General features: G+C 36.8%; 5 protein-coding genes across 6 annotated transcripts in view; 1 reads left to right on the top strand and 4 right to left on the bottom strand.

Moving 5' to 3' along the window:
* The window catches only part of LOC104226109 (branched-chain amino acid aminotransferase 2, chloroplastic-like), a 7,324-nt gene extending 2,695 nt beyond the window's left edge, over positions 1 to 4,629 (top strand). The window contains exons 6-10 of the mRNA XM_009778003.2: positions 617 to 715; positions 1,242 to 1,358; positions 2,338 to 2,433; positions 4,080 to 4,192; positions 4,341 to 4,629. Of these exons, the coding sequence (XP_009776305.1) occupies positions 617 to 715; positions 1,242 to 1,358; positions 2,338 to 2,433; positions 4,080 to 4,192; positions 4,341 to 4,458 (543 nt within the window). The 3' untranslated portion in view covers positions 4,459 to 4,629. The remainder of the gene's footprint in view (positions 1 to 616; positions 716 to 1,241; positions 1,359 to 2,337; positions 2,434 to 4,079; positions 4,193 to 4,340) is intronic.
* A 4,702-nt stretch (positions 4,630 to 9,331) lies between these two features.
* Positions 9,332 to 15,430, bottom strand: LOC104226108 (protein CROWDED NUCLEI 4-like). The gene is made up of 8 exons (XM_009778002.2): positions 14,907 to 15,430; positions 14,335 to 14,544; positions 14,004 to 14,257; positions 12,870 to 13,140; positions 12,678 to 12,761; positions 11,075 to 12,591; positions 10,776 to 10,938; positions 9,332 to 9,841 (listed from the first exon to the last, which is right to left on the bottom strand). The coding sequence occupies exons 1-8, from the start codon at positions 15,108 to 15,110 to the stop codon at positions 9,728 to 9,730; spliced, it is 2,817 nt and encodes a 938-aa protein (XP_009776304.1). The 5' UTR covers positions 15,111 to 15,430; the 3' UTR covers positions 9,332 to 9,727.
* Positions 15,431 to 34,208: 18,778 nt separating this feature from the next.
* LOC104223442 (uncharacterized) lies at positions 34,209 to 39,428 on the bottom strand. 2 transcript variants are annotated; one of them, XR_710092.2, is made up of 11 exons: positions 38,946 to 39,428; positions 38,659 to 38,845; positions 38,423 to 38,556; positions 37,559 to 37,671; positions 37,316 to 37,439; positions 36,944 to 37,093; positions 36,657 to 36,812; positions 36,154 to 36,233; positions 36,014 to 36,063; positions 34,460 to 34,801; positions 34,209 to 34,359 (listed from the first exon to the last, which is right to left on the bottom strand). XR_710092.2 is itself a non-coding variant. In XM_009774889.2 (10 exons), the coding sequence occupies exons 1-10, from the start codon at positions 39,345 to 39,347 to the stop codon at positions 34,662 to 34,664; spliced, it is 1,536 nt and encodes a 511-aa protein (XP_009773191.1). In that variant the 5' UTR covers positions 39,348 to 39,428; the 3' UTR covers positions 34,209 to 34,661. The 2 variants fall into 2 exon arrangements, 1 of the variants encoding a protein (XP_009773191.1); XM_009774889.2 differs by having other exon boundaries at positions 34,209 to 34,801.
* A 13,488-nt stretch (positions 39,429 to 52,916) lies between these two features.
* LOC104237327 (allene oxide synthase 3-like) lies at positions 52,917 to 54,588 on the bottom strand. The gene has a single exon (XM_009791458.2). It carries the CDS (start codon positions 54,526 to 54,528, stop codon positions 53,101 to 53,103), a length of 1,428 nt encoding a protein of 475 aa, XP_009789760.1. The 5' UTR covers positions 54,529 to 54,588; the 3' UTR covers positions 52,917 to 53,100.
* A 15,282-nt stretch (positions 54,589 to 69,870) lies between these two features.
* LOC138885322 (uncharacterized) overlaps positions 69,871 to 72,089 on the bottom strand; it is a 3,488-nt gene continuing 1,269 nt past the window's right edge. The window contains exons 3-5 of the mRNA XM_070166260.1: positions 70,710 to 71,996; positions 70,213 to 70,502; positions 69,871 to 70,125 (exon numbers count right to left, since the gene is read on the bottom strand). Coding sequence (XP_070022361.1) covers positions 69,871 to 70,125; positions 70,213 to 70,502; positions 70,710 to 71,996 — 1,832 coding nt within the window. The remainder of the gene's footprint in view (positions 70,126 to 70,212; positions 70,503 to 70,709; positions 71,997 to 72,089) is intronic.

The following is a 72,089-nucleotide window of genomic DNA, read 5'->3' as shown; positions in this document are numbered from 1 at the left end:
TCGAAGTACAGCTCAGACTATTAAATGTTTGAAATGTAGTTAAACTGTCTTCGATAGTTTGATAATTGCTGACTGTGTATCATGAGAAAAGCTAGAGTTACAATGTCGGAGTGTAAGTTATATCAAAATAGTTAACTTTTACGATGATATATCTCATTAGTCATTTGAATACCTTCTACTAGCTATAAGATCTTGAAACTTTAGTGTGGTATATTAGTCCTTGACATGATGGATTTTAGCAAATAATTTGGGACTGACAAAAGGGGAGGTATCTCAACAGCAGTTACTGGAACAACTTAGATACTTATGCACAAGTAAAAATAAGTTACTATTTTTTTAAATCTTTTGAAAAGGAATGTAAAAAAAATTGACTGCAAGACAATCTCACAACCTAAAACACAAAAGAGGATGGCGTCCATGGTCCAGAATTTAGAAAGGACTGGAGGATTGTAGTTTTGTTGTTGATTATCAAAGGTTTGAAAAATAAACATGAAAAATTTACAACAAAATTTTACAACAATCATGCTTATTTTTCAAACCTTTTGATAATCATGTTATATATCAGGTCCCTCTCTCTCTCTCTGCTCATCTCTTTCCCTTTTTTCTTTGTCCGCAGGAAGGTTTGGCACCAATAAATTTGGTAGTTGAGACTGAAATGCACCGCGCAACCCCTGGTGGTACCGGAGGCGTCAAGACTGTTGGAAATTATGCTGCAGTAAGCTATCCTTATGGAGCTTTAATTTATTAGAATATTTGTTTGAGTAAAGCACAAATTTATCTGCCAAACGCCTTAATTGTAGCCTTAGTTACATTTTCTTCATAGAGATTCACAAGAATAAACATCCGTGAGTTCCCCACTCGAGCTTCTTTATTCCTTCTTTATGTCATCCTCATGTTTTTGTATTTCACAAAGATATGATCAAATATTTTGCAATTAGTTTTCCCCTTACACTTCGATATCTCTCTAACAAGTTTGTGAAGTCATTTTCTAAGAATTGTTGGAATTCTTACGCAATTGGCCTAACTGGAGCTCCTTCATGTATTTTGGACTACACATGTCATTACTTCACATGTGTCAAAGGTGAAGAACATTAATCTATTGTTTGCCTACACATATGTAAAAAGAAATGCGAGATGGATTCATGGGAAGAAATGCTACTTGCACAGTTCACTAATTGTTGATATTTTATCAAGTTTGCCATCCTTGATGATTTATTTTCATCTTTGGGTTTTAACTGTAGGTTCTGAAGGCACAGAGTGCTGCTAAAGCAAAAGGCTATTCCGATGTTTTGTACCTCGATAGTGTTCAGAAAAGATACCTAGAAGAGGTTTCCTCTTGCAATGTCTTTATTGTGAAGGTATAAAGTCAGGCCAATATTCCGTGTCCTCCTTGTAAGATATTTTGCTAGTGGTGCCTGAATGAGAATGTGATACTGGTTTTGTAGAAGTAATCAATGACTAAGAACTTTATTTTCGATAATGAAGACAAAAATTTCTTTCTGAATCTGTTCTTGCAAAAAATTCTCTTATGCCTTTTACCTTTATTCTTTTTGTCTTAATTATGAACATGTGGATTTTCTGCTAATAGATGGACTTTTGTAATATCTTAGCTTTTCAGTTATCACAATCTTTTCATAAGTTTTGGTTCTTGTATTTGAAAGTTCAACCCTTGATACATGCGTTCTATTTTTACACTTAGACTTGGTTGTGTAGAAGATAATGTCTTATTAATATGTGAGCTAATATTTTGTGGATTTGTTAATCAATTTAATCTTCTGGTAGTCTAGAGAAGAATTGTCTCTATTGATCACCCAAAAAAAAAGAGATCTTAGGATTCTTGTGTGCAAAATCTTTTTCGACTTGCATTTATCTACACAAAAAAACTTTTTTTTTTAAAACTTCCTCAAAGATTTGCATAGGACCTATTATTATTACTCCCTCCGTTCCAATTGTTTAGCATTATTTCCTTGTTATTCTCTTTTAAAAAATTGGTATATTTTTTAATATTTGGAAACAATTAACTTTAAATTTCATTTTATCTTTAATAAGAAGCTTTTATAGCCACAAAAATGTGATGGCATGTTTAAGACAACTAGTTTCAAAAATCTTATAGCTACACAAATGTTCTTTAAGACCACAAGTTTTAAGATTCCATTTTCTTTTTAACTTCGTGTAAAACTATGCCAAACAAATTGGAACAAGGGATTATTTTATTTATTTGTTTGTTGCACATGGATATATGTAACTATGAGTTCTCTGAACAATCTCTTTACTTAAATCGATATGAAACTGTCATAGTAATGAAGGCGACTATGTTATTTGATACCATGTTTCCAGGGTAATCTGATAGTAACTCCTGCAATTAAAGGGACAATTCTACCTGGTATTACACGAAAGAGCATAATCGATGTAGCTCTTAGTCAAGGATTCGAGGTACCCCAGTTTGTTTTCAACGTAATATGCTTGCACTTATGCTAATGCTGGTTTTGAATTCTGTTTATTTTTTGTGGTAAGTTTGTTTCATTCTTAATTTATTTAGTGACTGTCATATAAAAATATTAAGATGTTGTTTGGTAGACCTTAGGAAATTGACCGATGCTTGATTAAAATTATCACAGAATTGGTAAACTAAGTTTGGATTGGATCTACAAACTAGATTTGTTTTCCGACATTTCTGGGAGTATTTTGCCCCTGGCTGGTGGTATTAAAATGCTCTGATTATTCTCTCTAAGTTTGATGAAAAAGGACCATTTTATCCCCCAATACAATTATCATTGATGATCTGTTTTTCCCAATTCGCTTCTTCCTTCTTCTTCCTCTCAGCTCCAGCTATCCGCATTCTCCCAGTGACCTCCTGTGAGTGTTAACTACCCCAGCGACTATCAGCAACCATCTGGTCACCAGGTCCCCCCTCCTCCCCAAAACAATCCCCTTACATCAGTGTCTTCTCCTTTGTCTTCCTTACCTTGTGCCGGCACTGCGCCTCCCCGAATCCATCTTAGTCACCTTGCTTCCCATCTCTGTTAGTCATCCTTCCCATCGCTCTTCCTCTCTTGGCTATTTCTTTTTCTTATATTTGTTCATGAACTTTCTCCTTTTTTTCTTAGTTTTCTTTTTTTTTTTTTTTTTTGGGGGGGGGGGGGGGGGCTTTTTTCCTCTTCTTTTCTGCATTTTCTTTTCCTTTTTTCCGAGGTGCCTTTGTTGATCCAAGACCCCAGGATGCACAACATGCTACCGAGCAACCCATAATAAGATCCCTAGTCTTAACCCATAAGGAAGATTCAAACTTGTTATGTTATATTTTCGATGAACCATAGTCTAGAAGACTCTGAAGCATTGGTTTTTTTTTTTTTTGATGAAGAAGGCTCTGAAGCATTATTGTGGTTACAAAATCAAAATGACGATATAATTGAGATCCGTGAAACTAATACCAGGGAAGCTATTATGTTTTCAATGAATAAGCATTAGAAATATTGAGAATTGAACATTTGAATGAAGTGAGACACTTAAGGAAGTGTTGGTGGTGAATATACTTCATAGAGAACCATGTTTGCCATTAGAATTCCACTATTTCACGTATACACCTAGTATGCCGGGCTTTCTCATCACATCGATAAAAATTTACCTTCACAAAAGAAAAAAAGAGGTGAGACACATTAGTATCAAAATGTCTGACGTATCATTCAAAGTTAAGCAACCAAAACACTGATTTTCTGTTGCTTAAATCACCTGGGTAGACATCATTTGTTTTGAATAACTCTGACTTATATGTGTATCTTCTTGCTAGTAGGATGTTAAGAAATTCCTCTTAATTCAGCTTACTACAATAAGTCAGCTTTTTTCTTCTACCTCACCAAATTTTTGCCAAGGTCACTTGGAAGATTAGGTTGCTGGTGACTTGTGTAATAACAAGCATTCAGCTTATTGTTGAGACTTGAATTTTTGAAACGAATGTGCAACGGCTATGTTCCTTCTAGTAATTATGATGGATTTGTGTGGTGTTAGACTAAGTTGGTATGCACAATAGGGCTTTAACTGTCGCATCACTACTATTCTGATACCATGATGTCAATTTGTAGGTTGAGGAACGACTGGTGTCCGTGGACGAATTGCTTGATGCTGATGAAGTTTTTTGTACGGGAACAGCAGTGGTTGTATCTCCTGTGGGTAGCATTACTCGTCAAGGGAAAAGGTATACATATATTTTTTGGTTTGGTTTTGTTTTGCCCTGCTGATGATGCATCAAATGATGTTTCCTGTATATTGATTGTGTCGATGTGTGATTCTAATATATGCGCATCTATACTTGATATCAATTCTTATTGGAGTTACTTTTGCAGGGTAACATATGGAAATAATGGGGTTGGTCTTGTGTCTCAGCAATTATACTCTGCACTTACTAGCCTACAAATGGGACTCACGGAGGATAGGATGGGTTGGATTGTCGAGCTTAAGTGAGCTTCCAATCAAGAGTAGTATTTTCTGTTGGTGCAAAAAAATTTAACTTGGAGGTTTTCAGACACTTGTGATCCAGAGTGTATCTTGATTATTCATCCCATGATCCATGTCAAGTATATCTGTGTGTTTGATATGTATCCTTCATCTATAAATAGTCGTTTCCACCCAAAATTTGCTGATTACTCATAAAATTTTGTTATTTCGCAAAATCACCATCATCTGGTTGTTGCCCAGTAAATAACTTTGTGTCAGAAAACGTCATAAGGACACATACCCATGGTTATGTGGAAGCTAGAAGAGGACACTTAATTTAAGCAAGTTGGAATTTCGAGATCTTCCTACTGAATTTTTTATTACCCCATTAGGTTTTTGCAAGAACAATGAACAAGGGAAATTAATATTATATGGCCTATAATGAACTAGCATGTGAAAGGAATAGTGTGGCATATTCCTAAGAGTTAACTTGCGGCGAAGAAAGACCAACTTGATCTAGCAGTGAAGGAGCTCGCTGGATTCAAACCCAGAAATATATTGATTGAATGTTGATCTGTTGATCATTAGACTATCCTACATTGACATTGGTGAACCTTGCGAAACTGCCAAGTTGGTACATGATGAGCATTAAACTTAAACGATTAGATCGCTCTCACCGCTCATAATTAGCCTTATCCTCTGGCATACTTGATTCCGTCGGAATAGGTGGTTCTTCCATACGGAGTGCTATGTCCAGATCCGAGCACCCTTAAATGAGAAGGACTTTCTCCTTCCATTCAGCATAATTGTCACCAAAAAGCATTGGAATTCGAGTATTCTCATTAAAAATAGCAGTAGGAAAAGCGGTAAAGACTACAAAATAAGGATAAACATATATAAGTTATGAAGTACAATCCATCAAAGGTGAATCACGTAAATACCGATTCTAAGTAAATTCTAGACCTTCATGTGGATAGAGGTTGCAACCCATGCATAGAATTTATATTACTTTATTAGACTAGTAAACCAAGATATACAAAAATTAGTCTGTACATGTGGGCATAAGATTATTTTCAACTTAAAGGTTTACTATCTCATTCCAATTAATCTACCAAAAAATTACCTCCCTGTAAGGACGGGTTACCAACTTAATAAAATAATTGAACTAAATAGATGTCATTATAACTTTTAATCACTAACTTTATGTGATTAAATAACTCAATTTCCTAAATACATGACATAAAAAAAAAAACTCAAAATGACATCTCAAAATAATAAACTTTAATAATCAACCTAACAAAATGTTGATTAGCTCCAAAAGGGTATACTGGATATAAGCATGACGCTACATTTTCCTAAAGATCAATTCTTATAATTAAAAAATATTATAATAAGTTGAACAGTAGCATAATTGTAGAAAATTTAGCTATTCGTTTCTTATAACTTACTTAAGGACAAAACCATACAAATTTGGTGAAATATGAAAAGGAAACTTCAGAATATTAAGCATAATCATGGGCTTAATTAAAATGTATTGATGATGTGATAACCAAAGACAAATAAATTATTATCAACACACTGTGAATATTAGCACCGTATATTTAACCCATCGTGATTTAGTTACTAATTAAATACCAAAAGTTGATTCAATTCTTTAACTATTGTCAAACATGGAACTTCCTAGTCATGCCACAAACTTGAGAAACTAGATCATGTCAAGTATTCATATAAACAATCAAGTCAAAAGATTGTTTTGGCCAATAAGATCTTCTTGTCAATGTCAAAGACAGAATCTTGAAGAAAATCAATGTTTACAAAGGCTAACAGAAAGAAGGCAAATCACGATTACTCATAGAAGGTTAACAGTAAGAAGCGAAAACTGTTCAAACAGAATACGCAGTAAAGCCAAAAATATAAAGAAAACGATTTCATCAAATTTAAGCTTCTAAAAAAAAAACTTGATATGTCGGCACAGATATATATAAAGGTCACAGACTTTATGAAATCAACGCTGAGCAAAACTATAGTTTTCTCTGTAGACTAGAGACCATGTTATATGACGGCACTTAATGGTAGACAATATGCATAATCATTATCAACAGATACTGAACAACACAGCTAAAAGGTTGGCTCTGATACCACGATGTAGAATTTAAACACATATGCAGAGCCACCGCAACGGAATATTAATAGGAACGTACCTTCAGCCATGATTGTTCAAGTGATGTGGAGAATTGCCTTGGAACAACCTTGACAGAAAACCTAGAGCCTTCTAGCATGTGTCTATCGTAGGATGTCAGACTGATGGAGTCACAGGCATATTTATAGGTAGGCTAGGGACTCTTAGGTAAATATTTTAGCCCTAGAGACTTCTCCATAAATTACGGTTGCCCTAGGGACTCTTAATAAAAAACTTTTCTTTCCATCAAAGAAACTACCATATATACATAACCACAGAATATTATCTGATATATTATTTCCTTTGGGAGACAAGGTAAATAATTTATTACCTTATATGTGGGCCACACTAGAAGTCTCTAGAAGAGATGGTAAACTTCTAATACTGTATGATTTGCGAGTACACAATGAGCAGGTTATTCAGTACGCACTCGAAGGGTAGTTGGCTAGTGGCTGCAAGTTTCCCTGGGAATTTCCATAAAACTATTAACAAATAGGTAATTCCGTAGACGTAAACAAAACTTGAGACATGGTCATGAATTTAATGTGCAATTTACATTTTCTTTTAAATAATAAAATAACTCTATAGATCAAAATCTCATAGCAAATTTTATGTTCTTTTTGGAGAACAATAAACGTAAGCTAGCTAGAATATTTGCCAACATTTTGGTATAATGGAGAGTTTTTGACCAATATTGTCCCTTATCTTTAAGGGTAGGTCTGTTTTGTCCCTCAAATATGATTTTGAGCATCTTTAATCCCTTCAAATATGATTTTGAACATCTTTAATCCCTTAAGTATGCCAAAGTATAACATTTTTAGTCTCAATGACATAATTTGTTTAAAAACTAACGACATTATCTTGTGTTACTCATGTGACACTATAAGAAGAAGACCAGCAGTAAAAGAAAAAAGTCATTCACATTTCTCCCAACTCGTTCACGAAAAAAAGCTTCCTGAAGTTCCCAACTTCTTTGAGGAAAAGTCATTCTACTGTTCTGCAAAATGGAAAAAAGGATTGTATCAAACTTTCAAAGCAATAATTTAAAGCTCAACAGCACAAGAAAATATTCCCATTTTTCTTTTCTTTGGAAAATAGTCTTCCCCGATTTCTGACTAGTTTCCAAGAAGCTGCTCTTAGTTCAGCCTTTTTGTATATCTTCTAAAACTCCTCAAAAATACCTCACATAGAGAATCCAAAAGAGTAAAACTACAAAATCGTAGTTTCGAACTGCAATCACAATGGGGGATCGTCCTGATCCACAGTCCCAGCAACCAATTGGTGAGCAAAAATAAATTCAGTTTTGAAATATGGATATCAAAATCAATTTTGAAAATATAGAAACCAAGAACTAATTCCATGATCAATTTACGGGGTTGGTTTCGACACTCACCGTCTTTTTAGCTTACTTATCGAAAATGTTAACCAACACCCACTAATTATACAGAGCTGATTAAATTTGAATGTTTAAAGTTGGAACTTTTACTTTTAAGAAATTCGTTGATTTGTTTCAAAAAGAAAAGTTGAAAGTTGAAAAAATAGAGATGTCAAGATCACTTCGAGGATATTATTGCAGCAAACGAATAACCAAATTGAAAACGAGCGATATTTTCAAGGTTAAAATTTTAGGAAATGTTACCTAAAAAGGAGGAACTACAACAATCCATTGTAATCCCTCAAGTGAGGTTTGGGAAGTAGGATGAAAGCAATAAAAAGGATGAACTAAGTAGGCATTTGGACATAAGAATTGTAAAACTCAAAAAAATGGTAGAAAATTTTTTTAAGTGAAAATGGTATTTGAAATTTAGAGTTGTGTTTGGACATAAATTTCAGTTTGGGTTGTTTTTGAAGTTGTGTGAGTGATTTGAGTAAAAATTTCGAAAAATAACTTTTTGCAATTTTTCAAATTTTTGAAAATTTTCAAAATGTATCTTCAAGTGAAAATTGAAAATTTTATGAACAAACGCTGATTTCAAAAAAAAGTGAAAAAAAAACTTCCATCAAATTTTATGTCCAAACGGACACTAAAGTGATAATTTATGTCACCCAATAAAAGGAGAGGGAAAGTTTTGGTTCAAAGGGATAGACCATTAGTTTTTAAACAGATTTTGTCAGAGATTAAATGTGCTCTATTTTAGCCTACTTAGAGGTCGTTTGGTATAATGTATAAGAAGGTATAAGGGGAGTATAAAAATTTAATACCACCTTAATATTCTGTTTGGTTAGCAAACCAGGTATAAGTTATTCCGGTGTTAATTTTAGTACTGGGATAACTTATACCTTATAGAAGGTGGGGTAATTAGCATCGATATAACTTATACCTTCTTTTTAGAAATTATGCAATTGTCATTCTTAATATAACATACCAAACAATGAATAAACAGCAATTCCAGCATAACAAATCACAACATAACTTATCACAATATAACTTATACCAGTATAAATCGTATTCCAACCAAACGACCCCTAAAAGGATTAAAAGTGCTCAGGGTCATATTGAAAGGATAAAAATAAACCTGCCCTCAAAGATAAGGACAATATTGGTCAAAAGCTCAATCCCTGAGAGAGCCATCTACCTCATTCCCCCGATATCTCGTCTTTGCTTAAGCATCATGCATATGTAAATGATCTTATTACATACATGGGGAAGATAATGTAATGAAATAGATCAACCAAATACTAGAACACCTTGGTCTAGAAACATGGGGAGACAAGCACAAATAACTCGAATTCACTACTACATAATCCCCAAAATCTCAGTACTAAGTTGCATTTACCACAATAAGCAAACCAAAATAGCAGACGACACACAAACCACTTTGATATAATGTTACTTACAATCATAGCTCTTTGATTAAACACTAAACATTCACAACCATACCTATTCTAAAAATTGCCATTTACAAAAATACTTAAGGGCATGAGTTAGCCTGAAACATTTACATGTTTGGGAAGAACAGAACGAGTCACCAAACATGGCAGTAGAGTACCACCAATCACAATCAGTCGTTAGCTTGAAAATTTTTGTAGGAAGATCTGAAAGTTTGAAATGAAGAAAAAGCGAACAGCAAATTATTTAAGGCTCAGGTGCTACTCTTCTCACATCTGGCAATCTCACTACTTCCTCTTTGCCCTAGTCCTTCGGGATCTGCCTTCAGGCTTCCCGTTTCGATCTGATTCCAAGCTATCATTGTTCCCCACCTTCTGACCACTTTCCTCAGACAGAGTCTCCTGCAGAAGCATGCCTTTATGATTCATCGAACAGAACGTGAAAAGAAAAAGGTAATTTGGCGAAATTCTCACAAAAAGAAAAAGGTAATATGGGGAAATCATCACCCTAAAAAACATAATTTGGGAAGAAGAGAGGCAAATCAAAAACTAAATTTTCAACAGCCACAACCAAGACAACTAGGATAACCTCTTCAATTCGATGAGACCAGACTCTTTACCATACTCTCTTCGTCCCAATTAAAATGTCCTAATATACTGGGCAAGGGAACGGGTATTCAAGTGAAAGTTGGAATTTCGTTGTACTTAAATATGTGAGGGTCTAAAGGTAGAAATATTAAATTTGTGAAAGATTTCAAACTCTCTCTGGTGAGAAAATAGGCCCCACGATAACATTTTTATGGTAGGATATTGAAAAGGTAACTGATATTGAGAGAAAAGATTCCTTTCTATAAGAGTGGACACAAGTTTCAGATAACTCAGAATAGAATCTAGGACTAATAACTGAGACAGAAGAATACACCTACTTTTAATGCATACGACAAATTAGACTTGCCTCCTAAATGCATTGCATGTACATTGAAAAAAGAGGATACATGCACTGCCTGAGTTTCACAGAATTAGAATGCTGGGTAATTATCTGAAGTTTGAAAGCACATATGATAAAATAGAAAAGAAGCTAGAAAAATGAGAGCAGCAGATAATGTGGGTTATAGAAAAGCAAAAAAAATTGACCTAAAACAGAGAGTATAGTAGAGAATCAAGACAGAAAATTACTCCATGTATCACATAATAACTAACACTACTCTAACAATATATGCAGTGTTAAGGTGGTAAACATAAAAAAATTAAAAAGTGGATAATTTTAATCATCATGAAACTGTAACAATGCTTGCATTGTTTGAACACGTATTTTTATAAAGAGAATAGAGCTCACCTGACTTCCCTCCGTGACTTTCTTAACATCGATTGTTGTCACTTCTCGAACTGTAACAATTTTATCAACATGCACAGTGGTTTCCACTGCAGCAATGGGAATTTGGTCTGGTGGAACTTCCAAGTGTTCAACTTCTGGTGCGTCTGGTGCTGTTGATAATGGACTAGAAAGAACCAGACAACAAATAAAGTCATCAGACCAATACTCACTATCAACTTTAAAACATACAGAAGGGAAAGTGGGATAACAGAAAAATATGTGCCACTTGACAATGTCAGTTATTAAGAGCAGGGAATTACCGTGATGCACCATTCTCGGTCGATTGAGTTATAAAATCCCCATTTTCCTTCCGCCTTTTGTTACTTTGTGTACGATCTAGCAATGTATCAGCACATCTCTTAAGCCATGAGAATGGAGTAGAGAGAGGAGAAGATGAATTGTCGTTCTCTTTCATGATGGAAGAAATATCTTGTCTAACACCATTATTATAATTCCCATTCGGACCAACATCCAGCACTGAGGGATGCTTCGGTAACCTTTTTGCAGAATGTTTATGTTCAGTGGATCGTAGATCAGAATATAACTTTTTGGGTGTGACAATACGATCTGGAATAATCTTAACATCCTCCAATTTCTTTAACTGCTCAATCCGAGCAAGAATCTCCTCCCTATCAGCATGAAGTAATTCCCTTTGTTTCTCTAATTTCAGTCTTTGCACCTTAAGTTCTTCTATAGCATTATTTAGCTCTGCCCACTCTTTGTCCCTTCTCTCACGATCCAAATTGATGTCTTTTCTTTCAGCATCTAGTTTCTTCAACTCCAGCCCAACATGCTCCAATTCCTTCTCCACAGTCTCCCTCTGAGATGCAATATCCTGAAGTTCTCTTTTCTTTTGTTCCTCAAAGGTTTTTTCCCTTTCCTTTAGGTCAGTCTCTATTTCTTCACGTCTTTTTTCAATGCGGTTCTCTAGCTCTTTCTTCTGCATCTCAGCATCCAACAAAAAGTTTTCACGTTCTTTCTGAATTTTGCTAAACCATTCTGCACGCTCACGCTCAATTTCATACATGAAGGCTTCACGATCACGAGAAAGTGACTCCAGATTTTGCTTATAGTCTTCTTGAATTGCATTCTTCTCTGCTTTCAAGCTGTCACGGCTATCCTTAAGAAGCTTAGAAATGGCTATCCTCTCCTCAGCCACACGTTCAGCTTCTTTCTGCAACTCTTCTCTTTTCTCATCAATTACCTCCCATTCAGTCTCAAATTTAGCTTTCTCTGCTTTCAACCGATCTGCCTCCTTTTCAATCTCTTCCTTCTCCGCTCTAATCATATCAATCTCTTGCTTTAGCCTTGTTTCCAGAATCAGCAACTCTTGAGTTTCACTTTTCATAGCCTCCACATTTTCTTCCTCATGGTCGATGCATTTTCTTTTTTCATCCAGCATTTTCGCAGAATTTTCAAGATCATTTTTCATTTTGTTAATTCCTTCCCTTTCTTGCTGCAGAACTGTTCTCTTCAACTCTATCTCTTTTTCAGTAGCTTGGAGGTTTCTTTCTTTTTCCTCAATAACATGTAACCTATCTTCCAACTCTTTCTCCTTCTCAACCAGTGTTCTTGATTGAATCTCCAAATCGTGTTCCTTGTCAGCAAATAGGTCCTCCCGATGCTTAATATCCATATCTTTCAACTCCCAAGCCCGCCTCTTGGTCTGAATCTCATCTTCCACCAATTTTCGTTTTGCTTCCAACTCAGCCTCGATAGAGGAAATCTTAGTTACTAGTGTGGCCTCCTGATTAGCCATAACCTGTTTAACGCCAGCCTGCATGGTTCATCAGAGTAATAAGAAAACAAAGGTATTTCTCAGTAAAGGATGGAAACATAGTTTTCTTTAGTGTCAAAACTTACGATCTCCTTGCTTTCAAGTTTCCCTTGCAATAACAGTAGTTCTTCCTCTTTCTTGGTAAGCTCGCATTCCTTTTTTATTACGGCCTGTGAAAAGACACAACTATTGCATAAATAAATTCTTCAATATCTTTAATCTGAAAAGGCTAATATACATAATAAGCAGAGTGTAAAAGAAGAGAGAAATAGACTCACTTCCTCTCTTGCTGATATAGACTTAAGTTTCAGCTCCAGATTGTGCTTTTCCTCATTCAGGGCTTTAACGTCATTCTCCAAATTTAATTTAGCATTGTCTAAGTCTTTCTCGCGTCTGTTCAGTTCTTGAGATCTGTTAAATATAAAATCTTCCCTCTTATTGAGCAAAGCCTGAGCATCAAGTAACTCTTCCTGCGACCGCTGTAGAGTTTTCAGCCTTTCAGATAAAGATTGTTTCTCCAGATGGATCTCTTTCTCTTTAGCTTCACAACTGACAGATTATAGAAAATGCTAACTCAATCATGTGCATGAGGAAAATAATAGCACGTGTGCCTCCATAGAGGATATTATCAAGCAATTATCTTTTCCTACCTAGAGTCCTAGACTACCTAAAATATGATCATTCCCTGCTAGTTGAAAGGAATGAAACAATTGAATCCTTTGGTGTGGAAAATTCAAATAATTACAGATATAAGTGTCAAATCATGAATGCAGTCTATCCCTTACTTTTTAGAGATAAGATAGAAATTTATTAATCAACTAACTTCAGAACCAAGTGGGTACTGCATGATGACAAAATATATATGACTTCCATTCCTTTAAGAAAGCAACTAATCTATGAAGTCCAGTCCACAGTCAATTATTTACATAAAGTCTTCCTACACCAAAATACATATTCTGTAAACATCAAATTTTTCAGAAGACTAAAGTAAATATTTATCCGCAACAAATGTCTATGCTTTTTTTCTAACCACACTGGGCAGTCAATCCTATAAATAATACTTCAAAGAGAATAGCATAGTTTCCTTTTCTTTTCTTTTTTCTTAAAACCCGAGAAATCCGCTTTCCTAGATCAGGAATTCGGTGGATAACGGGCACATCCCTCTACCCTTCTCCACTTAAATAGCAGATGTGCGTCTACCATACATCCCGGGGCTGTACTACCTTTGCCATTGAAGCAAAGTCCTGGCGAGCTTGAAGAGAATAGCATCTTAGTGAACAAGGTACAATACATGCAAGCAGTTGAACCTGAGTGGTGTTTTCACAGTCTTAACAACTAGGAAAACATGAGCTCAGCACACATCAAACCACATTACAAATAGAAGAACATCCTTATCAACTTTAAGCACATACTCTGACTTAAATGATAATGTCTGTCTCCTAAGATCATCTTCTCGTGCCTCAACTTCACGTAATTTTCTTTCTGCAGTACGCTGAAAAAGGCTGGCTTCTGCTTCCAAGGATTCTGCTTTACGCAACTTTTCCTCTGCATCAGCATACTTCTTCTGAGCATCCTCCATCATGCTTCGTGCTTCAGCCAATTTATTCTCAGATGCAACTTTTGATTCAGCACATTCTGCTCGCATCTCATGCAACGCTTTCTCAATCTGTTTAAAATTCAAAACATGTCAGCAAGATAACAAAAGAAACAACTTGGGGAAGCAAACAAGCGGAGTAAGCATACGTTTGCGACGCATTCTTTCTCAATCCCAAGAGCTTTCTTCAGATTATCTTCACGTTTCTTAGCTGCAACCTCATCAGCCTGACGTGCAGCACGTTCGCGCCTGTATAAGAGTTCAGCTGACTCGGAAGCTGCTTTAAATTGCTCATTCTTGGAATCCCACTCGTTCCTTTCCAGGATGAGAAGACCCATCTGATATTGATGGTCATACAGCTACATCCAGTATAGAGATGCAATCATGAACCAAGTTGGCCAATAAAGGTGCGATATAAACTTTGATATTTATTTCATTCAAGCAATATTCCTAAAGGGACATAAAGAACATTACTAGAATGGAACTTGGGTAAATTAAACAGTAGGTATGCCTCAACAAAAACGAGTACATATGACAATACTATGATAGTAATAAATTCAGCCGCCCCAAAAAAAGAAAGCAAAAAAAAAAAAAGACAAAGCAGAATTTAAGGGGGTATATCATTAACCAATCAATACGCTGAGCCTTAGTCACAAACAAGTCGGGTCTAGTAATAAATCTTTAAAACGTAAAATAATAAGTGTAAAATTAATTAACAGACCTCAGCTTCGAGTTTGGCAATATAAGCAATAAGAGCTGCTTTATCTCTGCGTTTAATGGAGTCCTCATCAAACCCAGCTTCACGCAGTCGCTTCCATATGACTTCATCTGTCAAACTTCTTGAACTTGAAACCCTACCCGACACCGAAAGAGGCGTTCGATTCACCGGAGTCAAAGCCAGTCTCTCTGACCCAGGACTTGTCATTCTTGATTTCTCTACACTTTTGATGAAAATCAAAGATTCAACTTTTTCTTAATCAATTTGTTGAATTCTTGCCTAATTAGCCCCTTTACTTTCCCCTTCACAAGAACAATGCAGTTGATGGTATTGGTGGGAACTTCACACAAACTTTTTCTGCTTTCTTCTTTGCCTTTTTTGCTATTTCTCTCACTTTAACTCACACTTGCTTTGTTGGCTGGCGATTCTCTCTCTATGCAAAGTGGACTTGGCTGCTCCACCGTTTGACGAGTAATAATAATCGATTTGAAGTCTCTTGAAAATTGTAGTGGTTTTTTCTTTGTACTGATTTTTTGCTTCAACAAGACTTCTGTGATAAGCTTAACCCTAACGACGTCGTTTTATTACCGGTAAACTTTAGGTCGAATTTTGCGGATGGTAAGTTTAAAAAAGGAAAAAGACTTTTTTTATTACGTAAATTTAAAAGAGTGATTAGTTTAAAAAATTTTGGTTTGCGGATGCAATCTTTGCTGCCAACGTCTCCCATCCAGATTCCAGATTACTGAGAGCAAATTTATTCAAATCTTGAATTCAGTTTGGCAACGGACTTTTCGAACTAAATTATACAATAGGATATTATCAAATAGTATGATTTTTGATACTTAAGATCCCAAATGGAATATTAAGATCTAAGGCTCTAAGGTCAACCAAGTTAACTAAGTAATTAACAAAACTGTGACATATTGCATGGATTTACTATTTCTTTTTCTTTTTGGTTTTCCAAACTTTTGATGAATTAATTTAAGTGCCCGTTTGGACATAAAATTTGATGGAAGCTTTTTCTAAAAAAAAATCACTTTTTTCGAAATCAGCGTTTGTTTGTAAAATTTTCAATTTTCACTTAAAGATGCATTTTGGAAATTTTCGAAAATTTGAAAAACTGCAAAAAGTTGTTTTTCAAAATTTTCACTCAAATTACTCACAAAACTTCAAAAACAACCCAAACCGAAATTTGTGTCCAAATACAACTTTAAATTTCAAATATCATTTTCACTTGAAAAAAAATTTCACTATTATGAATAGAGTTATAATTAGAGTGAATGTCTATCTTTTAGAGAGTTTTACTTTGTGGCTAAGTCATTTTTCTCCTATAAATAGAGAGGTCTTACCCAATTGTAAATCATCCCAAAATTCAATAAGAATTTTCTCTCTCTTTCTCTACAATATTGTTCTTCTTCTTTTATTGTTTTATTACACGCTATCAGCACGAGACTCTACCGTCTCAAGAAGCTCTTTGAAAAGACTAAGGTATAACTTTTCTCCTCTTTTAATTATAACTGATATTATGAAAAGAAAGTTCGTTGCCCTTGAAATTTCGGGCAAGAACTATATGACATGAGTGTTGGATGCTGAAATCCATTTAGATGCAATGGGTCTTGGAGACGCCATTAAAGATAAAAATAAACATCCACTCAAGTGTGATGACCCAAAAAGTCATCACTTATTTTAAAAGTAAATTCTATGTTCCGAGGCCTTAAAAACCTCTTTCGGCATCACCTTGATTTGCGTGCACAGTCCGGGCGCGTAGCCGGAAAGCCATTTTGTGAAAATCTGTGAAAAATGATGAATTTTGCATTTAAAATGAGTTTAAGTTGACTTCGGTCAATATTTTGGGTAAACGGACCCGGACCCGTGATTAGACGGTCCCGGAGGGTCCGGAGGGTCCGTAGGAAAACATGGGACTTGGGCGTATGCCCGGAATCAAATTCCGAGGTCCCAAGCCCGAGAAATGAATTTTTACAGAAAATTATTTTCTAAAATTATTTATGAGTTTTAAGAATGAAAGGTGTTTAAAACTTGATGGTATCGGGTTTCGTATTTTGGTTCCGGTGCCTGATACAGGTCCTATATGTGATTTAAGATAAGTCTGTGAAATTTGGTAAGAAACGGACTTGAAACGACGTGAATTGGATCGTTTTTGAGAAAAATTGGAAAATTTGAAGTTCTTAAAAAATTTCATGATTTTGATGCTAAATTCATAGTTGTTGATGTTATTTTAGTGATTTGAATGCACGAGCGAGTCCGCATGATTTTTTAGGTTGGCGTGCATATTTGGTTTGGAGCCCCGAGGGCTCGGGTGAGTTTTGGATAGGCCACGGGGTGGATTTTGGACTTGGAGAATTGCAGGTTTTCAGCTGTTTCAGTGCAGGCCTGTAGGCTTCACATTTGCGAAGCCTGACTCGCAAATGCGAGATCGCAAATGCGAAATGTAGCCCAGGCCAGCCTACCTCGCAATTGTGAGGATTCTATCGCAAATGCGATCCCCCAGTTTCAGCCAGGCATCGCAAATGCGACAAGTTGTTCGCAATTCCCAACTCGCAAATGTGAGAAATTCTTCGCAAATGTGAACTTAGCAGAAGTCTGGGTTCGCAATTGCAAACCCTGGTCACAAATGCAACATCTGCAACCTGTAACTTTATAACTTAGCTGAAAATCTTTCATTTTTCACATTCTTTCAAAACCAAAACACTCTTGGGCGATTTTTCAAAGACAACTCTTCTTCCAAATCGATTGTAAGTCACTTTCAACTCGTTTCCCTCAATCACTAACATCTTTTCACATGATTTCAACTCAAAATCAATGATTTTCATGGGGAAAATTGGGTGTTTTGGATAGAACCTAGGTTTTTCAAAAATTGGGGATTTGGACCTCGATTTGAGGTCCGATTTCAAAACAAATTATATATTTGGATTCGTGGGGGAATGAGTGATCGGGTTTTGGTTCGAACCTCGGGTTTTGACCATGTGGGCCCGGGGCTGATTTTTGACTTTTTGGGTAAAACTTTGGAAACTTATTTTCATGCATTGGAATTGATTCATTTAGCGCTTATTGATGTAACTAAGTAACTTGTGGCTAGATACAAGCGAATTGGTTGTAGAATCAAGAGGTAAAGCGATAGTAGAGACTTGAATTGTGTTCGTGGCATCGAGGTAAGTGTTTGGTCTAACCTTAGCTTGAGGGATTAGGAGTTGTGTCCTATTTGCTACATGTTATTTGTTGAGTATGACGTATAGTCATGGTGACGAGTATCTATACGTTGGTGTCAAGCATGACCGTGAGTCTTAAATTGAAATTGTTGTGTTCTTGATAAATCCAACGAATACCTAAGTTGTGATTCTCTGTGTTGAGCAAGGATTATGAGTATTCTCGTGGGAATTACTTATGATTGAGTATTGGTGCTAATTGAGGTAGTTAGATGTTGGAACAAGTTTGGTTATAGCTGATTTCCCTCGCCGGGACGTAGTTACTTATACTGTCGATTCCCTTGCCAGGATAGTGTTGTTTCTTTATTTATCCCTTGTCGGGACTCTTGTTGTGATTGGTGTTTAACTGTATATGTGGATCGGATTGCACGCCGCGATAATATTATATTTGGATCGGGTTGCACGCCGCAACAATACTATATTTGGATTGGGTTGCACGCCGCAACAATAATATAATTGGATCGGGTTGCATGCCGCAACAGTGATAAATGATATGGATCGGGTTGCACGCCGCAACAGAGTTATTATGTTTTGGGATCGGGTTGCGCGCCGCAACAATTGATAATACGAAGTGTTCATAGATTGGTTACGAGTTCCTTATTGTTTGGCTGTAAAATTCTAAATTGTTCTTATGTTTTTCTCTTAATTTACTGTTGGTACTGATATTCCCCCACAACATGTATCCCCTCCCATCTTTACTTATTTATTCATGTTTTATTTTCCGCTGCATATTATATAACTGCACAGGTTTATTTGGTAGTCTGGTCCTAGCCTCGTCACTACTTTGCCGGAGTTAGGCCAGGCACTTACCAGCACATGGGGTCGGTTGTGCTGATACTACACTCTGTACTATGTGCAGATCCCGGAGCGGCAGCTTTTGGACCGTAGCATTGGGTGGCTGCCTTCAGTCCAGTTAGAGATCCCGAGGTAGTCCTGCAGGCGCCCGCAAGCCCGGCGTTCTCTTTTATCTTTATATGTATTCTGTTTTTATTGCTTCCGAGACAGATTGTACTTTTTTTACAGACATTTGTATGTAGATTCGTAGACAGTCCGTGATATTATGACACCGGATTCTAAGTAGAGATGTATGTTGGCATTGTCGTACTATTTATGATTAATTTATCAGATTAAGTCTTCTGCTTGTATCTATTTATCGTTAATATTTCACTGTTATTGACATGTTAGTTTAAATAGTTAAAAAGGCTAAATAAAAGAGTTAGAAATTCTGTATTACGCGGCTTGCCTAGCTTTCACGAGTAGGCACATCACGACTCCCGAGGGTGGGAAATCCGGGTCATGACAAGTTGGTATCAGAGCTCTAGGTTACATAGGTCTCACAATTCACGGATAAGCTTAGTAGAGTCTGAGGGGTCGGTACAGAGATGTTTGTATTTATCCCCAGAGGCTATAGATTTAGAAAAACTTCACATTTATTCTTTCTTGTCGTGCGGTTTGTTTTCTCAATGCTAATTGAATTTCTACTCTGTTCTTTCGCAGATGACGAGAACACGTGATTCCTTATCCATCGATCAGCAACCCGAGCCCCCAGCAGCAGCTCCCACGAGGGGCATAGGGCGAGGTCGAGGCCGTACTAGAGGCCTAGGTAGGGGCAGAGCTCAGCCTAGAGCAGCAGCACCAGCGGCAGAGCCTCAAGTTGACTTTGATGATGAGGTTCCAGCCCAGACAGTTCCGGTGGGCCTAGCTTAGGTCCCAGAGGGGTTTATTGCTATCCTAGTACTCCAGGACGCTTTGGTCCGTTCAGTGGGACTTATGGAGAGTGTCACCCGGGCAGGTTTGCTTCCTGTAGCACCAGCCGTCTCTCAGGCTAGAGGAGGAGCCCAGACTCCTGCTACTCGCACTCTGGAGCAGATGGCTCCCTAGTTTCAGACTCCAGCAGCTCAGCCAGTTGGAACAGTTCAGTCGGGTGTGGTAGCTCAGACCAGTGAGGGAGCAGCTATGTCTGTCGATGCCTTGTAGAGATTGGACAGGTTCACCAAGCTCTTCCCTACTACTTTCAGCGGTGCATCTTCTGAGGATCCCCAGGATTTTCTAGACAGCTGTCATGAGGTTCTCAGGAACATGGGGATAGTGGAGACCAATGGGGTCGATTTTGCTACTTTTTGCTTTTCTGGATCCGTCAAGACTTTGTGGAGAGATTATTGCTTGGCTAGACCAGCCGGATCACCAGCTTTGACTTGGGAGCAGTTTACTCAGCTATTCCTGGAGAAGTTTCTCCCCATTACTCAGAGGGAGATCTATCGGAGGCAGTTTGAGCGTTTCTAGCAGGGTTCTATGAATGTTACTCAGTATGAGACCAGATTCATCGACTTGGCCTGTCATGCTCTTATCATACTTCCCACCGAGAGAGAGAGAGAGAGGGGGGTAAGGAGGTTCATTGAGGGACTTATCCAGCCTATTCGACTTCAAATGGCCAAGGAGACTGGGAGTGAGATTTCTTTCCAAGAGGCGGCCAATGTAGCCAGGAGAGTTGAGATGGTTCTATCGTAGGGAGGTGGTCAGGGGTCTGACAAGAGGCCTCGTCATTCAGGCCGATTCAGTGGTACCTCGTCTGGAGGCAGAGATTCGTATGGTAGAGGCCATCCTCCTAGGCCTTTTTAGTCAGCCCTTCAGGTTTCTCGCAGTGCTTCAGGTGGACGTGGTTCTCACATGCAGTATTTTGATCAGTAGCCCTATAATGCACCACCAGCTCCTATCAGTGCACCGCCGCTCTAGAGTTTTTGGGGTAGTCATTCAGGTCGCCAGGGTTAGTCTCAGTTTCCTGAACCGTAGCATTCAGGTGGATGTTTTGAGTGTGGTGAGTATGGTCATATCCGGAGGGCTTGTCCGAGATTAGTGGGTACTTAGTCGCAGCAGCAGGGTTCCGTGCTATGGTTCAGGCACCAGGTGTTCCGTCGCCCGCTCCGCGAGCTAGGGGTGGGGGTAGAGGTGCTAGAGGTTGAGGTAGAGGTGTTAGAAGTGAAGCGCAGACCGCTAGAGGTGGAAGTCAGCCGACTGCAGGCCGTCGTAGAGATGTAGTCCAGGGTGGTGGGGCCCAGCCCCGATGTTATGCTCTTCCAGCCAGGCTTGAGGCTGAGGCTTCCGATGCAATTATCACAGGTATTGTTCTGGTTTGTCGCAGAGATGCTTCAGTTTTTTTTTATCCAGGGTCTACCTACTCTTATGTGTCATTTTATTTTGCATCATACCTGGTCATGCCTTGAGTGTCCCTGTATATGTGTCTACACCGGTGGGTGATTCTATCGTGGTAGATCGAGTCCATCACTCGTGTATAGTTGTGATAGAGGGTCTTGAGACTCGTATGGATTTATTGCTCCTGGACATGGTTGATTTTGATGTCATATTGGGGATGGACTGGTTATCACCTTACCACACTATCTTGGACTATCATGCCAAGACTGTGACCTTAGCCTTGCCGGGTTTACCTCATTTAGAGTGGAGAGGGACTCCTAGTCATTCTACCTGTAGTGTTATCTCTTATGTGAAGGCTCGGCGTATGGTCGAGAAGGGGTGTTTGGCCTATTTGGCATATGTTCGTGATTCTTGTGTCGAGATTCCTTCTATTGATTCTGTGCCTGTTGTTCGTGAGTTCCCTGAGGTATTTCCTTCAGACCTGCCGGGTATGCCACCCGACAGGGATATTGACTTTTGCATTGATTTGGCTCCAGGCACTCAGCCCATTTCTATCCCGCCATATCATATAACCCTGCCTGAGTTGAAAGAGTTGAAGGAGCAGTTGCAGGACTTGCTTGAAAAAGGGTTCATTAGACCTAGTGTTTCGCCTTGGGGTGTGCCAGTGTTGTTTGTTAAGAAGAAGGACGGATCGATGAGAATGTGTATTGATTACCGGCAGTTGAACAAGGTTGCAATCAAGAATAAGTATCAGTTGTCGAGGAATGATTATTTGTTTGATAAGCTTCAGGGTGCCAAGGTATTTTCGAAGATTGAATTGAGATCTGGCTACCATCAGTTGAGGATTAGAGCATCCGATGTCCCTAAGATAGCTTTCCGCACTCGGTACGAGCATTATGAGTTCTTGGTGATGTCATTCGGGTTGACAAATTCCCCAACAGCTTTTATGGATTTGATGAACCGAGTGTTCGGGCCTTACTTGAATTCGTTCGTGATAGTCTTCATTGATGATATTTTGATCTATTCCCGCAGCTGGAGGAGCACGAGTAGCATCTTAGAGTGGTTCTTCAGACTTTGAGGGATAGTCAGTTGTATGCCAAGTTTTTGAAGTGTGAGTTCCGGTTGAGTTCAGTCGCGTTCCTGGGTCATATTGTATCCGCAGAGGGTATTCAGGTTGATCCGAAGAAGATTGAGGCAGTGAAGAACTGGCCTAGACCAGCATCAGCTAAAGATATCCGGAGTTTCTTGGGTTTGGCAGGCTACTATCGTCGGTTTATGGAGGGGTTTTCATCTATTGCAGCCCCGATGACCCGGTTGACCCAGAAGAGTGCCTAGTTCAGGTGGTCGGATGAATGTGAGGCGAGCTTTCAGAAGCTCAAGACAGTTTTGAATATGGCACCAGTGTTGGTTTTGCTCACGGGTTTAGGGCCTTATACGGTTTATTGTGATGCATCCCGGATTGGACTTGGTGCTGTGTTGATGCAGGTTGGCAAGGTCATTGCCTATGCTTCATGGCAGTTGAAGATTCATGAGAAGAACTATCCGGTTCATGATTTGGAGTTAGCAGCCATCGTTCATGCGTTGAAGATTTGGAGGCATTATCTGTATGGCGTGGCATGTGAGGTGTTCACGGATCACAAGAGTCTGCAATATTTGTTCAAGCAAAAGGAGATAAATTTGAGGTAGAGAAGATGGTTAGAGCTATTAAAGGATTATGATATCACCATCTTATATCATCCGGAAAAGGCCAATGTGGTGGCCGATGCTTTGAGTAGGAAGTCGGCCAGTATGGGTAGTCTTGCTTATATTCCAGTCGGTGAGAGACCGCTTGCTTTGGATGTTCAGGCTTTGGCCTATCAGTTCGTGAGATTGGATGTTTCTGAGCCCAGCCAAGTGTTAGCTTGCACAGTCGCTCGTTCTTCCTTATTGGAGTGTATCCGAGATCGGTAGTATGATGATCCATATTTGTGTGTCCTTAGAGACACGGTGCAACACGGAAGTGCCAAGCAGGTTACTTTAGGTGATGATGGAGTTTTGAGATTGCAGGGTCGAATTTGTGTGCCTAATGTGGATGGGCTTCGAGAGTTGATTTTAGAGGAGGCCCATAGTTCCCGGTACTCTATTCATCCAGGCGCCGTGAAGATGTATCAGGATTTGCGACAGCATTATTGGTGGCGGAGGATGAAGAAGGACATTGTTGCATATGTGGCTCGGTGTTTGAACTGTCACCAGGTTAAGTACGAGCATCAGAGGCCTGGTGGTTTGTTTCAGAGGATTGAGCTTCCCGAGTGGAAGTGGGAGCGGATCACTATGGACTTCATTGTTGGACTCCCACGGAATCGGAGGAAGTTCGACGCAGTGTGGGTTATTGTTGATAGGCTGACCAAGTTAGCACATTTCATTCCTGTGGCAGTCTCCTACTCTTCCGAGAGGTTAGGTGAGATCTATATCCGGGAGATTGTTCGTCTTCATGGTGTTTCCGAGTCTATCATTTCGGATCGAGGTACGTAGTTTACCTCCCATTTTTGGAGAGCAGTTCAGCGAGAGTTGGGCACACGGGTTGAGTTGAGTATAATGTTTCATCCTTAGACAGACTGGCAGTCCGAGCGAACTATTCAGATTTTGGAGGATATGCTCCAAGCTTGTGTCATTGACTTTGGAGGCTCGTGGGATTAGTTTTTGCCTTTAGCAGAGTTTTCCTACAACAACGGCTACCAGTCGAGTATCCAGATGGCTCCTTTTGAGGCTTTGTATAGTAGGCGGTGTCGGTCGCTAGTTGGATGGTTTGAGCCGGGAGAGGCTCGGTTTCTAGGTACGGATCTGGTTCAGGATGCCTTGGACAAGGTCAGGATTATTCAGGATAGACTTCATACGGCTCAGTCCAGGCAAAAAAGTTATGCCGACCGTAAGGTTCGAGATTTGACATTCATGGTCGGTGAGCGGGTACTACTTCGAGGATCGCCTATGAAGGGTGTGATGAGATTTGGGAAAAAGGGAAAATCCTAGGTTTATTGGCCCGTTTGAGATTCTTGATCGAGTGGGAGAGGTGGCTTATAGACTTGCGTTGTCGCCGAGCTTATTAGCCGTGCATCCAGTGTTTCATGTGTCCATGCTTCGGAAATATCACTGCGATCCATCCCACGTGTTAGATTTCAGCACTGTCCAATTGGACAAGGACTTGTCTTATGAGGAGGAGCCGGTAGCTATTCTAGACCGACAGGTTCGTCAGTTGAGATCGAAGAGTTTTCCTTCTGTTCGTGTTTAGTGGAGAGTTCAGCCCGCTGAGGCATCGACCTGGGAGTCCGAGTCCAATATGCGAAGCCGTTATCCCCATCTTTTCCTCGACTCAAGTACTTCCTTCTTCTGTCCGTTCGAGGAGTAACAGTTATTTTAGAGGTGGAGGATATGATGACCCAAAAAGTCATCATCACTTGTTTTAAAAGTAAATTCTACATTCTGAGGCCTTAAAAACCTCTTTCGACATCACCTCGATTTGCGTGCATAGTCCGGGCGCGTATCCAAAAAGCCATTTTGTGAAAATCTGTGAAAAGTAATGAATTTTGCATTTAAATGAGTTTAAGTTGACTTCAGTCAACATTTTGGGTAAACGGATCCGGACCCGTGATTGGACAGTCCCAGAGGGTCCGTAGGAAAATATGGGACTTGTGTGTATGCCCGGAATCGAATTCCGAAGTCCCTAGCCCGAGAAATGAATTTTTAAAGAAAATTATTTTCTGGAATTATTTATGAGTTTTGGAAATGAAAGGTGTTTAAAACTTGATGGTATCGGGCCCGTATTTTGGTTCCGGCGTCTAGTACATGTATCATATGTGATTTAAGATAAGTCTGTGAAATTTGGTAAGAAACGGACTTGAAACGATGTGAATTGGATCATTTTTGAGAAAAATTAGAAAATTTGAAGTTCTTAAGAAATTTTATGATTTTGATCCTAAATTCATAGTTGTTGATGTTATTTTAGTGATTTGAATGTACGAGCGAGTCCGTATGATATTTTTAGGTTGGTGTGCATATTTGGTTTGGAGCCCCGAGGGCTCGGGTGAGTTTTAGATAGGGCACGGGGTGGATTTTGGACTTGGAGAATTGCAGGTTTTCAACTGTTTCAGTGCAGGCTTGCAGGCTTCGCATTTGCAAAGCCGGACTCGCAAATGCGAGTTCGCAAATACGAGGGCCATGTCGCAAATGCGAAATGTAGCCCAGGCCAGCCTACCTCGTAATTGCGAGGATTCTATCCCAAATGCGATCCCCCCCAGTTTCAGCCAGTCGTCGCAAATGCGACAAGTTGTTTGCAATTCCCAACTCGCAAATGCGAGAAATTCTTTGCAAATGCGAACTTAGCAGAAGTCTGGGTTCGAAATTGCGAACTCTGGTCGCAAATGCGACATCTGCAACCTGCAACTTTGTAACTTAGCCGAAAATCTTTCATTTTTCACATTCTTTCAAAACCAAAACGCTCTTAGGCGATTTTTCAAAGACAACTCTTCTTCCAAATCGATTGTAAGTCAATTTTAACTCGTTTCCTTCAATCATTAACATCTTTTCACATGATTTCAACTTAAAATCAATAATTTTCATGGGAAAAATTAGATGTTTTGAGTAGAACCTAGGCTTTTCAAAAATTGGGGATATGGACCTCGATTTGAGGTCCGATTTCAAAACAAATTATATATTTGGGTTCGTGGGGGAATGGGTGATCGGGTTTTGGTTCGAACCTCGGGTTTTGACAAAGTGGGCCTGGGGGCGATTTTTAACTTTTTGGGTAAAACTTTGGAAAACTTATTTTCATGCATTGGAATTGATTCATTTAGCGTTTATTGATGTAATTAAGTAACTTGTGGCTAGATACAAGCAAATTGGTGGTGGAATCAAGAGGTAAAGCGATAGTAAAGACTTGAATTGTGTTTGTGGCATCGAGGTAAGTGTTCGGTCTAACCTTAGCTTGAGGGATTCGGAGTTGTGTCCTATTTGCTACATGTTATTTGTTGAGTACGACGTATAGGCATGGTGACAAGTATCTATACGGTAGTGTCAAGCATGACCGTGAGTCTTAAATTGAAATTGTTGTGTTCTTGATAAATCCGACGAATGCCTAAGTTGTTGATTCTCTGTGTTGAGCAAGGATTATGATTAATCTCGTGGGAATTACTTATGATTGAATATTGGTGCTAATTGAGGTAGTTAGATGTTGGAACAAGTTTGGTTATAGCTGATTTCCCTCGCTGGGACGTAGTTACTTATACTGTCGATTCCTTTACTGGGATAATGTTATTTCTTTATTGATCCCTTGTCGGGACTCTTGTTGTGATTGGTGTTGAACTGTATATGTGGATCGGGTTGCACGGCGCAATAATATTATATTTGGATCGGGTTGCACGACGCAACAATACTATATTTGGATCGGGTTGCACGCCGCAATAATATAATTGGATCGGGTTGCACGCTACAACAGTGATAAATGATATGGATCGGGTTGCATGCTTCAACAGAGTTATTATGTTTTGGGATCGGACTGTGCGCCGCAACAATTTATAATACGAAGTGTTCATAGATTGGTTACGAGTTCTTTATTGTTTGGCTGTAAAATTCTAAATTGTTCTTATGCTTTTCTCTTAATTTATTGTTGGTACTGATATTCCCCCACAGCATGTACCCCCTCTCATCTTTACTTGTTTATTCCTGTTTTATTTTTCGATGCATATTATGTATCTGCACAGGTTTATTTGGTAGTCTGGTCCTAGCCTCGTCACTACTTCGCTGGGGTTAGGTCAGGCACTTACCAGCACATGGAGTCGGTTGTGCTGATACTACACTCTGAACTATGTGCAGATCCCTTAGTGGCAGCTTTTAGACCGTAGCATTGGGTGGCTGCCTTCAGTCCAGTTAGAGATCCCGAGGTAGTCCTGCAGGCGCCCGCAGACCCGACGTTCTCTTCTCTCTTTATATGTATTATATTTTTATTTCTTCCGAGACAGATTGTACTTTTTTTCAGACACTTATATGTAGTATTCGTAGATAGTCCGTGATATTATGACACCGAATTCCGGGTAGAGATGTATGTTGGCATTGTCGTACTGTTTATGGTTAATTTATTAGATTAAGTCTTCCGCTTGTATCTATTTATCGTTAATATTTCACTGTTATTCACATGTTAGTTTAAATAGTTAAAAAGGTTAAATAAAAGAGTTAGGGATTCTATATTACGCGGCTTGCCTAGCTTTCACGAGTAGGCATCATCACGACTCCCGAGGGTAGAAAATCCGGGTTGTGACACCAAGACTGTGCTAAGACCTTGATTTTCTTGCGCCATCACCTTGATGAAGGGTTGAAAATAGAATATCTTACAGTCAAAGATCCACTTGTTTTGTGGAATGGCTTAAAGGAAAGATATGACAACTTAAAGTTGGTCATTCTTCCACAAGCGCGATATGATTGAGCTCATCTAATGCTCCAAGACTTTAAGTCTGTATCTGAATATAATTCTGCGATGTTCAGAATTACTTCTAAACTGAAACTCTGTGGAGATACTATCACTGACTATGATATGCTTGAAAAAACGTTTACAACGTTTCATGCCTCCAATATGGTCCTACAACAACAGTACAGAGAGAAAGGTTTCTAGAAGTACTCTGAGTTGATTTCTCTTCTCCTTGTGGCTGAACAAAACAATGACTTGCTTATGAGAAATCACGAAAATCGACCCATTGGGTCTACACCATTGCTTGAAGTGGATGAGGTGTATTCCCATTATGCTAAGCGTGGAAAAGGCCGTGGCCTTATTCGTGGTCGTGGCCGTAGACAAGGAAGAAATTCTCCTGGTGTTAATCACCCCCCCAAAGAAATAACCACCAAAAGTGGAAAGGGAAAGATGAGAAGCAAAAGGCAAATGGTTCAGAAACTGAATGTTATCGTTGCGGTGGAAAAGGGCATTGGGCAAATATTTGTTGTGTACCAAGACATTTGGTTGAGCTTTATCAAGCATCTCTAAAGAATAAAGGCTCTGAAGCTAATTTTGTCTCTGACAATGATTTTGACATCACCCACTTGAATGTGAGAGACTTCTTTGAGCACCCTGATGGGAAAATAGACCCCTTGATCGGTGATGGATCCGTGGTTAAAGATGATTGAGTAGTTTATGCATATTCGTAGTAGTTAATAAACATCATGTAATCACATTTCTTTACATGAGTAGTAGTTATTAGTATCAATTAGTATTATTTATTTTATGGAATAGTGTTAGTTCGTTTTGATTAAATATAATCCTAATATTTGTTTTAAAGAATGTTTCAGTTTGCTTAGACAGAGAATTATTAGTAGTATTTATTTAAGCTACACTGTCTTGTTTGATATTATTACGTAACTACGTTTATTATACCAAAGTTCATTATTTTACACAAATAATCACCCAACAAATTCTTTTCCCTTTACGACTTTTCCTAATTGAAATCTTCAAAATCTTTGGCTAATTTCTCATGAAACTTATGAAACTACAGAATGAGTTTTCAATCATCTCACTAATTCGATGCAAACTTTGTACACAAATGACACTAATTCTTATAGTACCTATTGTTATTGAATAATACATATGTACACAAAATATGATTGTGTTGTACTAGCTTTTATGTTGTACATGCTACCATTGTAAATTTTAGTATTCACATAATCAAATCATAGTCTTTAACTTTGTTTCTTTTCTTTTTCCCTAAAAATACTAATGTTTATTCGTATATTTCTTTTGTATGTCAAAAAATGGGAAGCAAATATGAATATCACACAAAACAAACTTGGATCAAAGTTCAACTGTAAAAATATTTGTTTAGTTGATTCATGTACAACACATACAATATTCAAAGAGAAGAAATATTTCTCTCATTTAAGTATGTGTAAGACAGATGTTCCTACAATTTCTGGTAGTAGTAAATTAATTGAAGGCTATGGAAGGGCTACTATAACTCTGCCTAAAGGAACAATACTTATCATAGAGAATGCAATGTTCTCCTCCAAGTCCAAGAGGAACTTGTTGAGTTTTAAAGATATCCGCCGAAATGGATATCATATTGAGACAATAGATGAGAATAATCTTGAATATCTCATCATTACCAAAAATGTCTCTGGCCAAAAGAGGGTTATTGAGAAGTTCCCATCTTTATCTTGTGGCCTGTATTGGACAAGAATTAGTACAATTGAGACACATTCTACTGTACACCAAAAGGTTACTGATTCCAATACTATTGTACTTTGGCATGATCGATTGGGACACCCTGGATCAATTGTGATGAGACAAATTATAGAAAACTCAAATGCGCATCCATTAAAGAATTTAAAGATTCTTTTAAATAATAATTTTTCTTGCACTTCTTGTTATCAAGGCAAGTTAATTATTAGACCATCACCAACAAAGGTTGGAATTGAGTCCCATGCATTTTTGGAACGTATACAAGGGAACATTTGTGGACCTATTCACCCACCTAGTGGGTCATTTAGATACTTTATGGTCTTAATAGATGCATCTTCTAGATGATCTCATGCGTGCCTATTGTCATCTCGCAACCTCGCGTTTGCAAAATTAATGGCATAAATAATTCGATTACGAGCGCAATTCCCTGATAATCCAATTAAGTCTATTAGACTTGATAATGCTGCCGAGTTTTCATCCCAAGCATTTAATGATTATTGCTTATCAATTGGTATAAAAGTGGAACATCCTGTAGCTCATGTTCACACTCAAAATGGTCTTGCAGAATCTTTAATTAAATGTCTGCAATTGATAGCAAGACCGTTACTCATGAAAACGAGGTTGTCCACTTTTGTTTGGGGTCACGCTATTTTGTATGCATCAATGCTAGTTCGTCTCAGACCGACAAATTATCATAAATATTCCCCGTTGCAATTAGTTTTGGGTCATGAACCTAATATATCCCATTTAAGAATTTTTGGATGCGTAGTATATGTGCCTGTAGCACCGCCATATCGCACCAAATGGGCCCCCCCAAAAGAAAGTTAGGAATATATGTTGGGTTTGAATCGCCCTCCATTATTCACTACCTCGAAACATTAACGGAGTATTTGTTTACTGCACGATATGCAGACTGTCGATTCAATGAGATACTTTTCCCAAAATTAGGGGGAGAAATTGGTGAAACCAAACGAAAAATTTTGTGGAAAAATTCATCATTATCTCATCTTGATCCACGTGCCTCTATTTGTGAAAAAGAGGTGCAAAAGATTATTCATTTGCAAAAAATAACAAATCAAATGCCAGATGCATTTACGGATCAGAAAAAGATAACAAAATTACATATCCCTACAGAAAATGTTCCAATCCGTATTGATGTCCCTGTTGGACAATCTTCTAGTCTTATAGCTAATGAGTCAAAAGCATGCCTAAAACGTGGCAGACCATTGGGTTCCAAAGATCGAAATCCTAGAAAAAGGAAAACAAATGATCAAAATGACACTACGAAAGAATCTCGTGAAGAAATCCACGATTTAATAAATTCTGAGATTCATGAGGAAACCACTGAGCCCGAGACTCGTCAAGAAAATAAGGAACTATCAATAAATCCAATCGATATTGAGACAAATTTGAATCGATTGGATATAGTGGGGGATTATGTCTTTGCATATAATGTTGCATTTAGAATTAAGCAAGATAGTGAGGATCTTGAACCTCAATCTGTTGGAGAATGTCGACAAAGACGTGATTGGCCAAAATGGCAAGAAGCAATCCAATCAGAGTTGAATTCACTTGCGAAACGTGAAGTTTTTGGGCCTGTAGTCCAAACACCTAATTAAACCTGTTGGCTATAAATGAGTCTTTGTACGCAAGAGGAATGAGAATAATAAGGTACAAAGATATAAGGCATGCCTTGTTGCACAAGGATTTTCACAAAGGCATGGTGTCGATTATGAAGAGACATATTCACTCGTTATGTATGCTATAACGTTCCGTTATCTCATTAGTTTTACTGTCCATGAAAAGCTTGACATGCATTTAATGGATGTGGTTACCGCCTACCTTTATGGCTCATTTGATAATGAGATATATATGAAAATTTCCGAGAGATTTAAAATGTCCAACACACATAATTCAAAGTCCCGGGAAATATTTTCAATCAAATTGCAAAGATCTTTGTATGGTCTAAAGCAATCAAGACGAATGTGGTATAATTGTCTTAGTGAGTATTTATTAAAGGAAGGTTATATAAATGATGTCATTTGTCCATGTATTTTTATAAAGAAAACAACATCGAAATTTGTTGTACTTGCCGTATATGTTGATGACATAAACCTTATTGGAATTCCTATAGAACTCCAAAAGGCAACTGATTATTTAAAGAAGGAATTCGAGATGAAAGATCTCGGAAAGACAAAATTATGTCTTGATTTGCAAATTGAACATTTGGCAAACATAATTTTTGTTCATCAATTTGCCTACATAGAAAAGGTATTGAAATGGTTTTATATGGATGGAGCACATCCATTAAGTACTCCGATGGTTGTTCGATCACTTGATGTGAATAAGGACCCATTCCGACCTCAAGAAGAGAATGAAGAGCTACTTGGTCCTGAAGTACCATATCTTAGTGCAATTGGTGCACTAATGTATCTTTCTAATACTACAAGGCCTGACATAACTTTTTCAGTTAATATCTTAGCAAGATATAGCTCTGCTCCCACAAGGAGACATTGGAATGGAATCAAACACATATTGCGGTATCTAAAAGGGACTACTGACATGGGCTTATTTTATGGCAATAATTGCAGTTCCGATCTTGTTGGTTGTGCCGATGTTGGGTATTTATCCGATCCACACAAGGTTCGATCTCAAACAGGTTATGTTTTTACCTGTGGAGGCACTGCCATATCTTGGCGATCGACTAAGCAATCAATTGTGGCTACTTCATCTAATCATGGTGAAATAATTGCTATTCATGAAGCAAGTCGAGAGTATGTGCGGTTGAGGTCTATAATACATCTTATTCGAGACAAATGTGGTTTGAAATGTGACAAACTACCCACGATTTTGTATGAAGACAATGCAGCATGCATAGCCCAATTGAAGGGAAGATTCATAAAAGGAGATAAGACAAAACACATTTCACCAAAGTTATTTTTCACACATGATCTTCAAAAGAATGGTGATATCAATGTGCAACAAATTCGTTCAAGTGATAATATGACTGATTTGTTCACCAAGTCTCTACCGACGCCAACCTTCAAGAAGCTAGTGTACAAGATTGGGATGCGAAGACTAGGATGTGAATTGATGCTCTCATCAGGGAGAGTTTAATATGCGTTGCACTCTTTTTTTCCCTTACAAGGTTTTGTCCCACTTGGTTTTCCTTGCAAGATTTTTAATGAGGCAAACAAAAGGCGTATTATTAAACATGTGTACTCTTTTTCCTTTTCCAGGATTTTTTTCCCATTGGGTTTTGTTTTAGTTAAGGTTTTAACGAGGCACATTACTTATTGAGTAGACATTCAAGGGGGGAGTGCTATGAATAGAGTTATAATTAGAATGAATGTCTATCTTTTAGAGAGTTTTACTTTGTGGCTAAATCATTTTCCTCCTATAAATAGAGGGGTCTTACCCATTGTAAATCATCCCAAAATTCAATAAGAATTTTTTCTCTCTTTCTCTGAAATATTGTTTTTCTTCTTTTATTACATTCACCATTTTTTCGAATTCTACAATTCTTATGTCCAAACGCCTACTAAGTGTAAGGGAAGACGTTTGCAACGTCCTTTAACTTTTTCAAAAACCTCACTTGAAATTCAAATCTACTGTAAGTTGGAAAAGTTACAATGAAAAGTTAAGAACTTCAATTCAAAACAAAAGATTCCTTGAAACTGTATAATATATCATCATTATAAAACAGAAAATGCAATCAAATAAGAAATTACGAATTATGATTTCTTTGAGTATGGATAAAAGTTAAGTGCTTCACTTTAACTATGGCCATCTGCGTTACATTTATAATTACTCAATTACATTTCACCAATACACAGGTAATTTAAATTGCATTTGTAATTTTTGAAATTTGGGTCACATGTGTATCAGTCTTGTGATTAAAAAATCAATATTATGATCAGGTAAATCTTAAGTTAGATTAATTAACATTTAAAAATAATTTTTGGATTAATTACTGAAATTCATATTAATTTTAGTTTAATCGACCCAAAAACAAGCTATACAAATTTATTATAAAACATAAGGCATAAATCTCATATTAAAATTTACATGATTACAATGCTCTTTTTCTTTTTATCCTAACTTGTAAAATAATGGATATAACAAGTAAATTCAATACTTTTGAATTACAAAATGTTGGCACTTATTTTTTGTGGTATGCACCTAAAAGTACATTTTCGTGAAAGCTTAGAACATGACTCAGAACCAAGATAGTTTGATCTGATAACATTTAAGGATGTATTTATGTTGATGCATTTACTACAATATAATGATTTGCTGGCAAACATGTGCTTCTTGCAAAACTTTTGATCCAGATGGACCAGATCGTTTATTGAGAGGACTTCGTTAAGCATTCTTCTCTTTATTATTTTGCTTTGAGTTGATAGTGGCACGTTGAGTCGTTGAGATTTTTTAGTTTCCCAGCAAATTGGTCAAAAATACACTAGCCTTACAGAAGCTAATTAATTTCATTAGGCTGACAAATGACACTCAAACAACTTTTACTCGAGTAAAATATTTTGTTGTGAATTGTGATTGATGACCTATTCAGTGTTATCCTAAAATGAATAACAACGACTTTAAAATACTAGAAGAACATTTAAGTTAAGAGACTCAAACCCCTTTCTCCGCTTACTTTTGAAAAGTATAATTGAAAAATTAAGAAACTATATAAAATTACTGTAAATTTTCTGTTGCTCAATTAAAATTTTTAAAGGTATATTTGAAAAAATTGGTAGCAGTACAATTACTCAAGCTCCAATATAATAACAGTGGCATAAAACAAAGGGACAAAAGGAGTCCAGACTGGAGATGCAATGATGCAACCAAGGAAGTAAACATAACAAAGTCTTCAAATTCCTACATCCTTTTCCTGCAGATGTAGTTCACTAAGAAGTAGGAAGAAAATGCTTCTGTTCTATTTCAGAAATATCTGTGCAAGGTAACAGTTTGTTAATGCTCTAATATCTTACCTTTGATAGTTACCACAAGTGATCATATGATGATGGAGAGAAAAGGCATTTCAGTTCCATATGCTGCACCACGACCGATGATTAATCCCTTGAAAGTCATATGTAGAATGGTGAAAACACTGAAGCATTTGGTAAAGGTGGTCTCTCACGTTAGCAAAGGGAAGAAAAATTTGCCAGTTTTCTGGTGAAGGAAAGGTATTGTCTACATGCTGAAAGTTGCCTTCTTTTCATCATAGTACTTGTCCAACCAGCCCCTGATCAGCTTAATCTCGCTTGACCTTTGCTCCAGAAGCCAATCAGGATCTTCAGCTGTTGCTGCACGTAGATCTAAGTGATGGGCACCTAAACATAAACAAAATAGTGCAGTTATCATGTTATGGTGAAGCGAACTGCTCTTGTCTTGTGGTTTTCAGTCAATTACCAACATTATATATAAACATACACATTGATGTCAAAGCCATTGTATTCACTGCACATCTATAAAGAAAAATGAACTGAATCCTTGCACCCAAGCAGTCAGAGGGACAGAAAGTTTATCACGATTTTTTTTTTTTATGACGGTGTTGTCCGGGCCAGCTTGCATGCACTTTGAATATTCCACCGGGTACCTCTACCTCACCAGTATAGATAGCAAGCTGATCACGATCGTATGCTCAAGTAATGGCCCATCAACTACCAAACAATTTTCTGCTATCTCAATCTCAAAACCATCCCAGACCCCACAGTGTAGGATAATACTGGGTATGTTGTTATTCAATCTCAAAACCATGAACTTCCCAAAACAAATATAAAGTAAAACAGGGAGTACAAACACACATTAAAAATATAATTGGTGGAAGAGAAAAACAAAAGACAAAAGGAACTTAAGAATGGAGTTCCTTCTCTCAGAACAGATGATTTCCTTAGGTGTTGGAGTGCCATCTATAGGGGCTTTCTATTACCAGCTCACATAAACTTTGATGAACTTGCAGTCTCATTCAAAACTTTTATCACATAAACAGTTACATTACATGGTCCCACTGGAAACCCAATATTTACTAATGGAGGTTCATAGAGTGGCGGTATCTGAATTTGCAACTTCATCAAGTTGCGTCTTAGAGCCTAAATGGCAAGTTGCTCACTAGCTATAGATGTGAAAAGAGGAAAGCAGGCAGCCATCACAAATCTTTTATCAAAGTGTAAAACAGAAGAATCCTTTAAAAAGAAAGCAAGTGTTTGAAAATGATTGTCATTCTTACTGAAAAACATATTGGCTTTGGCACTTAAGATTTTAGCAATGTGCTTATCCCTGCCTCAGACAGTAATAGAAATTAATAAATAAGGAAAGAGAAGAAGAAATTGGTATAATTGGTATCAATCATGATTGTTTGAAGAAACAATGAGAGGATGAGGTCACATGCACTTTATCAGATCAACTCAGCAGACAGAACAACGACAGCAGCATTCACTCAGGATGATGATTGCTTATGAGAAAAGACGACATTGGTACACTGTTACTTATATCAAAAAAGCGTTGAGAATGAGGAATTATTTAAAGTGCAGTCAGAGAATTACCTTTCTCAGTAATCAAAGCAACTATAGTTTCTGACACATCCTCCAGAACACTACACAAAATGTTTTGACATATAATTTTAGTAAAAACTTTTGGATTGAGTTTCCATAGTCTACAAAAGAAACTAAAGAAAAAAGACTACCTGCCACCACTCCAGGGATCTAACAGGCCATTCGAGAATATGATGTTACTCCCAAAAGCTTTTAGCGCACTCTTGAATGCCTTCAACACAAGAAAGAAACAGCAAATAACTCAAATAAGGAAGCTGAAGGAAAATGAAAATCTAGAAACTAAGCAGTATAGAACGATTACTACATTCTGCACATTATACAAGGTCCTGCACAGGAAATGCCACTTGATTCCATATTCTATGCATTATCAAAATAAACAAATTTACAATATACTGAGCAATTTAAATAAAAAATAAGTATTTAACCCTTTTGAAAGTTTTAATATACTCTTCTTTTCTTATCAAAAAGATTTTAAAAAAATTCAAAATTGTTATTCCCCTTCATATTCTATCCACAGTCAGAGTGAATAGATCATGTGATCTAGACCTCAAAAGTTTTTATTTGTAACTCTACACACGGTATATATAATTTCCATGGAACTCTTAAGGATATACAGATTTGCACATTGTCATACATGTCCGCCAAATGCAGTTGTTATCCATGTCGGCCTCGGTTTGACATGAAAATCTTTCAAACACTGCTCTTCATTCAACTTTGGGTCATAATAAAACTCCGGAAACATACTAGTCGTCTTGTTACTTGCCATAGGCATAACCATCTCAGTGCATGCCTGTAGACATTGTACGAAAGATGAAAGCAACTTAGTTGGGAGGAATTTTTGTAGGAGTGCATCCTTTTATGACTTTAGAACTCAAATTATGAACAACAGAGCAAGATCGTGTATATTCATCATCACCATACCTGCCAATCCCAACCACTCATACCATGAGGATCATCGTCCAGATTGAAACAGTCAACTTTCCCAGTGTAATTATAATAGACATTAATTCCTTCAAATATACGCTGCAGGACACTAGCACCATCAGGCAAACCATCAATCTTCCTACATACCTGAAAGCAAAGAGGTCGGAAGGATATTATTCACAGGAAAGAAATTGCTTTAGAAAATTGACTACTTGTTGATCACCATGCAAGGAAACATCTGCTATCTGCCACTCTGTATCAATTGAGATGCAAATGCTTTTCCTCAAAAAGATGGCTTCTGCATGAGCATTTATTGTAATCTTGAAATTACCAGGTAGCTTCATGGAGAGTATAAGGTCCAATGCTAACCTCTTTTATTGGGCTTCCAGGTAAAGGCATCAAGAAGCCGGTAGGATAGGGGTAGTTGGCCATTGCCAAGTAACTATAAGCGGATTCTAACCAGTTAGACAAGCCGTCAACACTCTCCAGTTTCCTGCCAATCACAACGTAGGATCAAATTGCCTCAACTTGAAATTTGAATAATGAAATTCTAAAAGTCAATGACACTGTTAGCTAACAAGACAGCAAAGGGTGGTGTCATAGGCATCTTACCTACAGAGGTGGAAAGTCTTTGTCAGTTGTGCAAGTCCACCATTTATCTGTCCTACCGAGTTAATCACATCCCAAGACTCTTTGATAATGTTAAAGCAACTCATACTCTCACGCTGCAGAAGGTGATACATCATAGATGTCATAAATGCTAATCTAGAGCTTTGGAATGAATCAGAAGAACTACATTAGTGAAGGATCCCTGTCCTAATTTGACAAGGCAAAATATGGATCAATTCAGTCAAATGTGATTGCATTTTTGGCCAAGTGCATACTAGATTCAATTTACAGAGTTGAGATTGATATTAATGTGAATTAAATATGGTCCTGAAGTGAATGGCGTAAAACTTCGTAGTGGTTTGTAAATCTATTTTATAGTTTATAAATTAACAATTGGCAATAGTTTTATACGTTGAATATTTACATAGGTTAATATGCTCTAAATTTGAATTATAGGTCAAATTTCCGAACTATGATCGAGTGAACTCCTACTTATCTCCAAATCATAGACAAATAAGATTTGAAGGCATGATAGTATTCGATTGCACAAAAGTTGTGCATAACTAGTAAGAATTCTGCACGCCATCCAATTTTGATGCATGGCGAGATTACTCTACCACTCTATAGATGGGCGCTAGATAAGTGTCTACACTTCATCAAATTCAAATAATGAAATGGAGGAGGCTAAACCTAACGGGATAACCAAAAAAAATCAAAATAGCTGAACATATTCCAATAAGACTATAAGAGAATATATTTGGTTAAAATTTGTAGTATCAAAAAAATTTGATCCTACTCTGAAAGTTTCCCAAATAGATACTAGTAAATTTTAGATGTCAGTAGAGATATAAACTCAGTCTTACAGACCTTGAAATCATTGGAGACAATGTTATAAAAGGTTTCAGGTGGCACAAGATCTTCAAACTGAAGAATTGGTGCAGAAGAAGCAAGTGCACCAATGGAAATATGGGGATATTTGAGCCTCATCCAAGCTGCAAGCACTGTTCCAAACACAAAAAAAAAAATAAAAAAAAAATAGAGACCCTCTATGTGAAGCACAACTCATAGCATTGATTTAAAACAAATATAGTACTCCTACTTACTTCCACCATATGATCCACCAAATAACACAACAGGGCATGCCTGTGCAGATAAATTTCTTTTAAGCTCAGTGATTAACACGGCAAAATCAGCCAGTGCTTGTTCAGCTGTTAGATACGATAAAGTGGTAGCATTCTTATATGCTTCTTCCTTACTTCCATACGGCATTGACTCCCCATAGTATCGATGCTGCAAAAATCAAATTAAAATAATTCATCAATTATCAACATTTTAAGCAAGTCTACTGATTACAACTAGTCTACAGTGTTAGAATTAAATGTATAATTACCTCGGGGAAGATAACCAAGGCACCGAAACGAGGGGCAATTTCCCAGACGAAGCCAGTATTGGCAGCGAACCATTCGATATCCCCTTCATTGCCACAGTAGAGGAAGATGGGCCCCAAGCGAGAGGGACCCACCCAGTGTTGGGTATTGATCAGGTAACGCTGTTGAAACGAAGGTAGATCAGCGAAGCTGAAGTGATCCAGCTTCTGCTGAAAATATTTGGTCTCGTACTCGTACTTCGGGGCTTTACTTTTACCAACAAGTGGAAGTGTTTTGCTTGAGCTCCAGAAATTGCCCAGATAGCGAGCACCATTTGTTGAAGGCAGTTGAATAGCTGATGCTTGCCATAAAAATGAGATAATCAGTATGAGAAGAGGGTATAGAAATGGCGGAGGAGATGCCATTTTGCCGGAGGCTTTGTTTTCGCTGACAATAAGGAATGGATACACCAAACTCAAAAAGTCCAAACGACCAAACCATCACTTCCTTCCTGCGCTAGCTTTAAATTCCACTAACACTTGTTGGTTGTGCTGCGATCACAATCAATTTTTATGTTACCGACCACTTCCTCCGTTTCTATTTACTTTTTGGTCCGTTCGAAAAAGAGTTATCATTTTTAAATTTGAAAATAATTTAGTTTAATTTTACAATTCTATCCTTAAGAAGCTTTTATAACACACAAATACTCTAAATCCCTTTTAGCTTGTTTAGTAGGGGTGTCAATGAATATTTAAAAACTACTAAACCGACCGAACCGTACCGATTTTTAGGTTTCTTTTAATAAAATGTAGGTTTTTATATAAATCTATAACCGTACCGATAATTAGGGTAGATTTTTTATTTTATAAAAATAAATCGAAAAAATACTGAACCGTACCGAATAAATTTACATGTGAAAAGTATATTTATTATTAAGTTTAAAAATAATAAAACATTAAATTTTTCCTTAGATTTTGGAATTATGAAAATAATTACAAGCCAACAAATAATAAACGCAAAATTATAATTCTCAAACCTATTATGCCACTCCCATCGAAAATAAATTATTTTTAGCATATTCACTAGCAAGACACAATGCATTATAGCGATTATGAGTAGCAAACTATAATGTATTGATTATATTTTCTTTTGTATGATTTAAGTTTATCTTTTTGAATATTAATCTTCTATAGACTTTATTTTTCAGTCCCAGTTCCAGTTTGATTAATATCTTTCCACTCGTGTAATTTATATTTTCTTTATATTAATTTGTTTAGTTTCTTTTACGCTATTGTAGAGTAGTTGATGGATCTATACTCTAGCCATCTTTCATATTTTCTTAATTTATCGCCCTTTAAAATGTAAAAATGTCTAGAGAGTTTTGTTAAGTCCTATAAAAGTTTGGATGTTATTGCATTCTACTTCTACTAGTGACTTTTACATGACATTTTAAAAAAATACCGAAAATTAATCGAACCGTATCGATACCAAAGAGAAACCGATATAATTGGGACGGTTTCGAAAAGTCTAATTTTGGTTATACATAATGAATAATCGAAAAATTGGTATGGTACAAAATTTACAAAATAACCGACCGAACCGAACCATTGACACCCCTAGTACCACAAACTCCAAAAGTCTTCATTTTTTCTTAAACTCCGTGCCCAGTCAAACAGGTTCACATAAATTGAAACGGAGAGAATATATCAATTAAAAAAGTAAAAACTAAAATAAATATTAACTATAATCCCCATTTTCCAATCCTACATTATTCATTTGCCCTTCCATATCAACTAGAATTTTGATTTTTGATATACATGTAGTATGACAAGCTTTTGCTTAATTAATAACGAACTAGTAAAGTTTTAAGTGGCCAGTAATATTTTTTTTCAAAGGAGAATAATACTTTAAGTGGTCAATGATCAGTTTGAATTACTTTAATACTCCCTCCGTTTCAATTTATGTGAATTTATTTGACTGTGCACGAAATTTAAAAAATAGAGATAAGACTTTGAAACTTGTGGTGTAAACTTGTGGAGATAAGACTTGTGTAACTATAAATTATTTCATAAAGGTGAATTGTTTCCAAATATGAAAATGGGTTATATTTTTTTTGGCACAGGCTAAAAAGAAAATAGGTTCACATAAATTAAAACGGAGGTAGTATATTATTAACTACTAAACTGCTCTTCAGTATCGGAGAAGATAAACTTTTAATACCCGAAAAAAAAATTAACAATACTAGAAAATTTCTTAAATTTTAAAAAATTTATGGACTATAATGATGAAATCAGCAAATGATGTTAAATCCAAATTAAAAGACCTCAACATATAAACTTATTGAAGCAATTTCTAAACCTGAGAAATTTGAAAGAAAAAATATTTAAAAAAATATTCATGTAATGTTAAAAAAGAAGAGCTAGAGATATATTCCCTCCCGTTTCAATTTATGTGAACTTATTTAACTGGGCACGAAGTTTAAGAAAAGAGAGAAGAGTTTTGAACTTATAGTATAAAATGAGACACATATATTTTGTGTGGTTATAAATCATTGCATAAAGTAAATTATTTTCAAATATGAAAATAGCACGGACTAAAAAGGAAATATGTTCACATAAATTAAAACGGAGAGAGTATAAAATTTGCATTTCAATTACGGAATTCCTTGCCAAGTATCAACCTTCTTGTACGCTCTAAGCAAACAGAAGTTGTTCACATGATTAAGCAATTATGTCACGAAGAAATATTTAAAGATCTGAAGAAATTTTTTTCTAAGAAAATAAAGGGTCTCCCGTCCTAGTCTGCGGACCTCTTATGCTTGATTGGGCTTGCCATTTTAAGGCCCATTCAGATAGCGGGCTAGCCCACCAAATTTAAAAGACCGTGAGGCTTGGTTGGATTGGGCTGGGCTGACCCGTTTTGACAGCTCTAGACTCACACGAATTTAAGTTCTTAAAAGTTTTTAAGTTTCATGCAATGATATAGAGGGTGTTTGGATTGGCTTTTAAGCTGATCAAATCAGTTTTTAAACTCTTTTTAACTTTTTAAGTGTTTGGCAAAGTTAAAAAGTACTTAAAATAAATTTAAAACGACTTAAAACAAGCCAAAAGCAATAAGCTAGGCAACCCCAACTTTATTATTTTTTGGCTTAAAAATTATTTTTGCTGAAAAGTTACTTTTTTAGCTAATTCAAACGGGCTCATACTCATAAAAACAAGAACAATCACTTTTGGACGTCGCAAGTTAAAAAATTACGTAAATTTAAAGTTGTACGAAATAAATAAACTAAAAATTGGAAAAATACATTTGAATTGGTCCAAGGTGGTGGACGTAGTCCGCGGTCCAATCCCAGAAAGCTGCTCGGCGTCGAGTAAACTGTCTTGGTTTGGGATAATGGGGCGTGTACGTATAGTCATTCTCAGCGATAGTTATACCGGGATTAGCTATTATTTATTTTATTCTGATATTTTAAAGTAATAATCTTAATTTCAAGACAACTAAGAATATTGAACTGAAAAATTGAAATTCAGGATATATTGGCTATTTCTTAAACAGCAACCTGATAGAGTGGTTACCTGGTGTCATTTTTACTGGGATAATCCCTCACACTTTTTGTCCAGTATAGTGAGGCTCTCTGGGCTTCAAGTAACTGTCTTGGTTTGGGCCTAATCACGTTGTGTTGGTCCAACGTAACGAAACTTAAGTCAAGGAGGAAAAATTGTTATGTACATAACGTTTCCAAAGATAAATGAACTCGGTCATTGCATGGCCAATCTCTTCATAAAATTTAAACAACAATGTGAGTTACTGCTATTACGTAATGAGTCCAATGACTTTGTAGCAATGAAAATATCAGAAGTCAGTCAACTGTGTGCTGGGCACATGCCCATGTTGTCCAGCCAAAGGCCCGATGGCATAATCCTATTCTCTTTTGATTTCCATTTCTGTTAGGAATTGGATTCGATTTTTGTTCCTATTTTGAGTTGATTTTGGCTTTAAGGAAAAGCACCACTCATGATCTATAAATAGGATAATCTTGAAGAATTATTCTATGCTCATTGATACAAGTCTTTAAAAGACTTAAGCACATAAGAGAGGTTTTTGAGAGAGCTTTCATCAAGAAAGAAGAGAGAAGAAAAGTATTTGTTTTGCTGCAAATTTTTATTTCGACTAGCCAACTTCAAATCACGTTTTTCAATTTATTAACTGTTGGATCGGGCTGAAATTTTGACTGAGTGTTCGTAACATCTGTTTGATTTGAACGGTGAAGATCGGATTTGGAGGCCCATAGAATCTGATTTCTAGCCTCTAACAACAACTTAATTTTTGTGGATTCTCCTCTTTCTTCAATTGATTTGGTGTTGCTCTTGTTGCTTCGTGTTTGGCACTTGTTGTGTAACCAATTTGGAGAACTTTTGTAACCCTCTTATTGTTATAGTGGAGCTTTTTGGATCTTTGTGATCCCGTGGTTTTTACCTTCGATTTGAAGGGTTTTCCACGTTAAAATTTGGTATTCTTTACTTTCTTTATTTTTCGGTTTGCCTCTTTCTCGACATAACAGTGGTATCAGAGCCTTGATTATTTATCCGGGTTGTTACAGAATGGAGGCGAATATGAGCAAGATGGTATGTTTAAATGGGAGAAATTATAATGTTTCGAGAAGCAAGATGAAAGATTTGTTGTTCGTGAAGAAGATGCATCTACCCGTTTTTGCAGCTCATAAACCCGAGAGTGTATTTGATGAAGATTGGGATTTCGAGCACCAACAAGTATGTGGATATATATGCCAACGGGTTGAAGATAATGGTTCGCAACCATATTATGAACGAGACACATCAAGATCATTATGGGAAAAGCTAGAGGCTCTTTATGATTCAAAAATTGGGAACAACAAGTTGTTCCTGCTAAAGTAATTGATGACCTTTAAATACAAGGAAGACATCCCTATCCTTGATCACATAAATGATTTTCAGGGCGCCCTTGATCAGCTGTCTGGAATGAGAGTTAATTTTGATGATAAAATACAAGGACTTTGGCTTCTTAATATTCTCTCAGACTCTTGAGAAACTCTTCATGTTTCTTTGACAAATTCAGCTCCTGGAAGTAAGGTGACCATGGAATATGGCAAGAGTGGTGTGTTGAACGAGGAAGTAAGGAGAAAGATTTTCAGGGTTCGTCCTCACAAGCAAATATCTTGGTTACAGAAAACCGGGGAAGAGATAGAACAAGAGGCTCAAGGAATAGAGGTAAAAGTAGAAGTAAGTCAAGGTCCAAATACTATAAAATTACATGCAACCACTGTGGCAAGAAAGGACACATCAAATGTTTTGTCGCAAGTTGAATCAAGACACTAGAGAAGGAAAAAAAGCTGAAAATAACGAGAACAATGTTGCTGCTCTAGAGAAGGAAAGAAAGCTGAAAATAACGAGAACAATGTTGCTGCTATTGTTCGATATAACCTTCTTTTTTCTTATGACGAAAACGTCATCAATTTGGTATCCCATGAGACTAGCTGGATAGTAGATTCTGGAGCTACCTCACATGTCACACCAAGAAAAGATTTTTTCTCATCTTATACTCCTGTTGATTCTAGAGTGTTAAAGATGGGCAATGCTAGTGAAGTTAAGGTGTTTGGTGTTGGCACAGTTTGTTTGAAAACTAATAATGGTTTAACGTTAGTTCTTCAAGATGTCAAGCATGCTCCAAACTTTCCTTTCAATTTGATCTTCGCAGGAAGATTAGACGATGAAGGTTACCATAATGCCCTCTTTAATGGCCAATGGAAGCTCACTAAGGGCTCGTTAGTAGTGGCTCGTGGAGTCAAGTCTGGTTATTTATATGTGACACATGGCTCTATTCTTAATGACTCAATCTTCTATGCCACAATTCTGATAAAGTATCACTTTCCACTAGATTTATTGAGTCATATGAGCGATAGGGGGATTACGTGTTTGGCTAAGAAAAGTTTGTTTTCTGGATTGAAGCAAGCAAAGCTGAAAAGGTATCCATTATTTATCTAGCAAACAGAAAAAGGTTTCCTTTCATAGCCATCCTCCCTCAAGAAAGCCTGATTACATTCTAATTTGTGTGGTCCTTTTAAAGTAAAGTCAAAAGGTGGTGCACTTTACTTTGTGACCTTCATTGATGATCATTCTCGTAAGCTTTGGGTGTATCTTTTGAAATCTAAAGATTAAGCACTTGGCGTGTTTAAAGAATTGCAGGCCTTAGCTGAGAGACAGATGAGGAAGAAATTAAAATGTATTCGCACTGACAATGGTGGTGAATATTGTGGTCCCTTTATAACTATTGCAAGGAACAAGGAATTCGTCATCAGAAAACTCCACCTAAGACGCCTCAATTGAATGGTTTGGTAAAGAGGATGAATAGAACTCTAGTTGAGAGAGTTAGATGCTTACTTTCAGAGGCTAAACTTCCAAATACATTTTGGGAAGAAGCACTTAACACTGTTGCCTATGTTATTAATTTGTCTCCTGCTGTTGCTTTGGATGGTGATATCCCAGACAGAGTTTGGTTTGCCAAAGATGTTTCTTATGATCACTTGCGAGTTTTTGGGTGTAAAGCTTGTGTACATGTTCCTAAAGATGAGAGATCGAAACTGGATGTCAAAACTAAGTAGTGCATCTTTATCGGTTATGGTCAAGATGAATTTTGATATCGTTTTTATGATCCAGTTGACAATAAACTTATTAGAAGTCGTGATGCAATATTCTTTGAAGACCAAACTATTGAATATATTGACAAAGCTGAGAAGATAGATTCTCAGAGTAATGAGAGCTTAGTTGATATTGATCCAGTTTCAATTGCTAAGGCACCTATTGCACATGAAGGAACCCAAGACAATGATGGAGGTAGTGATCAAGATCAAAATGATCACCATAATGTAAATGTTATGGATGCTCCAGTTGATGAAGTTGTGGTTGATCAGCAACCAATTCCTGCACAGGTAACTACTTCGAATGCTCCTGAAACCTCTTTTAGAAGATCTATAAGGGAGAAGCAAAAATCCATGCACTATCCTCCTGATGAGTATGTGCTTTTGACTGACATGGGAGAACTTGAGAATTATGATGAAGCCATGCAAGATACTCACAAAGATCAGTGGATCGAAGCCATGGAAGATGAGATGAAGTCACTCCATGAGAATGGCACATATGAGTTAGTGAAATTGCCAAGAGGTAAGAGAGCTATATCTAACAAATGGATATTCAGAATAAAGCAAGGTAACCATACCTCTGCGCCTAGATACAAGGCGAGGTTAGTTGTTAAAGGTTTTGGCCAGAAGAAGGGAGTTGCCTTTGATGAAATTTTCTCCCCTGTTGTGAAGATGCCTTCTATTCATGTGGTTCTAGGCTTAGCCGCAAGTCTAGATTTAGAGGTTGAGCAAATGGATATCAAGACTACTTTTCTTCATGGTAATTTAGATGAGGCGATTTATATGGAGCAACCTGAGGGTTTTGTAACTAAGGGAAAAGAAAATTATGTCTGCAAATTAAAAAAGAGCCTATATGGATTGAAACAAGCTCCAAGGAAATGGTATTTGAAGTTTGAATCTATCATACAAGAACAAGGGTACAAGAAAACTTCTTCAGACCACTGTGTATTCTTCCAGAAGTTCTCTGATGATGATTTTATTATTTTATTACTTTATGTGGATGACATGCTTATTGTTGGCACGAATAAATCCAGAATTGCAGTCCTTAAGAAGCAGTTGAACAAATCGTTTGCGATGAAGGACTTGGGGCCAACAAAGAAAATATTAGGCATTCAAATACATCACCACAGAGATAGAAAGGAGTTACTTTTGTCCCAAAAGCAATACATTGAGAAGGTACTCAAGAGGTTCAATATGACAGAGGCAAAAATGGTTAGTACTCCTCTAGCTAAACACTTTAAATTAAGTATTAGTCAGAGTCCATCTACTGATGGAGAGAAAAAGGATATGTCTCGTATTCCTTACTCTTCTAACATTGGTAGCTTGATGTATGCTATGGTTTGCACTAGACCAGATATTTCACATGCCGTTGGTACTGTTAGTAGATTCCTTTCTAATCCTGGAATGGGATGCAGTAAAATGGATATTAAGGTATTTGAAAGGTACTGCAGATTTGAAGTTGTGCTTTGGCAATGGCAAGCCTGAACTTGTTTGTTACATAGACTCTGATTTAGGAGGAAATCTTGATAATTCAAGATCTAATTCTAGTTATGTGATCAATTTTGCAGGGGGAGCTATTTCTTGGCAATCTAGACTACAGAAGTGCATAGCTCTATCTATCACAGAAGCAGAATATATTGTTGTCATAGAAGGTGCCAAAGAACTATTATGGATGAAGGAGTTTATTAATGATCTTGGCTTTGAGTAGCTAAGGTACATTTTATTTTGTGATAATCAGAGTGCTATCTGTCTCACTAAGCACTCTACTTTTCATTCTAAGACCAAACATATAAATAGAAAGTACCATTGGATAAGAATGGTCGTGGAGAGAAATTATTTGAGGTTGAGAAGATACACACTGATGAAAATCCTTCGGATATGCTGACAAAGGTGGTGGTTGCAGATAAACATGAATTTTACAGAAAATTGGCAAGCATGAAGCCTGCCAATAGTTCCTCTACTTGAAGACATATTTAGCCCCTTGGTTGGAGGGGGAGTTTGTTGGGAACATGCCCATGTTGTCCAGCCAAAGGCCCAATGACCTAATCCTATTCTTCTTTGGTTTCTATTCCTATTCGGAATTGGATTCAATTTTTGTTCCTATTTAGAGTTGGTTTTGGCTTTAAGGAAAAGCACCACTCATGATCTATAAATAGGATAACCTTGAAGAATTATTCTATGCTCATTGATACAAGTTTTTGAAAGATTTAAGCATATAAGAGTGGTTTTTGAGAGAGCTTTCATCAAGAGAGAAGAGAGAAGAAAAGTATTTATTTTGTTGCAGATTTTTATTTCGACCAACAACAACAACAACAACAATGACCCAGTGAAATTCCACTAGTGGGGCACTTCAAATCATATTTTACGATTCGTTAACCGTTGGATCGGGCTGAAATTTTTACTGAGTGTTTGTAACATCTTGGTGTTTGATTTGAATGGTGGGAATCGAATTTGGAGGCCCGTAGCATCTGATTTCGAGCCTCGAACAACAGCTTCGTTTTTGTGGATTCTCCTCTTTCTTCAATTAATTTGTTGTTGCTCTTGTTGCTATTGTTTCTCCATGTTTGGCACTTATTGTGTAGCCAATTTGGAGAACTTTTGTAACCCTTTTATTGTTATAGTGGAGATTTTTGGATCTTTGTGATCCCGTGGTTTTTTCCTTTGAATTGAAGGGTTTTCCACGTTAAAATTTGGTGTTCTTTACTTTCTTTATTTTTGGGTTTGCCTCTTTCTCGGCATAACACTGTGCTCTTTGAATTACAGTTAGTTATGCGTCGATTAGCTTCTCGTGTTTAAGTCCAATTTTTTGATCACTGGTTGTCAGTTATCACTACTTGTTAAGCTATGAGATTAAACTTATTAAAGTACTTGCGAAGATACTACTCAGAAAACACTAGAAAAGTAAGTGGAAAGACAAAACAAGGCAAGGAATAAGATACATTAAGAAAAGAAAAAAAGTTGATTGCTTAAAACTATGCAATACATTAAAAACTAAAGCACTATGATGCATGTGTGCCAATAGTTGGAGTGTGTGTTTCAACATTTTAATAAAGCACTTTTCCATGAACCTTTGCATACCCTCACTTTGCCAAGTATAAGCTCAACTTTTATGTCACGACGAGTCTTATTAACATCAATTCATTGCTAGAGATGAATGAGCAAATGAAATCCTTTTTTTTTCTTCCTACAAAGCACCACTGGCTGTTGTCTTAATAAGCCCCCTCACATCCAAAATATGAAAAGAGCTAACGAACAGGACAAATTCCCGACACGACAACACAAATTCTATGGACAACTTCCTTTATCCCATTTTTTTACATTACTTTTCTTTGAGAATATTAACAGGAGTAAACTGATTGCTAAAGTTTGACCATTAGTCATCAGGAGTAATTTCATTTTAAACGTCTTCTGTCCTTTGTTTTTGTCCCTTGAGATATTGAGGATAATCAGTTTCAAGGCAAATGTTTGACACTCGAGCAACTTCGTTCCTCCCAATCAAAGGGTGCACCCTCCTATATTCTTTTGTTGGTAGTTTTTGACCCGTATGTAATCAACATATAGTCCTAGTAATATGTAAGTGAACAATTATTTTCTCTCAAGAAAAAAAATTCTCTAAAAATATGGTATATGATACATACACTACTAGAAATTCGATAAATACCGACCAGAAAAATCGACAAACGTTGATCGGTTATGGCTAATTACCGACCAAAACCCGTCCAAACACGCTTGGGCGCTATTTTGATGGTCGTTTTAATATACCGACCAAGGTTGGTCGATATGTTAAAACGACCATCTGAAGAATTTAATACATTTACCGACCAACTTTGGTTGAAAACATATTTTAATAATTTAATTTTATTGACCAAAGTTGATCAGTGTATTTAAATTATGTTTTTAATTAATTATTAAATTCAAAAAATTACCGACCAAAGTTGGTCGGTAAATGAAAATATATATTTTTTTAAAAAAATTAAAATTTAACAATACCGACCAAAGTTGGTCGGTAATGTTGAATTCTGGGAATTACTTGTTCATTAACTGACCAACTTTGGTCGGTAATTGTAAATTTTTTTATTGATTACCGGCCAACTTTGCTCGGTAATTTGTAGAAAAATATTTTTTTAATTAGAAACCGACCAACTTTGGTCGGTTTTCTGGGTTTTAAATTTGGCATAAAATGCCTGTTTTGGCAGCTACACCACCTGCCAGCATACCAATACACCTAATAGCAAACATAAAACAATAGCAACAACACAACAACAACAACAACAACAACAACAATCAATAAATACATTAAAACTAACAAATTAAAGTTCAATTGAACATAAAAATCCAAAACCAAGTTAAAATTTATTACAACTAGTTCAAAACGGGTTCTATTTGTCTAGTTTAAAGTATATAAAAGTCAAAGAGTGTTTTGTACAATATCATCATCACTGTCTGATGAACTTTCATCTAAAAGACAGTGTCGAGAAGGGACTTGTAGAGGATGGGAAGAACGACCACGGGAAGGACGAGAGGAACGATTATGGGGAGGACGGAAGGAACGATCATGTGCAGGTCGAGCCTCTGGCGATGACTCATGAGACCGGGGCAACGGAAAAGCTCCAGTAGATAGGAGAGTTCTGATCTGAGCTTGCATGCCAAGGAATTAAGCATCTCTAATCCTTTCTCTTTCCTTGGCCGCTTCTAGCTCGGATGTGAGCTTTGTCACAGTCTCCCGCCTAGCGGAGAGGCTCTCCCCATTAAGTTGTTCGCCTTGTGAAGAAGTCCCTATTCCTTGTATTCTACACTTATAGCGATGGAATGGCATAGGGACAGACATGGAAAAAGAGGCAAGGGGCACTTCGTCAGAAACTTGACCCAAATTTTCATTATCGAACCCACGAGCAAAAAGTTGATCAACAGAATCATGAGCAACCGCGGGAGTATCATCATCGGAAATCACCAACGAGGCTTCAACAGGCTCAGTGGAAGGAATATAATGAGGGAAAGATGCTTCATCATCTGAAATAATGCATCTTCTAGCCCGTGGCCTTTTTATCAAAGAACCCCCGTCTTGTTCTTCCTCCTCTTCAGAGTCTTGATCAACAATAGCTTTCCTTTTTGATGAAGAACCCAAAATTATCTCTTGGGCTCTTTCCAAAGAAATTTTGGAAGCTACGACGGCCTCAGCACTTATGCATCAAATAGGAAACCCTGACAACAAGAAGGGTCAAAGTAATTTCTAAAGAAAGAAGTAAACAGAAAAGCAAAGAATATGAGGGAAAGAAGCATTTACCGTGAGTTTTCACTCTCCAACCAAACCGATGAGAATAGTTTTTCCAGGACCTACCATCCATCGGAGCAACATTTAATAGCTTTTCTACCCAACCACGAAAGTTGGGAGTTTCATCGACAACCCCCATGGTTACTGAAAAGGAAGAGGAAATTAAAATGACGACCATCAAAATTGAGAAAAAGGAATGAGAAAGTTATTAAGAAGAAAACTCACGTGCAAAATTCCACTTCTTAGGGAAGGGAACATTCTCTTTACCCACTAAACCAATGGTGGGGGCAGCGACGAACCTGGCATACCACCCACGGTCTTTATCGTTTTCTGGTCTAACCAGAACTCTTTTACTTCTTGCTACTAAAGTAAAGATTCCTTGGCGAAAGAGTTTGGGAGAATAGAGATGGATTAAATGAAAAAATATAAAAGTCATACCAGCCATGTTGGCCAAATGCCGCAAGCAAGCAACAGCCCTCCACACGATAGGGGCAATTTGTCTTAAGCAAACATTGAAAAAGTGACAGAATTCAAGGATAACAGGGTCAATAGCAAGTTTAAAACCCAACGTGAAAGGGTATGTATAAACAAAAGAAAACCCAGTTAAATAAGAGGTGATTCTTTGGTTCGCATTGGGGATTATAATGGAGAAGTCATTACTCCAATGGCAGTCTCTACAAACTACAGAAATCAGGCCTTCAGTAATTTGAGTTAGGTAGATGTCAGCACGATCTAATGAAGACAGTTGGTTTCTGATGGATTCTCTATCATTGTAGAAAGATAGTTCCGCAGGAACAATTTCATCCATTAAAGGTTCACGAAGAGGTTCAATGGGTTCTTTAGTCCTAGATGAAGATCTTTGAGAAAGTGAACCCCTGGTTCTAGAAGGTGGAGTAGAACTCGATGAAGGAATAGAGAGGTCTCGTGATGAAGAAGACCCTAGACTACGAAGCCTTCCCCTTCTTCTACTTCTAACAGGAGCAAGAGGAAGGTTGTCAACAATGGGGACTCTCCAAGGGTTAGGGTTTGAAGAAGACATAGTAGTACGAGGAAGAAGAAAATTAGAATTGAATACTCTAAACTTTTGTGAAAAAGACAAAGGTAAAAAATTATATTTATAAGCAACCGTCAAAGGAAAAGATGCAATGATGGAAATGTCATTATGAGAACTATGGTTTCGTAATTGGTGATCCGTTAAAAAACCTTAAAAGACGCTGAAAGATTGCAGAGCTAACCGGGAGACGCCACATGTCACTAACATTAAATGAAAGTGACAGATGAAATATCAGTTCCAGGGAAGAGTTAATGGCGGCAAATATTCTCGCTTTAATGAGATCCACTTCTCAAATATTCTATTGATAAATAAATGGCAAGTAAAGGGGGGGAGGGACTATCTGTATTGGGAAAAATTAAGTTCATATATGGAATTTATTATAAGATGATATGTCATGACACGTGGACCAGTCAAAGGAGGATAGGTGACAAAGAATGATCAAAGAGGCACGAGCTTCAATAGGCACAGACAGATATTCAGAAAGATAGACGCTCGAACCTCTTTATGATTAAAGAGAATGAATCTGATAGTAAAAGAGGTATAGATACGTATTATTGGCATTAAATACGAAAAACGTTAAGGAATCTGTAGTGAATCAAATATGATTACCAATTGTAACGTTACAGGCCATTAAATGCCATTAATTGTCAATAATGGCTCTATTATGGCAGAAACAAAACGTATTACCTAAAGATAACTATAAAAGGAGAAGACTGATCATTTATAAGGACACGAAATACTATTGGAATACATTGGTTTACTTTGCATTATATTCAGTTATTATTTTTCAATTATTCTTATTTCTATTTGATTATCAGTAACCGAGTTCTTCTAAAATAAGCTTTGACCAAAATCCCAATTTTTGGTTAAACAGTTGACTCTAGCATGGCACTCAAACTTCATGCTCAGTTCTGCTAAATGGAAGCCACTAGTTGCATAGACATAGTAGCATCTATAGGTAAATATACAGCAGTAGTAACAGAAACAGCCCAACAGAAAGACAATACTTATTCATGGTATATATACAGCATATTTACTTGATTTTATCACTTACAAACCAATTTAAAATGACATCAACAACTATAGTTGTTAAAGTACATATGCTAACATTAAAACATATTAATAAATCGATTTAACATGAAGTCACAACAGCTGATCCAGCGTAAAGCAAAAGATAATTTATGATGTCGCCTTGGTTACTGACTTGAAAGTCACCTTGGAACCAAGCAGCAGCCTTCCAAATTCGATCTCAAAAGTATCATAACGCAGGAAAAACTCTACCAACATTAACCTTCCCAAGAGCACCACCAGATTCTTACCAGGACATTGTTTATCATCTACTGTTGAATCATCTGACTCTTTACCATTTGACCAGTACACATACTTTATCAATTCCTCTTTATCGCCCACAAATCTATCTGCAATAAACTCCTCAGGGTTATCAAATATCATAGGGTCCTTTGTGGCCAATGGCTGATACCCAAATATTATTTCATCTTTCTTGATCAAGAATGATGAATCATGGCTATGGATGATGACATCTTCTCTGGCCTTTTCAGTTTGAAACGGAACTGGGGGCTCTATTCTTAGTGTCTCATACACCACAGACTTTGTCAGACTCATCCTATTCAATGCTGAAAAGGTGACCCCACCTTCTTCTTTAACAGCGGTCCTGATTTCATCGGTGAGACGACGGTGTAAACTCTCTCCTGCTGCTCCAACCCACCTGATCAAAGCTGGGAAGAAAACTTTCATGCCACCATAAGAATTGAACCCTGCTAAAAAAATAAAGTTATGGCATGCTTCATCTCTTTTCAGTCCAAGCTTCTCAGCTTCATCTAGAATAGACCCCATGGACTTGTAAAAGACATCAAATATTTTTTTATAATCAGATTTTAAAGGGAAAAACGGTAGAGGGAAAGTGTGCAAAACCAAATCTTCTATGAAGTTGGGTACATGTTTAAGGCCTAGAGAAATCAATGGAGCTAACTGAAAGAACACCCATTTGTTTAGAAAGGTGGGCCCATCAGAGCCCAGACTTGTTTCAGAAGGACTTTTCTCACAAAACAAACGAAAGAGGAAGTCAAATGCCATGTCATCACTGAGGGTATTGAAGTATGCTTCTCCTTTATCTGACAATTCATGTTCAAGATGGGTAAATAGCTCAGACATTGAGCTAAGAAACAAGGGTATGAATCTGTTGTGCAGGTTTGCTAATGTGGACAAGAAAAGTCCTTTTAGTGTGGCATGTTTGGGCTCAGAAGTGTCAAGAAAAGGACACAAACGGTAACCGCCAGTGAAATCAGTGGAAGGCATGAATGTGCCATCAAAATAGTTCGTCTTATCGACTTTAGAATTGTCGAAAAGAATGGGGAAACTAACAGCGTCCACAAGGACAATGGCTTTAGATTTAGGAGCGTTGAAAGGACCAGGAGGCACGTTGGCTCTGTAGACAGTGGATTTGTAACTTTGCATGCGAGACCTGAAGAAGCCATCAGTGCCTTGATTGTAATGGAAGTCGAATCGATCCTTAATTGCCCCCAAAAAAGGCAACCCATAATCACCTGGGATATCTCGTAAAGGAAGCTTTGACTCACTGGAAGACATTCTTAATTCTTATGCTATATTTGAATATATCGTGCATTAATAGATCTTATGTTCCCTTAAGTTATTTATAGAGAGTCCTTCCATTGTTTTTCAAGAAGTCAAGTTCTACTTTGTATTACGTGCTGCAGTTAAAGATTATGCTAAACCGTGTGGACAAAATCGAATTTGACATTTGAGACACTAATTAAATACTAATCAGGTTGCGTGAGAACAACTATTAGTTTGGCAATTGAGATACTAAACAGTTGAGGTAGTTTCTTGGATAATCACTCAATTTATGAAAATAACAAACCAAAGTCACTTTTTTTTATAATAGGGTGATCAAATTATTAATTTTTTATTTAGAAAATAAAATTTGATGCCGGGGTCTATTTGGAAACAGTCTCTCTATCCTAGGGTAGGGGTAAGGTCTGCGTACACACTACCCTCCCCAGATCCCACTAAGTGGGATTATACTGGGTTGTTGTTGTTGTTGTTGTATTTAGAAAATAAAATTTGACATACTATGTCATGTTAAAAATTTATTTTTTAATAATAAAATCCATTTTACTCATGTTTTTTATATCCATTTAATCATCCGATTAAAAAAGGATCTAGTATCAAATAAATGAAAACCCATTATAACTGAAATTTCATTGTCTACGCTAAAAGACGGTTTATAATACTCCCTATGTTCCAATTTATGTGAACCTATTTGACTGGACACGGAGTTTAAGAAAAAAATGAAGATTTTTGGAATTTGTGGTCCTAAACAAGTCCAAATGGGGCCCAGAGTATTTGTGTGGTTATAAAAGCTTCTCATTAAGGGTATAGTTGTAACTTTAAGCTAAATTGTTACCAAATTTAGAAAGGGTTAATTCTTTTTGGAACAGACCAAAAAGGAAATAAGTTCACATAAACTGGAACAGATGGAGTATTAATAATGTTAAGTCATCATTGCCTTATTGTTCTTGGCACGGCAAAAGGTTGACTAAAAACACAATATATGTAAGCTCGGTTGTTTCGGCATTTTATAATATAATTTATAAGAATGAGAAAGGGAAGTTCACCAATCTAATTTTTTTAAAAATGATGCTACAATAATTGCAAAAGAATGTAAGGGTGGAAAAGAATTGTGCCAACATCATGATTTCTCCTCTTTGAATCGGTTACTCATTTTGAATAAATAAACTAACAAAAGAAGACTCGAATGAAGTTTTCAAAGCACCACAATCTAAAACTGTCAAAAGAAATTGAACATCATTGTTACAACTGTTTATTTTTGAATTTTACAATCATAGATGTCGTCACATGAAAATAGGTATTCCTTTCCACCCTTACTTTCTTTGTGAATTTGGTGTAGCATCATTTCCAATTTAAGGGACTAGAATGACTTCTCGTAGGTTCATTTAGCATTTTATAACTTGTGGATGCAGGCGTTTCTGACGCCGAAGAGTTCGGAAAAGATTTGGAATACTATTTTCCATTTGGAAGGTTAAAAAGTTAAAATAGCAACCTTACCCTTCGATTTAAGTAATATAGATTTGGTTCATATTTTGAAGCTACAAAGAAGTTTATATGATGTATTTAAACTTGAACATGATCCAGGATACAGATTAGGTCCTGAGGGGCTCATGGCATTTCGACAATTGCATAAAAACTGAAACTTTTTGAATTCTTAACTTTGACTTGAGTTTTTATTTTTGCTTGTTGTACTTTGCTTCGTACTTTAAGCCATTGAATAGGTCGGTATAAGGTATTTGGACTTATTAGGATGATTTTGACTTGAGTTTTTATTTTTGCTTGTTGTACTTTGCTTGGTGCTTGGAGCCATTGACTAGGTTCGGATAAGGTATTTGGATTTATTGGAATAATTTAAAAGGATTCCGAGGGGCTCAAGTGAATTTCTACGCATTCGAGAAATTTTATACACTATACAGGAATAGAAGAAAAGGTTGCAGCAGAATTGCACCGACCTGCCACATGACCTATGGCACAGATACCGCCACGGATCCGTTCAATGATTTCTGGCATGGGTATAAATATCCCCATTTTGTTTTGTGAGATCATTTAGCCATTTTGGAGCTAAGTAGCTCGAATTGATGCGGTTTTTGAAAAGAGTTTCACTTACATCTTGAGCGTATGTGATATTAATTGGTTTTGATTATATATCATGAAAATTCATGGATTTTAATACATAAAATAAGAAATCAAAAGGTTAAATTTGGCGGTGTTTTACCTAAGATATGTAATGCCACGCTGGTTGTTTTAAGTATTAGAGTCTTATTTTCCTATTTGATACTTTTTGTGTCATGAGCCAGTTCTCGTCATAGGTCGTAATGACGCCCATCGTCACTGTTAGGATAGCCTACCGTGGACTAATCCATTTAATTATACATTTTTATTTCTTTTAAAATTATGAATTTATTATTGAAGAGACTAAGTATAGAAAGTCATGGTGATATAAAGCATAAGTGAAACATAAGAGTGAAATGGTGATATTAACAGACAAATTATAAATATCTACTAAAAATTCTCAAAACTCAGTGTCACAAGTGCATGAGCAATCTAGTAGAATATAAAAAAGCAATGCAAATACTGTCTGAAATAAAATAGACATAAATAGTAAATAGACATGAAATACACTGTCTCGAAGAGGTAATGACGAGGAGTCGATATCAACACTTACTAAAGGTCAATAAATAAAGAGCATGAATCGTAAAATAGACATGAAATACAATAGTAACGACGGAATAAGAACCAATAAATAATGTGATCTTTGAATAAAATATCAATTTAAAATCCCCAAATATCACATGCTATTTTGTAATGACCGGACCGGTCGTTTAGAGCTTTAGTGTTCCGTTCGGTTGTTTAAGACTTTGAGTAGCTTTATATTATGTATTTTGACTTGTGTGAATAGTTGGTTTCAATTTTCGAGGAGTTCGGGTTTGATTTCGAAGAATGATTCTCGTCTTAGAAGCTTAAGTTGGAAGAGTTGATCAGGGATTGACTTTTGGGTAAACGGACTCGCTATCGGATTTTGATTATTGCAATAGGTCCGTATGATGATTTTGGACTTGTACATATGTTTGGATTTGGTTTCGGAGGTTCCTAGAAAAATTTGACACTCTATGCCGAAAGTTATGAGTTCATGAGTTTGGCCGAGAGTTGACTTTGATGTTGTTGGACTCCAATTGCTGTTTCGAGACTTTGGGTAGATTTATATAGTTGAATTGAAATTCTATGCAATGTTTAAAAGTAATCTGAAGTGTTTAATTGTGATTCATACACTCTTTTGAAAGAATGAAGATCTAACAACTTAAGAGAAATTCTATTCGATTTGAGCCTTGATTCTTTGTTGTGATATATCAGTGGGCGTTTTGAGGCTTTGGGTCTGTTTGGATGATGTATTTGTACTTGTTGGTATGATTGGATGGGGTCCTGAGGGGCTCGGGTGTGTTTTGGATCATTGGTTGAGAAACTAGTTAAGGCTTTAAAGTTTGACATGGAATATATCGGGTCAAGATGACTTCTTTTCGGTATTTTGAATACATGAGCAAGTTTGTAGCACATTTTATGATTGAAGTGCATATATGGTTTGTGTCCGAAAGGTTCCGAATGAGCTTTGGGTGCTAAAACGAAGATTTTCTTATTGGTAGTTTTTTTAGTGTAAGTAATTACGAAAATGCCATTTATGTGCTTGAAATTTTAAGATTTTTTTTTAAAACATCAAAACATTATATCTCCCTTATTTTACAGCAAAATTGGGTGATTCAAGAGGCTATCTTATGTGTAATCTCACAAGGATCATGTTAGAATTATCCAACGTGAGTTTCGGGATCATCAAGGACCTGATTCGAGTTGGGATAACTAATGCATTTTTTTATTATTTTAAAATTTAGTTACTTTTTCTCACAAGGTTTTGAAGTTCGGGTTTGAGTGATTTTGTAGGGAAATTTTTATTTTTTAGATTAAGGTAAGTATTTTTTACTCATATTTGTTATTATTTCATAATTTCGACCTCGATTTTAGTGTTTGATTAATGATTTGAATTGGAGAAATTAGGGATTTTAGTAAAAACTTTCTAAAACATAGATTGATGATTTGAAGGTCGATTTAAGGTCGTAATTAAATAATTTTGTTATAGCTAAACTCGTATCTGAATGAGTCTTCAGAATTTGTGAGTTTTATCGGACCAGGCATCGAAAAACTTTGAGATCACCGAGTTTCTCGAGAATCGAGGGTTTAAGAGCCTAGAGGTGCGGGCCCGGAGTTGAATTTTTTGGTTGACTTTTTGATTTTAGTTAAAAATCAAATCTTTATTATCCGAAATTATTTTATATGGCTTTTATTTATGATATTACGTTATTTTGGCAAGATTCGAGCCGTCCGGAAGTGGTGTGTATACGGGCTTATATGTGAACAATTGACCGGTTTAGATTCTCAAGATACTTATATAAAATTAATTGAAGTTGCTATTATATGTCCTAACTTTCCCTGTCAAGTTTATTCTTACATGCCTTGGCTAAAGTGGCTGCTAAATGTTCTATTTTTTATTTGTCGAGTTTACTCTTATATGCATTTAGTGGTAGTTGTTATTGCATGCTATTTCATCCATTGATAAGTTATTCTCATGCATTTATTTGTAGTTGCTAGTTCGTGTTATCTCTTTCCTTGTAGAGCCTAAGGTATGCATTTGATTTGAAGTTGTCATTTCATGGAAATACCTTCATTGTTGAGTTATTGAAGTTGTGGTTGTTGAAAGCTATTAACCCGGTTGTGGTTGAAACTGTTGGTTAATGGAATATCTCACCTTGTTGAGTTATTTCTCATTCATTTTGTTATTATTGACATTCTGTACACATTAGGGTTGATCTCTTGGCTATGTGTTGTGGTAACATTGTTATTGTTGATTTGGTAATATTGTGGCATATGTGCACAGATGGTGCAAGTTGATTATTGTGTTGTAATATTGATGTGCATGCGGCAGTGTAAGGATAGGGGTTGATGTGCATGCACCGAGATAAGGTGATATTTATACGTGTGTTTCTTGTAAGGAAATTACTTGAATCTACGCGGTGAGATAAGGGGGCTAAAGCGCTTGAAATTATTACAGGAAAAATATTTTAAAAAATATATGTAAGGCTCACACGGCTATATAAGGAAGATTGTGATTGTGATTTATGAAATGTGAACATATGATGCGGTGCCTCGATCTGATTTTTTTGTTCATTCTACATTTGAAAGGCTTGCTGAATTGAACGATTATTATTTTTTCATAAATTATCTCACTTGTATTTTGATTGTATTTGGTTATTTGTTGTTATTTTTGTGTGAGAACAACTTTGACTTCTTATGTGAGTCATGCATTCCACGTGATTGTCTGTGTTGCTTTAATGTACCAACCTGTGCCTTTGTGTTTCTTGGTGAATTGAGTTTCAAGATGAATTTATTTGCATGGAGTCATTATCTCATACTCTGTTGAGTTATTAGTAACATAACACTAGGGCGGCGCGGGGCGCGGGTCGCGGCGCGCCTGTGCAAATTCCTGTAGTCTGTCAGAAATCAACTCTCTGAACTTCCCCACTAATGCCCCTCATGGCGCGTCGCCCCATGTGGAGCGCATGCGCAAATTTTACATAGTAATTGTCCTATTTCGCGTAGGAAAAAACATTTTCATTTGGGTCAGACCCTATTTGGTATATATAAATAGAAAAATGTTGTTTTTGGGACTTTTGACACATCTTAGATTTAAGTAAGCCAAGGAGGAGGCAGAGAAGCAAAAGCTCAAGGATTTCATCATTCAATCCTCACTCAAGACAAGGGTTTGGATTATTATATGTTTTCCTTTAACTTAAACATTGTTATGTTGAATTACTCCATATCCATGGAGTAGTTCTCTTTAGGGTTTGATGGATTTGGTGTATTGATACTTGTTTATGGATAATTAACTCTAATTTTATGTATTGAATCATTTTGGATGTTTTAACTACATTAATATTCACTTGTTCATGTAATCGAGAGAGGCATAACTTGCGATATTGTTGCATTATATTTTCTTGGTTGAAGTCATTAATTTTTCTTAGTAATCGGAAGAGGCTAGTTGAATTGTTGATTAAACTTAATTAGGCGGATAATCGAGAGAGGTTCTCCTACAGAACAATCCATTACGAATTCTTGCACATCTTCATGCGCTTAAAATTTGTTCATCTTGTAAGGTTGAGACTTAATCGAGAGAGGAATTTCTACTAAACAATTGAACTAATAACAAAGTGAATTCGAGAGACTCACTTAAACATTAGAATTGAATTATCTAGAGTTAAATCCCAAACATTTATCATGCACCTATCCTATCAACCCTATTTTCTCCCATTTTATAACTTCATTTGCTTAGTATTGTCATTGGTCGATAGTTTAGACTCTTAGTTAACTTTAGTTTAAATTACATAAATCTCCATTATTGATCATCCTGGATAGCAATGCAGCTACAAACTACGATAATACTATTTGACTCTAATCCCTATAGATACGATATTATAATTTACTATTTTCGACTAGCGAGCATATTTGAGTGTGTGTTTCAAGCTCGTCAAATTTTTGTGAGGAAGACTTTCGAGCTCCCTTGTTGTACCACATAATAAACCTGCAGGTGAACTTGTAGGGGTAGGTAATTCCACATTCTAAATTTGTTTCCCTTCAGCTTCGTTATCCCTTTTTTGCCACATAAAAATGATGTTGGTGGCAATATAAATGGAGGCAAAAACCAAGAACATGTCCCAAATGATTTTTGCGCTATAGTGATAGAGCCTGCCATCGCATTCAATTGGGTAGTGATGCGACCAAAACACTCACGCAAGTGCATGCGATCGTCAAGTAATATTATAAGTAAAGTATCATTCCCACGAGGAATTATGATCAACTTATCGACTGATGCAAACTCAAACAATTATCAATTCAAGCTAATTCATCACAAAATACATAAATAACAAATTTCTAATTTAAATAGTAATCACACAATAATACAACGCAAAGTTTACTATACCACTTATGCAATTTTCTTTTAACAATTAATAAAAAAGATATTCCAGGGTCATGGGCTTGCTAGAGATCGTGCTACGCTTTTAGCTTAAGAATGATTTATTGAATTATCTGGGTTATTGATTATAGGGTTAATAATACCCATAAGAATCTGTCGAATTCTTATACGCCTATTCAATTTAAATTAATATCTATATTTCTATGGCATTAATATTAACTCAAATGCATTTACAATTCCTATTTTTCAACCAAATAAGACAATTAAGTATATTTCTATCTTAATCGCTAATCTTTCACCCGATGCCCAGGTTCAAGATCTTGTTCTATTTGATTCTATATGCAATCAAGAATTTCCTTTTTCAAGTTTAACTCAAGATTCATAAATAGTATTTCATCGTTAGCTACACAATAAAATAATTAACAACAGAATCAAATAAACAACCCATAACGATAAATTCAAGATCATCAATTTAAGCTTCAAACAACATAATCATCTAACACCCATGACCCCAGAATATTTGGATTTTTAGCCACTCATATTCATACAAACATCAACAATATAACTCTTAAACATCAAATAAATAGATACTAGAAGAAAGTTTAGAAAAACTCTTTTAATCCTTGCTCCAAAGTATTGTTCCTCTTGATTTTTGATGCTTCCAGATGAATCTCCTCTTCTTTTTCTCTCTAAAATTAGGTCTCTCTCCCCAATAATGGCTGATTTTTCCTTTTTAATCGTGTAAGAATGGATTTTGACAATTATGCCTTTTTAGGACCGAAATAGAATTGTTCTGCGATTTTTACACGTCCGCGGCGCCTCGCGCGACTCGTACATGGATTGGATAGAGGCAGAATACATTTTAACGGAGCAGAACAATGCAGCACAAAAATTTGCACTGCCACGGCGCCCCACGCGGCGCAACAGTGCATTTTTGTGTGCTGCTTTGTTTTTCGCTTGTTTTTCTATCCGGGCTTGCTATGCGACCCCCGAACACGATCCCGACTTGATTTATTTAGCTTTTACTCAGACTTTAAAGCCCCAAATTTAATTTTTAAGTCGGAATCTCTTCATGCAAGGCATAAAGCATGAATTTAGTGCCATTCATTATTAATTAAGCTCAAACATTTGTAAAATGCAATAATTAAAGTGTTGTTACAACGACTAAAACACGAGATTTTAGCTTATATTCAACACCCCACACTTAAACCATTGCTCGTCCTCGAGCAATTAACATACACTTCACATAAGGACAACCTATTTATCAAACAATTTCTTTAACAACACATGCTGACACTTAAGTACCAATTCATAATATTTAAACCTCAAGACATGACTTACAAGTGCCACGCATTTTCATAGCTTGCTTACTTACTCTAACACAAGGGTCAAAACTTTTCTTTTCTTTTACAAATCATGTGCCCTCCCACAACTAATATAGACTAGTTTCTCTTAACATAGTATTCACGAATATTTAGGAACTCAAAATAGGAAGAATTAACTCACTCTCAGAATTGAAATTCATGTACAACAGATGATATACCATATGCTTGCCCCTAGTGTAATACTCTACTAATTGAGCTTATTCAATCAAGAATCAAATAGGACTTTAATTGGTTGTAATGCAGGCTGAGGAAGGGTGTGATAAATATAGAATGTAGTAGCTACACCTCTTTGAGCACTTCATACATACACCATTTCATTTCACAATTTCAGCATTACTCTTATGTTAAACCATCTCCAACTTTTTTGAGGTTATACATAATAACAACAAATCCCATTCTCTTTAAGCACCATAAGCTAGGGAATGTTACATATGAAAATCAATCCCCTATATGTGTATATATACATGTACATGTATATATATATATGTATATACATGTACATGTATATATATATATGTATTAGTTTTCCAAATAAACCAACAAATCTCTTCTCAACTTTAACAACATTAAAACAACACTAAGTGCTCATGAGAGATAGAGGTTCAAACAACTGATATATTTACATAAATTGGTAAGGTTTGTAATGTGGATGCCAAAGAAATAGGATTAACGGCTCAAAAGGTTTGACTAAGATATATACAATTAGGTGGGAACAATCATAAAATTGGTTCAACAAAGAAATGCCTATATCATCTCCTAAACTGAATAATGCTACTATTTTGCTTTGCAAAACACTTGAGGACAAGTTCTAGATATCAACTATTATGCACAGAATATTTCAACAACCTCACTCACACATTAGCACACAACTCATTCAAGCTTAGATCTTTCTCGACTCTCTAGTCGAAGCAGTTAAGCATAGTTATAAATACACAATTTAAGGCACTTACTTTAGAACCAAGAACTGAGATTGAGCATCACAAATAAGGTACATACCACTTCTAAAGCATGTGCATTTGAGGAGATTAACTCTGTAAGTTAGGAACTTTTTATTCAATTGAACTAAAAAAATTACACTATGCCCGGTTCAAATACACCCTTGGAAAAGAACCGCGGCATAAAGAAAAACCAAGGGGAAATTTTTAAATTAAACCAAAACTAGCATACACTAAACTGAAATAAAAGGCAATTTTTTTTTTCGAATTTCGACTTCATTTCCCTCAAGAAAATCCATCGTCGGGAAAAAATCGAAATTAGTATCACTTACTACCTACAAACGCTAGAATCTACCAAACCAAAAAGTTTAACAATCTAAACAAAATCAAACAACCAAAAATACAAAAAATACAAAAGTAAGTACATTACAATTGGGGCAAGTCACCCCACACTTAATAACTTACATTGTCCCTAATGCAAAAGATCAAAATAGATCAGAAAAGAGACTCCCTGAGGCCATTGGCCTAAGCATCTTCATCTTCAAAGGTGTGCAAATATTCCTCGTCATCTGAGGGGACAGAGTTCACATCTTTATCCGATGGGATTTGTCGTTGCTGAGCCATTCCTAAACATTGTTGAGTGAAAGGAGATAGAGGGTGATTTTATTGTAACTCTTCCAAGTTCACTTCCCCTCTGGAGGCGCGAAGGCGCTGGTCAGCAAATAATATCTACAAAGTCTCTTCCACCTAGACAAACCTTTGATCGGCATTAAGTGCAAGTGCAGGCGGATCTATCACAATCGTGACATCAAGCGCCCTGATAGGATATGTTACTTCTATCTTCCGATCATAGTGATACTCTTCTTCAATGTAGTGCGTCTGCAATAACCGAGTTATCATACTCGGATAGTGTAGGCGGCATCTCCCAAAAGGTCTCACTTTTGACATATGTTCTAGCATAATTTTCCCAAGATCAACCTGCATTCCTGTTAAAAATGTGTAAATCAAACAAATCTTTAGTTTTGATACAGCCGTATCACTTTGTGTTGGCATGATTTTGCATTTATTATCTTCAAAATAACTCGTGCAGGACGCTGGAATGTTCCTTTTTTCATCTCCTTGTGAAACTCATTTGAATCTCTAGTCCACAAGGCAAAGGAATCTACACCACATAGCTGCTTGTGAATATCTGGGTAGTCTGGTCTACGAAGAAACCTCTGAAACAGCTTATATGAATGCTCAATGAACCCCATTATTTGATTTATGACCTTTGAAGAAAATGGAATCACTTTGTTTCTGACCCTTACTTGGTAACTTGTAACTAAATTGCCTCCTGGTTGCCAATTGGCATAAAATTCTTTTACCAAGTTGACATTCACACTATCACCTTGGTGAAACAACCCTTCAAAACCCAAAGCTCGAATGTTAGTATATATTGCATTGTACTTATGAGCGAGCTTTGTTTAATCTATGGCAGCTTCAGGAGTTGGTGGCACAACAGGAAAAAATGATTGGAACCATTGTATTGTATGGGTTAGAATAGCCCCGATGCCATATTTGCACTATGGTACCTCATCTGCATCCAGATTGAAGTGTTCCTCTTCCTCCTCAACTGGTGCCGGAGGGGGTGCCCTTCTACCTCCACGTCGGCTAGTAGATGCAGCCTCAGATAGGCCAGTGTTTGATCTTTTGCTTGGGCGCCGAGACATTATACCTACACAACATGATATATTAGCTAAAACACACAAAAATCATTTTAAGAGCAAGTGGAGAAAATACCTCACACTTATGTTATTATCATGTTCACACATAGCATGTATAACAGGGATCAGACTACCCTGTTCTTCAAGTAGAATGATATAATGCTTATCGGCCTACCCAATCATTAGAGAGAATTGCAACAATTAAAATAAAATAAAATCAAAAACTAGGCTAAAAATATTAAAAATAAACATAAAAAGAAATTAGTCTATTCTACAAAATCCAAAATTATTATACAAAATATACTACATTGGCACATTAGCATGAATCCTACATATCATTTTACATAAAGTAAGTGAAAATTCATGGTTTAGCCTAATGTCATAGTTGTTATCAATAATAACATCTCACAATGCAATTTGTTTCTCAATTTGAAATATTACTCAATTTCATGTCACTTAGACATTTTAACAAATACATTGTAAGCATGTCTTGTATTCTTAAAATTTTAACTTGAAATGAGGCATAATCACCATATCAACAACACAAATATGACTCACACCACAACTATAACATAACCACATCTTCACAATAATATTCAATGCATAATTTTTCACTTTCTTACATGTATTTTCGAAATAATATACCCCTCAACAATCTTCAACAAGAAACTCAACCCATATCACCTCAACAGACCCTAAAATCCTCCATAATCAAAAAGATAATATACATTCTAAGTATCTAATACTATTTTCAACAATATTAACAAAAGAAACTAAAAGAAAATTAAAAACACAATTCTTGCTAGGGTTTATACAAATATAGTTGAAAATAAGAAAGAAATACAAACTAAAATACTACTAGATTGAAAGAAAAGACCGAAGAGAATACTTACCTTGCAAGAAGAAGAATGATTTGGGGATGGATTTGTTGGGTGAAATTGTTTGGGGCTTTTTGGGTGAGACTTGGAGAGGCAGAGAGTTTGGGAGATGAAATAATGAAATAAGGGGAAGGCAGGGGTTCGGTTATTAAGGGGTTTATTTTTAAATTCTTTTTTTTAACGAAAATGTATTGCTGCGGCGCGGTAGTGCAAAAATCTTAGTTGCTCCGAAAATTTTGCATTTTGCCTTGCCTGTGCAATTTTGTCTAGCGCGGTGTGTGGCATGACGCCACACGTGACACGGTAGGCCAATATTTTACAAATTTAGCCTATTTTTCGATTTTTAAACTCACAATTTACACCCCTACATCATTGTACATTGATTTTATGCCAAATTCATGCTTGCACCTAACTAACAACATTATAACATCTAAAATCTAACATTTCTAAACTACAATTAAAAGTTAGTGATGTTAGTTATTGGGTTGCCTCCCAACAAGCGCATAATTTAACGTCGCGGCATGACTCAACACTTCATCACACATCAACCAAATCTACCGAGGTCTTGTGACGTTTAATATCACCACCCCTATAGTGTTTTGCTCGCTGCTCATTCACCAAGAATGTACCACTTGAATTTATTCCCGCAATTCAACTGTTCCATGAGGAGTCACACTCACCACAACGAAAGGGCCTGCCCAACGGGACTTATGCTTTCCAGGAAAAAGCTTTAGCCTTGAATTAAACAAGAGAACTTCTTGACCCGGCTCAAACTCACGATGTTGGATGTGCTTGTCATGCCACCTCTTGGTCCTTTCTTTATACAACTTGGTGTTTTCATAAGCATGCAACCGAAACTCGTCAAGTTCATTGAGTTGTAGCAGTATTTTTCACCGGCTAAGTCCATATCCATATTTAGCTTTTTGATTGCCCAATAAGCTTTGTGTTCTAGCTCAACGAGCAAATGACATGCTTTGCCATAAATCAACATGTACAGAGAAGTACCTATTGGAGTTTTGTATGCAGTTCGGTAAGCCCACAATGCATCTTCTAACTTACCGGACCAATCTTTCCTATTTGCACTCACTGTTTTCTCCAAAATCTATTTTACCTCTCTGTTTGACACTTCAACTTGACCACTCATTTGAGTGTGATACGCAGTAGCAACCTTGTGACTTACCCCATATTTTGCTAGAACATTTTTCAACAATTTGTTACAAAAGTATGTTCCTCCATCACTTATCAACACCCTTGGAGTTACAAAGCATGTGAAAATGTGCTTCTTTACGAAACTTACCACTACCTTTGAATCATTAGTAGGAAGAGCAATGGCCTCCACCCACTTAGACACATAATCAAATGCAACCAAAATGTATCTGTGCCTATTAGAGTATGGAAATGGTCCTATGAAATCAGTTCCCCAGACATCAAAGAACTCTACTGCCAAAATATTTTGCAAAGACATCTCGTTCCTCTTCGTGATTGTACCTGTTCTTTGACACCTGTCACAATTTTTCACAAAAGCATGTGCATCTTTAATTAATTTGACCAGTAAAAACCTGATTGCAAAACCTTTTGTGCCATTCTGTCTCCACCATGGTGACCTTCATAAAGAGAAGCATAACAGTCATGCAATATTGCATTCATCTCCTCCTCAGGGACACACCTTCTTACCAATTGATCTGCGCATTGCTTGTATAGAAAAGGCTCATCCCACATGTAAAATCTCACATCATGTAAAAATCTTCTTCTATGATTAGCTGTGAATGCTGGTGGAGTCACCCCACTTGCAATGAAATTCATATAATCAGCATACCCTGGGGTTTCATCTGAAGTGATGGCTAGTAACAGTTCATCAGGAAATGTTTCTTTGATTGATTCTCCCTCAGTGACATGGCCTCGATTTTTCAACCGGGACAAGTGATCTGCAACCTAATTTTCTATCCCTTTTCGATCTCGAATCTCTAAATAAAATTCTTGCAAAAGAAGAACCCATCGGATTAACCTTGGCTTGGCATCTTTCTTTGAAAATAAATATCTAATAGCTGAGTGATATGTGTAAACTATGACTTTGGTTCCCACTAGATAGGACCTGAACTTATCAAATGCCTATACTACTGCAAGCAACTCTTTTTCAATAACAGTGTAATTCATTTGTGTTGGACTAAGAGTTCTGCTCGTGTAATGAATAGAGTAAAAGATTTTCTCCTTTCGCTGCCCCAAAACAGATCCAATGGCTATGTCACTTGCGTCACACATCAACTCAAATAGAATTTTCCAATCTGGAGCAATGATAATTGGTGAAGTAACTAATCTTCTTTTCAGCTCATCAAATGCTTTCAGACAAGCATCATCAAACTTGAAGGATATATCTTTCTCAATAAGCCTACACGAAGGAGATGAAATTTTTGAAAAATCTTTAATGAAACGACGATAAAAACCTGCACAACCCAAGAAACTGTGAATGCCTCTAACTGATGTCGGTGGAGGTAATTTTTCAATTACTTCCACCTTTGCTTTATCTACCTGCAATCCATTCTTGGACACTTTGTGCCCTAGGACTATACATTCTCTTACCATGAAATGGCATTTTTCCTAATTCAGTGCCAAATTTGTTTCTTCACACCTAGCAAGTACCTTGTCAAGATTCATTAAACATTCATCAAAAGAACATCCAAATACAGAAAAATCATCCATAAATACTTCCACAAATCTTTCAACCATATCAGTAAAAATAGCCATCATACACCTTTGAAAAGTTGCAGGTGCATTGCAAAGACAAAATGACATTCTTTTAAATGCATATGTCCCATAGGGACATGTAAATGTGGTCTTCTCTTGGTCCTATAGGGCTATAACAATCTGATTATATCCCGAGTAGCCATCCAAAAAATAGTAGTATTCCGGTCCAGCTAATCTATCAAGTATTTGGTCAATAAAGGGGAGAGGAAAATGGTCTTTTTGGGTGGCATTATTCAATTTTCTATAATCTATGCAAATCCTCCACCTAGTAACAATTCGAATGGGAATCAGATAATTGTTCATTTATCACTACAGTCATTCCTCCTTTCTTTGGAACACATTGGACTGGACTTACCCATTTTCTATCAGAGATTAAAAATACAATACCTGCATCAAGTCATTTAATCACTTCTTTTCTTACCACCTCTTTCATGTTGGGATTTAGGCCGCGTTGTTGTTCTATTCTCGGCTTGTGTTCTTCCTCCATGAGAATTTTATGCATGCAAAAAGATGGACTAATGTCTCTTATGTCAAACATTGTCCACCCAATTGCTCTTTTATGCTCACATAGTACTCTCAGCTAATTTTCCTCCTGCAATTTATACAAGTCAGAAGAAATAATAACAGGTAACGTATCAGAACTACCCAAATAAGCATAATGAAGGTGAGAAGGTAAAGGCTTTAGTTCCATTTTGGAGATTCTTCAATTGATGGCTTCGGAGGAGGACTATTTGGCCCGTTCAAAGGTTTAAAGGGAATTAAACGTTTCATATATTCACATGATGCATTCAAAATATGCTTCATCTCTTCAACCTCATCATTAATCTCCAAACTCTCAAACAACACGATTGCTTTCTCTAAAGAATCCTTCAAATATACACTTGGGGCAATAAGTAGCTCATCCATCTCCATGACAGATATTATAGACAACTCTTCCTAATGGCGAGGAAGTTGAATTGCTTTGTATACATTAAAAATAGCTTCCTCATTGTTAACTCTCATGATCATTTTTCCTTATCTTACTTTAGTTATAGCATCACCTGTAGCCAAGAGAAGTCTTCCCAATATAATAGGAACTTTTTCATCTACTTCAAAATCCAAGATAATGAAATCAGCCGGGAAAATAAATTTCCCAATTTTCAGCAGCACATTTTCAATCACCCTTTCCGGGTAAGCTATGGCCCTGTCTGCTAGTTGTAACATCACCGTGGTGGGTTTTGGAGCTCCCAAACCCAAATTTTTGTACAAAGACAGTGGCATCAAATTTATGCTCGCTCCCAAATAACAAAGTGCATGGCCTACACCAACATTACCTATTCTCACAGGGATAGTAAAGCTGTCAGGATCCTTAAGCTTTTGAGGAAGCTTATTTTGGACCCTTGAAGTGCACACCTCAGTAAGTGCAACTGTTTCAAATTCAGTCAATCTCCTCTTGTTAGCCACAATATCTTTTATGTACTTGGCATACTTTGGAATTTCACGAATCACATCTACCAACGGAATATTCAATTGAATCTGACTCAACATAGAGAGAAATTTGTTGAACATGCGATCATCATTCTTTTTCTGCAATCTTTGTGGAAAATGTGGTGGTGGCCTTAGAACATTCACGGGTGCTGAAACAGTATCATCTTTCTTTGCTTCCTGTGTTGCTTTGGGAATCAATTCACCCTCAGGTATAAGCTTTTCTTTTCTCTTCTTTGGAACTTCTCCTAATTCCCTTCCAGTTCTAACTGTAATTGAACTAACTTGCGGATTTTTCTTTGTATCACTTGGAAGAGCATCTGTAGGCCTAGTGTTTTGATTTGCAGCTAGCTGTCCCATTTGTCTTTCAAGATTTCTGAAATCAGTTCTGAGTTGTTGATTGTCATGCAACAATTTCTTCGACAAATCATTTGTACTTTCTTCTACTTGCTGGGGTGGCCTTTGAGGTTGATTAAAATTTCCTTGGGATCTATATTGATTTTGATTTGATTGATTTCCACCCCAGGAGAAATTAGGATGATTCCTCCAATCTGGATTGTAAGTGTTCCCATATTGTGCCTGTTGATTCATCGGACCTCTGCTTTGTTGTCCCACATAATAAATAGATTCAGGATTCGTGGGGCACATGTCACTCGTGTGATTGTCACCACACATTTCACAATAAATCGACATTTGTTGAACATATTGCATTTGTTGTGTATAGTTCATTGTCATTCTATTCATTTGATTTGCCAATTTTGCTATATCTACTCTCATGGCGGAAAAATCATCAAGTTCAAGTACCCTTGCTGCTTTCTGTTTCATTGCTCTCCTTGGTTCTTCCTCACCTTGCCAATTATAATCATTAGCAGTAAAGTTGTTTAGCAAAAGTTGTATTTCATTATATGGTCTCGCCATGCAACTACCTCCACAAGCTGAATCAAGATTCATCTTTGAAGTCTCATCTAATCCACCAACAAAAGTATGGCCCAATACCTCATCAGTTTGACAATGATGTGGACAGTCTCGAAGTAGTTTCTTGTATCTTTCCCAAGCTTGATGAATAGTCTCACCATTCCGTTGTTGAAACCCAAGAATCTGGCTTCGCAAAGACTTTGTCTTTTTAGTGGGGAAAAACTTGATTAAGAATTTCTTTGCTAAATAATCCCAAGTATAGATTGAATTAGCAAGCTCCTTCTGCAACCATTCTTTAGCTTCCCCCAACAATGAAAAAGGAAACAAGAGCAGCCTGACATAGTCCTTGGAAACATTTGGATAGTTGTAAGTATCCGTGATTTCCAAAAAATTCTGAATGTGCCTCTGCGAGTCTTCATGAGATAGGCCTACATATTGCCTAGTGGACTGAATCAGCTATACCATGTACTGTTTAAGCTCAAAGTGACCAGTGATATCAGGCTTCACATTAGCCTATGTCA

This window comes from Nicotiana sylvestris, chromosome 2 (assembly GCF_000393655.2).
Source record: "Nicotiana sylvestris chromosome 2, ASM39365v2, whole genome shotgun sequence".
NCBI lineage: Eukaryota > Viridiplantae > Streptophyta > Magnoliopsida > Solanales > Solanaceae > Nicotiana > Nicotiana sylvestris.
The sequence above is the reverse complement of the archived record's forward strand: the minus strand, read 5'-3'. Positions and strand labels throughout refer to the sequence as shown.

Excerpts from the sequence above, each read along its gene's own strand:
- LOC104223442 (XM_009774889.2), bottom strand. The coding sequence starts at position 39,347 with ATGGCATCTCCTCCGCCATTTCTATACCCTCTTCTCATACTGATTATC. Across the intron at positions 38,846-38,945 it reads CCTTGGTTATCTTCCCCGAG|CATCGATACTATGGGGAGTC; the intron begins GTAATTATACAT and ends TGATTTTTGCAG. Across the intron at positions 37,672-38,422 it reads TTGTCTCCAATGATTTCAAG|CGTGAGAGTATGAGTTGCTT; the intron begins GTCTGTAAGACT and ends CACCTTCTGCAG.
- LOC104237327 (XM_009791458.2), bottom strand. The coding sequence starts at position 54,528 with ATGTCTTCCAGTGAGTCAAAGCTTCCTTTACGAGATATCCCAGGTGAT.
- LOC104226108 (XM_009778002.2), bottom strand. The coding sequence starts at position 15,110 with ATGACAAGTCCTGGGTCAGAGAGACTGGCTTTGACTCCGGTGAATCGA. Across the intron at positions 14,545-14,906 it reads TTGCCAAACTCGAAGCTGAG|CTGTATGACCATCAATATCA; the intron begins GTCTGTTAATTA and ends TACTGGATGTAG. Across the intron at positions 9,842-10,775 it reads AAGTCACGGAGGGAAGTCAG|GAGACTCTGTCTGAGGAAAG; the intron begins GTGAGCTCTATT and ends ATGCTTCTGCAG.